Source organism: Colobus angolensis, unplaced genomic scaffold, assembly GCF_000951035.1.
Source record: "Colobus angolensis palliatus isolate OR3802 unplaced genomic scaffold, Cang.pa_1.0 Scaffold61, whole genome shotgun sequence".
NCBI classification, from domain to species: Eukaryota; Metazoa; Chordata; class Mammalia; order Primates; family Cercopithecidae; genus Colobus; species Colobus angolensis.
The window spans coordinates 5743233-5815321 of NW_012119710.1; the positions used below are offsets into that span (position 1 = coordinate 5743233).

At 38.1% G+C, this 72089-nt stretch overlaps 3 protein-coding genes across 3 annotated transcripts in view; all 3 read left to right on the forward strand.

The window, feature by feature from the left end:
- The window catches only part of LOC105527263 (putative fatty acid desaturase 2-like protein FADS2P1), a 39462-nt gene extending 37259 nt beyond the window's left edge, over positions 1 to 2203 (forward strand). The window contains exons 11-12 of the mRNA XM_011963569.1: positions 652 to 777; positions 2152 to 2203. Coding sequence (XP_011818959.1) covers positions 652 to 777; positions 2152 to 2203 — 178 coding nt within the window. The remainder of the gene's footprint in view (positions 1 to 651; positions 778 to 2151) is intronic.
- Positions 2204 to 29649: 27446 nt separating this feature from the next.
- LOC105527264 (putative olfactory receptor 5AK3) lies at positions 29650 to 30581 on the forward strand. Its single transcript, XM_011963570.1, is given in 3 exon segments — positions 29650 to 29829; positions 29831 to 30352; positions 30354 to 30581. Coding segments are annotated over 3 exon segments (930 nt in total).
- Positions 30582 to 54259: 23678 nt separating this feature from the next.
- LOC105527154 (olfactory receptor 5AK2) lies at positions 54260 to 55243 on the forward strand. The gene has a single exon (XM_011963394.1). It carries the CDS (start codon positions 54296 to 54298, stop codon positions 55223 to 55225), a length of 930 nt encoding a protein of 309 aa, XP_011818784.1. The 5' UTR covers positions 54260 to 54295; the 3' UTR covers positions 55226 to 55243.
- Positions 55244 to 72089: the final 16846 nt, after the last annotated feature.

Consider the following 72089-nt stretch of genomic DNA (forward strand, 5'->3'; position numbering starts at 1 on the left):
GGGAGGACTCAGAATCATGTCGGGAGGCAAAAGGCACTTCTTACATGGCAGTGGCAAGAGAAAATGAGGAAGAAGGAGGAGAAAATGAGGAAGAAGAAAAGTAGAAACCCCTGATAAACCCATCATATCTCATGAGACTTATTCACTATCATGAGAATAGCAGGGGAAAGACTGGTCCCCATGACTCAATTATCTTCCCCAGGGTCTCTCCCACAACACATGGGAATACGGGAGATACAATTCAAGTTGAGATTTGGGTGGCGGTACAGTCAAACCATATCAGATGGATAGAGAGAGAGAGACAAAGACAGAGATGGAGATGGGGGACAGGGGTACCTTCAGCTCCCCTAGGTAATTCAAAGTGATAGACAATCCATACCTTCATTTGACATGGCAAAATATAAACATATTCGATGAAGATAACATTTACTCTGTTAGCATTTCCCAAACATTCACCACCCACTTGGCTTGCAGAGGTGTTAAGAGATAAGGATATTTTGGCAGGAGGTTTTTAACTTCCCAGAACAGCAGTATTGTGCAAGGTCAAGGTTGGGTCTGCATTGCTGATATAGTTGTATTTGGTAATAGAAGGAAGAAAACTCAGAGTTTTTCTTTAGGTCTAAATTTTGTATCTCTTGTATCTTTCTCCAGTCTGTTCCCCACAATGCCACGCCATAATTATCACAAAGTGGCGCCTCTGGTGAGGTCACTCTGTGTCAAGCATGGATTGCAGTATGTGAATAAACCCATGTTGAAGGCGTTTGGAGATATTGTCAGGTAATAACATAATTTCTCTTGGCTCGCAGCTCTCATCTGTCTTCACTGGCACTCCCCAGACTATTCAGTGGCTTATGAATCATTCATTTAACAACCATTTATTAAAGGTCACCTGTGTGCTCAGCATGGCTACACGGCACCATAGGGAACCGTATCAACAACAACAAAATAATGATAATACTGACCTTTTACCTATAGGTATAGCTTAGTGAAAATGCTTTACTGTCCTACTAAATTTCAAATTTCTTTAAGTCAAGGCTGTATATTATTTGCCTTTCTATTCCCCACAGAGCTTCCTACATGTGTTAGAATTTAAGTAGTGGGAGGAACTGTCAGATCATCTGGTCCAGTGTTGCAAATTTAGAAGCCTGCAGGGTCCAGTGGGGTATAAATGTGCAGCTCAGGCTGGGGTGATTAATTAACAGTAGTGAGGCATGCAGAAACTGAAAATCCATACTTATCCTTAGGCATTCACATACAATTTCCTAAAGAATGTTGTGCTGGTTAAATTAACAACCAGAAATCTGGGTTTAATAACTTTGTCTTTAGTTTAGGATTGAAAAAAAAAAAATCTTAAATGAGGCCAACAAGGCCAGGCCTGATCTGATCTGATCCCTGACCAGTGCTCCAGCTTCAGACTCTCCACAACACTCCTCCTCTTTCTCTGTCCTCCAGATAATTTCCTCCAGAAATCAGTGCAATTGGCCTACCTTAAGTTGCCGTGAAACTCCTTTCCCTAGTTGTCTTATCCTTTTGCCACTTTTTCTTCTGCCTGGAATGTTCCTCTAAACCTCCACCTCCCTTGACATCATCTTGTCAATTGCCATTCTTTCTCCAAGGCTCAATTCAAATGCCTTTTCCTCATGTCTATCTCCTCTGACCCCAAAACTAAATTAGTCGCCTGCTCTTGCAGCACCTGGTTCTCTTCATTTGTGAAGTTTATCACAATTGTACTCAAATAACATATTGGGTAATAAATTATTTAATATGTGTCTCCCAAGCTAGACCAGGAATTTCAAGTGGACAGGATTCACATCTACCCTACTCATTGCTGTACCACCAGAGCCTAGAAAAATGTCCTCCATATTATAAAATAGGGTTGATAGGTAAATATAGGATGGGTGGATTTACAGGTATATAGGCTCAGAAAAGAATAAAATAAAAGAAAATCTCAACGTTCTCCATAAAGGAAAGGTGAATTCACCTGCTAAAAACAATTCAGTCAACAGAATTGGTCAACAGAGGATGACATTTATCAGAAATAGCTGGAAATGACAACATTGTTCTGAACCAGGCAGAGGAGCAAATTCCATGTAAGAGCTTTCTTAACATTACAGTCTCACCTCCTGATGATCTTGTTTATTCCTTCCACAGAGCCTTGAAGAAATCTGCAGCCCTCTGGGTGGATGCTTACTACAAAACATGATGCCAAATATCAGCCTTCATACACATGTAATTGCATCTCTGATGAGGGTTGGTGCATGTGCAGGAGCTCATCCCTGCCTAACTGGGAATTAGTTATCACCATTGGTATACCTGACTGTGCTGTTCTAGGAATATGGATCCCAAGCACATGTGATAACCCCTTCCCTAAAAGTCTTCTTTGCAAGTAACAACCTAGGAAACACCAGATGACATTGACCAGGGTTATCAAAGGGAAATAGAGCCCAAAACTTTTGTTTTTTCACTAGAACCTTAAACTCAGTCCTCCCAATAGACCTTAGTCAGATCATCTCAGTCAAGGGTCAGAAGTACAAGAACTAGGCAAAAGTTTTACGGATGAAGTGGACAAAGGGAGAAGTTGGCCAAAAGAAAGCCATCTAACAGGGTACTTTGGAAATTAGTGCAATTGCCCTTAAAAAAGAATCATATGCGTAAGAAGTTCCTCTTGCAGCACAAACGTTTGTTACTTACTTCTTTTCATATGTGTGAACTTCTTTTTCTTTAAAAACTGAATATAATTAACATTAAAATTTCTTCAAATATTTCAATATTGACTTCAGATCTTCATTATTGTAACTGCATATGTGTCATTAATGTATATATACATTTTCTTTCCAAGTGGAAAAATTTAAATGTCTATGACATATCTTAAAAGAACTTCCTATATCTAGTCCTAATAGCAACAGATCAAGCAGGTTAATGTTCTGTATTTAAATATGTGTTGTGTTTCACTAAAGAATAGACTGTGTTTTAAGTATAAGATTTTGTTGCCTACTCCCTACCCACCATGCAGAACTATTGTACCTTGTAATTGAGTTACCTTGATGAAAGAAAGAGTTTTGTTTTCTCTAATGGAAACTCCAGGCATTGACAAGGCAGTTTTCAAGTTTGACACCAAAGTAAGCATATCTTAGAACAAGAGGTCTTTCTCTCTCACAAGAGAGGGTTTTAGTGCTAGAAGGATAAGTGGACACTCTTAGTAACATACTGATCTCTAGTGTCTAAACTTTTATTAAAGGTTACCTTAGCTGCAGAAAGCACAATAGTGCAAACTTGCTTCCCCAGCTCCAAGCAAGTCAGTGCTACTGGATTATCTGTTGCCTGAAATTTTACCAGTATACATTTATTCCCTTACTCCAAGCTCTGCAAAATACTCTTTTAGCTTTGTTGTTTCTCAATTAAACCCCTACTAGAAAATAACACATTAAATCACTCATAGCTCCTGGGGACTTAGCCACACATGTCAAAGTTAGAAAAACAAAAACTGGTTGTCTGGGAGGAAGAGGCATTATTAAAATGATAATGGCTAATATCAAATAGGAAAGTTGGGCAGGAGATGAAAAGAATAAAAAGCTATTTTGACTTCATGGCTCTTCATAATAGGAAGGCAAGTGCCCATATTCCTCCTGCTGGTGGATTTCAGATGATTTCTCCTGCCTCAGTTCAGGGTTACAAGTTGGAGTGGGCTCAATGGTTGGTTGGTTTTTTCTGTCTCCCCTGGTCCAAACCAGAGACTCTCAAGCACTGCTTGTTCTCCTGATTACTTAGAAATAGCAACCCGACTCTCCTCGGGCAAATTTACTATCTCAAACTTGTTCCCCACTCAGAGTTAAAAATAGCCCACTTTGTAAATCTCCAAACAGACTTGATTACTGTGTAATTTGAAGAAAGTTGGGATATTTAGACAGATTATATAAGGAAACATGAAATCAAAAAAGGTGCTTGGGTCAGACCCACATCTGTAATCTCAACATTTGGGAGGCCAAGGCAGGAGGATCTCTTGAGTCCAGATGTTCAATACCAGCCTGGGCAACATGGAGAATTTTTGAGCAACTAGAGTTTTGTTTTGTTTTGTTTTTATTTATTTTTTTATTTTTTAGAGATTCTGTCTCTTAAGTAAGTAAGTAAATAACTAAATAAATAAAATTCAAAATTCCAAAAAGGTGCTAGACCATCTGATTCTGGGCTCTTCTTTGCTGGGAGGTTTTTGATTACTGCTTTACTCTCCGTAATCATTATTGACCTGTTCAGATTTTCTTTCTTCATGATTCAGTCTTGGTGGGTTGTATGTTTCTAAGAATTTATCCATATATTCTACGTTACTCAATTCATTTGTGCATAGTTGTTCACAGTAGGCTCTTATGATCCTTTGTATTTCTCTGGTTTACAAAAATATGCAAACTAAACCATGTGTCATTTAAGGATTCATAAATATGTAGTAACGTGATAAAGAGAAGCAAGAGAGTAGTACACACAAAAATGAGAATCATAGTGAGGGAAAGGTGCTAGGTAAGAATGAAAATGTATCAGTAAGGTAAATTTTAATTTGCTTAGTAGGTTGTTAGTTAATTAAAATCATCATTTTTCTGAATTCACTATCTCAACTGTTGTCTCTCTCTCTCACCCTGTGGTGACTGGCATTTACACTTGGTGAAGCATTAGCCATATTTTTATTGTTTGTTCAATACACTTTCCAGAGGAGGAGAACCAAAGCCTACTGCTTTCACAGCTTTGAATACCACTGAGCACTGAGTTAAATTCAGATGACTGATCCTGCAGGTCATTTTATTTCTAACCTTCAGGCTATAGGGCTCCACTTTATGGGCATAGGAATGAAAGTGGCTTCATCAACCAGGTTCATGTCTCTTTTTACTAAATGACTCCTGGCAGTTATGTTATAGCCCTATCTGAAACTCTTCAATGGATTCCCATGACTCTTGGAATAAAGCCCAAACCCCAAGACTGCCCCATGGCCACTACCCCACCTTGTACCACTCTGGCTCTTGCTATCTTTTGCTATCTCTTGCCCACTGGCTCTCTTCAAGTCTTCATGCTCTTTTCTGCCACAGGCTTTTTGCTCCTGATCCCAATGGCTGAAACATTTTGTCAACTCTCTTGCCCTCACTCCATCTCACTTGGTCAATCTGCCACTCACTTTCAGATCTCAGCACTATTATCACGTCTCAGTATAGCTTTACCCACTATCCCAGAGTGCTTCCTCACTAAGTCAAGGCTTCCGGTGACATATTCGGTAGCAATTACCATGGGTATAATTTTATATTAATTTATGTGGTGTGTTAATTTGTCTCCCTCTCTAGTCTGCAATATCCATGAAGCAAGGATTTCTTGACATGTTAGAGACACTCAGTAAAGATATGCTAAATGGAGGAAGAAATGAATGGATGGATGCTAATTCTAAGGGGCTACAGCAAAAAAAGTCCTCCTTGGCCTCTCTCATGGAAATCTATCCTTTTGTTTAACAATTCACCAAAAGAAACTTCTCCTGCTCCTTCATTTTTATGTCTGTACCTTAAGCTTATACTGTTTACCTAGAAAACCATTTAAAGTTTTCTTATTGCAAGAATTTTCTGATTCCAAAAATATGTTTATGTAATTTCTTCCAATTAGATAAATTTAATTAAATATATGAGAATAATTCCATATTCTAATTTTGAATTTTTTAAATTTTATCATGGTAAAAACACTTATTATGACATCTATCCTATTAACATTTTTAAGTGTACAATACAGTATTGTTTTCTATAGGCACAATATTGCAAAGTCGATCTCTAGAAATTAATTCTCTTGCATAACTGAAATTTTATACCTGTTGATTGACACTTCCCATTTCCCCTTCCTCCAGTCCCTAGCAACCACCATTCTATTTTTTCTTTCTGTGAGTTTGACTATTTTAGATACCTCATGTAAATAGAGTCATACAGTCTTTGAGGTTAATTTATGTTGTTGCTATTATAGGATTTCCTTTTTTCTTAAAGCTGAATAATATCCCATTGTATGTATACACCACATCTTTAATTCATTTACCCATTGATGGACATTTAGATTCTTTCCTCACTGTGCCTATCGTGAATGATGCTGCAATGAACATCAGAATGCTAATATATCTCTGAGATTCTGATTTCAATTTTTTTTATAAATATCCAGAAGTAGGATTGCCAGATAAAATTCTCACCAATATTTATAAGGATCTACCATCAATAAGTACTGATATATACCCTTCATGGGCATTATTCCATTTAATCCTCAAAACAGGCCCATTGGGCATAGGTACTATAATTAACCTCATTTTTTTAGATATACCTGAGGCTTAAGGAGGCCAAGCAATTTGCCTGATGTTGCAGGTAGAAATTGGTAGAGTTTCAGACCCAGGAATATCTGACGCCACAGTCAATGCTCTTTAATTCCCATGCCAGGAAATCCAAAGTAAAAGACAAGAAAGTGGCATATATTCAAGCCAGGGAAAATTCATCTTCTTTACAGCTATCACAAGGAAGTGGCATAAGTTCAAGCCAGGAAAAATTCATCTTCTTTACAGCTATCTTCATATGGCTTTCTCTGATCCTGTTTTCTCTAAAACTTTACTCTTCTTGACAGAACTAGGTAGTGAGAATTTGCCTGCATTTTTAGTTGGACATCAAGTAAGAGTGCCTGGATTCCAAGTCAGAAGTCTAGACTCTAATTTCTGTTTATTAACTTAGTATCCTACAGTGAACTTGGCCATGTCACTTACACGCTCCATACCTCAATCCCCACGTTTGTATACGTGTGATGCATAATATTTCCTGGCCTATGTGCATCATAGGATGATTGTGACAATTACGTGAAGTAAGACAAATGGAATGGTTTTATAAGCTGGCAACACCCATTCACATTATAGTTACTGATGTTCTATAATGAGGGTTCTTCCCATCCTAGATCCACAAAAAGCATGAAAGGCCACAGAGTCACCGAGACCTACAGGATGGAAAGACACTGAATCATTTTAACAATGACAGAGTACCTTTCCCCAGAGGCTTATGAGAGGCGTATGAGTCACAAATGAAAAAATGATTTCTCCTGTTGCAACAAGTAACATCCATGAGTCATCTTGCACCTTTGACTGTAATTAATCCCCTGGTACCAGCCTGCAGATCTCAGAGGCTGTGGGGCAGGTAGTAGAAAACTGAGATTCTGGTTATCCAAACTTCTGATTAACCATGTGAGTGCACAATTCTTATTGTTGGAAATCTTACCAATGGTGTATAATATAATATTTTTTGCCTAGTCAGTGTAAATAAAGGATGATCTTGTCTGCTTTCTTGCTAGTCAGAGACACTTCTGGTACAATCCTAAAAGTGCAGAATGCATAGGAAATTAAACTTGAGCTCTATTGAAGGCAGAGATATACTCAGTTATGTTTTCTTTCCCAGAACTGTTTATGAAAGTTTGAAAATACAGCAATGTTGAAATAATTTTATAGTGAATATCTATATGGCCATCACTTGATTTCAACATTACTACTTCAGTAAATTTCTTCCATCCCGTGTCTATTCATCTATTCATCTCTCAATATATCCATTAATCCATTTTATTTTGTATGTACTTCAAGTAAATTTCCTGAGAGTACTTTTAAAACTAAACGTAAAATAATTCAGACAACAAAGTACCTTTTTCCTCTTCAATAAAGAATTGGTACAAATTCAGAAAACTAACAAGGAAATTCTAGACTTAAACTTGACACTTGACCAACCGGACCTCATAGACATCTACAGAATGCTTCACCCAACAACCACAGCATCACGCAATATACCTTTATAACAAACCTGTACATGTACCCCAGAATCTAAAATAAAAGTTGAAAAACAGGCCGGGCGCGGTGGCTCAAGCCTGTAATCCCAGCACTTCGGGAGGCCGAGACGGGCGGATCACGAGGTCAGGAGATCAAGATCATCCTGGCTAACACGGTGAAACCCCGTCTCTACTAAAAAAATACAAACTAGCTGGGCGAGGTGGCGGCGCCTGTAGTCCCAGCTACTCGGGAGGCTGAGGCAGGAGAATGGCGTGAACCCGGGAGGCGGAGCTTGCAGCGAGCTGAGATCTGGCCACAGCACTCCAGCCTGGGCGACAGAGTGAGACTCCGTCTCAAAAAAAAAAAAACAAAAAAAAGTTGAAAAACAAATTGGTAAAAATTGTGTAGCAGTCACATCTCTAAGAAAACATAATGTAGTTATCATTTCTAAAAAATCAATTATTAACTCCCCACAGATTAAACCTTCTCATATATAGAGAGATATCATATACAGATATATGTAGATACCTATATTCTCATATATATCTACTTATCTCTCATATCAGAGAGATATCTAGAGAGAAATATCTATGTAGCTATCTAGAGAGATATATAAATAGATATCTATATATAAAAATATATATAGGTATAACAGAGATATATATGAGAGAGATATATAGATATCTTCATGATCCTTCATTTGTAACATTACTTGAGCACTTACCATGTATCAGGCATTGACCTAGGTGATATGAATGAAGAGTCAGAAGCCACACCTCTAGGAGTTTATAGCCTAGTGCAGAAGGCAATCAACAAACAAGTAAATTGAAGAAAAACCAAGATGATTACATTTAAAGAAAATAAATAGGATGATATGAGAGGCAATGATAAGCAGGGGACTAGATTAGTTCTGGAGGTCAGGGAGAGGGGAATCTGAGAATATTGAAGGAGACTGTCATGACATCCTGAGAAGCAGAATCGTCAAAGGCAAGTGCAAAGGCCCTGAGGCAGGAACAAATTTCTGTTCAGACAGCAGAGTAGGAGGCCTGCGTGACTGTAGAACAGTTTGCAAGGTGGTTTCCTCACTGTTACTTAAATTTCCTTCCTCCATAAGTATGGTTGGCCTTGGCTTTTTGACAGCGTTTGAAATAATTTTCTATTACTTATGCAAGCATAGTTTTCTCTGGATTTAAATTACCAGTTAATATTCCCTTTATAAGCTCTCATGCCCTGTGCACCTCACTGATACAAATGATCTCTGCCTGTGCCACTCACAAGACTGAAAACTCCACGAGAACAGTGACTCTGTATACTGTTATTCACCATTTTATCCCTAGCAATGTACCCCTAGCAATAAAATCCTTAGCATTTTATCCTAACAATGAACTGGGGTCCATTGTTTGGCATAGAGACATAGAGTGGGTGTTCAATGAATATTTTAGTAATAATTAGTTTGTTAGTTAATTAGAGCAATGATAGATAAGCCTAGAATTGAATTGAGCTCATATTGGGGAAAAAAAAAATCTAAAATTCTAGCTGAAAAGTTTGTGCTTCGCTTGGTAGACCAGAGGGGTCTATAGAGAAGAATACAAAGAAACCTGCCATGAGATCCTGATGGGCAAGATCATGAGAGGCAAGTGCAAAGGCCCGTGAGCCAGGGCATAGTTTAATTGGAATTGAGCTCTGGGAAAACCTAACTTAAAACCACACAAAGGAAAGATTGGAAGAGTGAATAGCGTGGAGGTGGGAAGATCAATGAAGTTGCTATTGCGAAACCTGGGTGAGAGATAATGAGCTTGGCTGATGGTAAAAATATGCAACGTAAGGGAATACATAGAGACACATTGTGGATACTGAATCCATAGAACACAGTAAGGAATTAAACATTCAGGGGAACCCAAAGACATCCCTAAGTTTGGATTGTAGGTGGCAGCAAAGTAGAGGAAGAAGAAAGTAGAAGGTGAAGCAAAAGCGAAGGGCTGCTTTTAAGCATCTTGAGTCTCTGGTATGAAAAGAAAACCTAAATGAAGACACATAGCAGACAATTGGAGAAAATGTCCTTCTGGATCTTAAAAGGAAAATAAGTACAAAAGATACCAACTTGAGCATACTCCCCAGAGAGTTCACTGAGGAAAATAGTAGAGAAGGAGACTTGAGTTGACAGAGAATCTTAAAGCTGTTTTCACTGCAGAAGAGAGATAAGAAAGCGGGATCAGTAGTGATAAAAAAGGATTAGCCGAGACCTAGCAGGAAGCATAAGACAGTGTATGATGCAGAAGGTAGGAGAGGAAAAGGTTTAGAGGTATGGCTAATAAACAAAGACATATCCTGAGAGAAGGCATTATAGATGCAAGCCCATTTAATTTCATGTTTGGCCAACTTTGTTCAGTTTGAAAAAATTGAGTTGGGTTCATATCAAAAAGAAACTAAACATCCAAGCTGACGAATGTATAGTGGATATGTTGCCACTGTATACCAAAAGGATTATTTTGCTAATGTTTGAAAGCTTCCCATCATTTTAAAAAACACAAGAGAGAGAGATCTTATATTTGCATACTGCAAAAAACAAGTTTTCCGAAATACCACAAACATAAAATTGTAAAGTTTATGTGAAACATTAAGGATAAGTGGAATAGGATCCTCATTCTCCCTAATGGCCACCTGGAAACTATAGCTGGCCCAGACCCCACCTGACTAAACTGAGAGAGGAGGGGATCAATATTTCAGCAAATTAAGATGTCCCAGCATGCGGGTTGGAAAGTTCTGGTCTATACCACTGAAAGTCCAGATTTTTCTACTAATCCTACAAGCACAGATAATATTCAGCCAGTTAACCTGCATCAGTTATTAAAATATTACTAATATTTTACTAAATACATAAAGATAATATATTTACTAAAATATAAAGATAGTATTTATCTTTATATTAAAATATAAGACATTATCATGTGAGCCAGTAAATAGCCACTACCCTAAATCCTACAATTCCTGCCAACCTCCTCCTTTTGCCAAGAGGCCCTGACCCTCACCCCAGCCTGCGACCAAATGGGGGTGGGTGGTAGTTGAAAGGCTTATTTACAAAGAAAGAAACAGCTTATTTACAAAGTAAGAAAAAAGCTTATTCACAGAAGATAAATATGCTGCCCCAAACAAAATTCAAACTCTAGGCTTCAAATGAGTTGAGTTTGACTACCTCAACATGGCCTATTTTAAACCTCCCAATTAAGAAAAACAATCAAAGCCACAATATGTCACAACATAGTGACAAAAACAATACATATGAGGCCCTTTATAAATTCTGTCCAAATTATTGCAAAAATCTGAATATCCAAATTATTGCAAAAATATGAACGTAAAATAAATAAATGCATTGCCTTAAAAAGCCTCTTACAACTCAGGCTATTTTTTCTACCCTATATTCCCATATTTGTTACATTTTCTGGCACTTAAAAAAACACATTTCTATCATTAGCTACCCTCTTTATACTGCATCTAACTCCTTTTTGCCTAGGAAAAAGGAAACTTTGCAATTATTTTCTATTTCTATCTTCGATAAAGATAATCTAGCAATAGGTGGACCTAAAAGCCTAGCCAGTGATCATTTATTTACAAAAGACATACTATTCGTTTTGTTCAGATGAATACTTTAAACTACAGAAGCTCAATGGGAATTCAAAGGGAGGTCATGAAACCTTTGAGTCAAGAAGAGAAATTGTTTGCAGAAAAGCTTTAGTACGCAGGTTGTACATCGCATCCTAATGGTGTGAATGCAATAAAGAAAACAATCTGTGATCATTTTTATAATCTACCACACCATGGTAGATTTCTACTCAGAGTAAATTGTTTTTCAACTGACACCCAGATCAGGATATAATCCATTCTACCATAGCTGTGTAAATGAAAAACACTCAAATGAAATCTCTGTTAAGAGAAGGATGGCTTTTCTGCTCATTATTGTATTCCCAGCATCTGTTAAGTGTCAGGAATGTATTAGGTGGTAATTAAAATAGCTGTTTAATTAGTGAACAAGGACTACACATAGAAAATTCGAATGTATCTACTAATGACAAAACTTGCTAGCTACATTTCATTACAGCAAACTGTTTAGCAGTCCATGTTTTATAAGGACTTCCTGGGTCCAGTAACTGCATCCAAAACATTACAACAGAAGCTCAAATCTCCAGCCAAAACTTGAACCCAGTGATTAGCAAAGATAGCTAACTTTATTTATTTATTTTATTTTATTCATTGTATTTTATTTTTTGAGACGAAGTCTTGCCCTGTCACCCAGGCTGGAGTGCAATGGTGCGATCTCAGCTCACTGCAACCTCTGCCTCACAGGTTCAAGCAATTCTTCAGCCTCAGCCTCCCAGGTAGCTGGGATTACAGGCGCATACCACCGCATCTGGCTAATTTTTGTATTTTCAGTAGAGACAGGGTTTCACCATGTTGGCCAGGCTGGTCTCGAACTCCTGACCTCAGGAGATCCACCCGCCTTGGCCTCCCAAAATGCTGGGATTACAGGCATGAGCCACTGTGCCTAGCCTCAGCTAACTTTATTTTTTTTAAATATTAGTCTAGACTCTGATGGAAGAAATATGGCATCATACAGAGAGCATTTTTGGACAGAAATAATATGGGGAAGAGAATACTACACAAGCTGAAAGACAAAGAATTTATTTATTATTCTGTACGTGTATTCCATTGTTGTAGTAAAATATAATTGATTGTCTGTCCACTACTCATTCTCCTTTATTTCTTCCTGAAAGGACTATTATTTTGTGTGGAAGGTAATGCAGCCACATAAATAAAGACCTTATGTCTAAGCTTCCATTGTAGCTATGGTGGCACTTGTCTTAGTTTGGATTCCTGAGATATGGCTGTGAGTAAAGTTTACGTACTGTGGGAGAAAATGTAGTGAATAATGAAGCTTACCTGAAGACAAATCTCACCTTTGCCCTCAGCTACCGGGAGACAATCTCTAAATCACTGGAATGTACTGCCTAATAAGAATGTCTTTATTTGCTTGGAGGCTTTGGCAGACTGGACAGTCTAACAATGTGATTGGTGATGGAGTCTTTAGGATATTCTGGATTTAAACCTCCAGAGGCACTGGAGACTGAGGTATTATTCTGAACCTCCAGGAGTACCTTGAATCTTAAAGATCAGTCATGTGGTCAGTAAATAGTCAAGTCCCAATAAAAACTCTGGACACCAAAGTTTCAGGTGAGCTTCCTGGGTTAACAGTACTCCATGCATATTGCCACAGTTAATGGCAAGAGAGTAACACATCTTTGAGGACTACTGCATTACACATCCCCCATGAGGTTACTTAAGGGTATATATATGCCTACTTCCTGAACCCTGAAGGCTGGGTGGTGAGCTAAGGCCATGGTGCCCAGTGAAGGAGCAGGTATCCCTGAAAATCTAAACATCCCAGAGAGTATCTGAGAACCTACCAAGAAAAGCAGTCTCATTGCATGCATACAGTACACAAAAAGCCAAAAAAATTAGCTTACAAGCAGTTTAGAGATGGGAAGAGGCATGGATCTCTGCAGCTCTCCTGCAGCTGTCCAAGAGTGTCCTGTATGTAAGTCCTAATAAACACATCTGTGAAAAAAAATTTTAAATGATCCATTTTCAAGGTATGATAAATCTAAGTACTGGCAGCCAGTCTGCAGATGTGACGAACCACACAGTTCATACACCTAAAAGGTCACAATAAGCAAATAGAATATAGAGGATGGGTCATCCCAGAAAAGAGAAGTTTCATTATTGGGAAACTGAAACTTATGTGGGGAAGGAGACCAAGGTATAACCTAATAAGGGGGATAATGAAACTTAGGCAACATCCAGTAAGATTGTAACCCCATAGTACTCAACCAGTGAGGAACTGGGGGAGGAACTTGTGTGCTAGGAGATAAATTACCTGTTGGAACTGCCCCAGGTGTGCCTGCCTACCAGACACCCAATCTTCCAAGGCCAACATTAAAAGACTCGTTTCTGCTGTTGTTTGTGTCTCCGAGTCCATTCTTTGGTTTGGATGGATGAATCTGTTTCACAAACTTGGGGGCTCATCTGGGATCTCTGTGCCTGTATGGAGTGGGACTCCAGTTGAGAGGGGAGATGCCTCCCACCTGATTCAGGCAGCCCGCTTTGTCCAGATGTCCCAGCTCCCCACAGAGGCCATAGACAAACCAGAGACTGTTATTCAGAAGGCAGCAGAGGAGACACAAGGATAAAAGTAGGCACCACAGCAACCAGGCAACCTCATTCATGAGTCAAGGTAGGAAAATTGGACTATATGTACTGCCTTAGTGGTTGGGCATTTTTGGAGGTCAAGTGTATGTAACTGAGAAGTGTCCTAGATATGAAGTGAGTGCAGAGTTCCATTCTCCCGCAAGGGAAATGGCCAGAGATGGAGGAAGCGATTCTCAGGGTGTACAAAAAAATCTCCAGTAGTAGGGGTTGAGTACACAAGGAAATGTTCAGACACAGAGACTGACCAAAAATGGGAAACAGAAATTCTGGGCCTAGAGGACAAATGAAAGAGGGAGCCAAAGAGAATCCCTTTGACATTTTACTGGATAGTCCTTTGGGGAGAATGCTGCAGGTTTGGAGAGACAACCCTGTAACCAGAGACAAGGAAAAGCAAAAGATGATAAAGTATTTCTGTTTTATCTGGCCCAAAGACCCCATTCATAAGCCTTCAGTGTTGTGGCCTAAATTTGGCTCAGATGAGCCTTGGGTGTGCCAAGCTTTAATTCTCTATGTGAATGATAAGACCCCATCCTCACAGGAAAAGGCAGGTTATGCTCTTAGCTGAATCAAGGAATTAGTCCCCATGTTCCCCCTCAAAGAAGAAGAAAAAGAACCTAGTAAAAAGCCCTTGCCCAGCAAAAAGCCCTGGACCCCCTATCATGCTTGCCCCCTCCATATGTCTCACAACATAGGGGACAGGAAGATCAAGGGGCAGCAGGTGGGTCAGAGAAAGAGAGACCTGGAGACCATGGGGAAGACGAACCAACTCCTCCTTTAAATCCTTAATCCAAATTTAAGAAAATAATTAGAACAGTGTAAGAGGAATATTGTGAACTTCCCTATTCCTTCCACACAACAGGCATCGAGCATGTTCCCTCTTAGGGAGGTTCTCATGGGACAGGGAGATTGACTTTGTAAATGCTCCTCTTACAACTACTGAAGTTAAGAATTTCAAGGAAATGAATTCACTCCTAGAAGATCCCCTCATTTTAGCAGACCAGCTGGACCAATTCCTAGGACCTGGCTTTTACACCTGGGATGAAATGATGTCTGTCATGAATATCCTGTTCACAAGAGAAGAAAACAGAATGGTTAGGAGAGGGGGCATGACCATTTAAGAGAGGCAACACCCTCTCGGGCAAGAAATTTTGCCAGATGAACAAAAATTTTCAAATGTCGATCCCAAATGGTATAATAATGATCACAGGGACCAGGCCCAAAAGCAGGACCTCAGGAAACTATAATTAAAGGGATCAAAGAGTCCATTCCCGGCACACAAAATGTCTCAAAGGCATTCAATATTCAACAAGAAAAAGAGGTAACTCCCTTTGCATTCCTACAGAGGCTCAGAGATCAAATAAGAAAATACTCCGGATCAGATCCAGAGGACCTAGTAGGGCAAGGCCTTTTGAAGGTTAACTTTGTAACTAAGAGCTGGCCTGACATTATAAAAACAATTACAAAAAAACTGATGAATGGAATGAGAAACCAATTAAGGAATTACTGAGTGAAGCTGAGAAGGTCTTCGTAAGAAGAGAAAAGAAGCAGAAACAAAAAGCCAAAATCATAGTTTCCACTGTGATCTCCCTCAAAGGAGATAAGATTTTGACACAGAGAAAGAAGGGAAATTCAGGGAAAACTCCTAAGACAAAGTGGATGTTACAAATGTGAAAAGCCAGGGCATCTTAACAGAGAATGTCCTGAATGGAAGAAAGAAGAAAAGGTTATCCCTCTCATGACTACTGATGAAGACTAGAAGGATCAGGGGTTCCTTCTGAGTAGGTCTCACCAGGAACCCTTAATAAATTTGAAGGTGGGACCATGCTCAACATGACTACTTATCAGGGAAATGCAAGTCAAACTACAATGAGATACTTCTTCATGCTTGTTAGTATGGCTACTATTAAAAACACAAAAGATAAGTGTTACAGGGATGTGGAGTAAAGGAAACCGTTGTATACTGTTGGTGGCAATGTAGTTTGGTACAGCCATTATGGGAAACAGTATAGAGGTTCCTCAGAAATTTACTACTTCTCTCTCTCTCTCTCTCTCTCTCTGAAATAGTATTCAGTCTTTAAAGAACAAAGATGAAGGTATTACACTATCTGACTTCAAACTATATTATAAGGCTACAATAACCAAAACAGCATGGTACTGTTTTGACACAATCACAGATACATAGATCAATGGAACAGAACAGAAAACTCAGAAATAAAGCTGCCCACCTACAACCATCTGTTTTTTGGCAAGGCCAACAAAAATAAGCAATGTGGAAAGAACTTCCTAGTCAATAAGTGGTACTGGAATAACTGGCTAGCCAAATACAGAAGATTGATTTCACCATATACAAAAATTACTCAAAATTGATTAAATATTTAAATGTAAGACCTCAAACTCTGAATATCCTAAAAGAAAATCTAGAAAATATCCTTTCTCAACATCAGACTTGGCAAAAAAATTTTGGCAAAGTCTTCAAAAGCAACTGAAATAAAAACAAAAATTGACGAGTGAGACCTAATTAAAAATATTCTTCACAGCAAAAGAAACTATCAATAGAGTAAACAGACAACCTACAGGATGGGAGAAAATATTCACAAATGATACATCCAACAAAGGTCTATATCAACAATCTATGAGGAATTTAAACAAATTTATAAGCAAAAAATAAACAACTCCATTAAAAAGTGGGCAAAGAACATGAACAGGCTCTTCTCAAAAGAAAAAATATGCAGCCCACAAACATATGAATAAAAATTTTCAATATCATTAATCATCAGAGAAATGTAAATCAAAACCACAATGAGATAAAATCTCACACCAGTTAGAACGGCTACTATTAAAAAGTCAAAAGACAATAAATGCTGGCCAGGTTGTGGAGAAAAGGAAATGCTTATAGACTGTTGGGAATGTAAATTAGTTCAGCCACTGTGGAAAGCAGTCTGGTGATTTCCAACAACATAAAACAGAGCTACCATTTGACCCAGCAATCCCACTACTGGTGTATATCAAAAAGACACATGCACTCATATGTTCGTCACCATGCTATTCACAATAGCAAAGACATGAAATCAACCTTCGTGCCCATCAGTGGTGAACTGAATAAAGAAAACGTGGTACGAATAAACTAAGCAATACTATGCAACCATTAAATATAATGAAATTATGTGATTTTTAGCACCATGGATGGAGCCGGAGGCCATAATCCTAAGTGAATTAATGCTAGAACAGAAAACCAAATACTGCATGTTCTCATTTATAAGTGGGAACTAAACATTGAGCACATATGGACATAAATGTGGAAATAATAGACTCTGGAGACTACTAGGGGACAGGAAGGGAAGAGGGTATGGGTTGAAAAACTGCCTATTGGGTTGTATGCTCACTACTTGAGTGCAATATATTTATGTAACAAACCTGCATATGTACCCCCTGTATTTAAAATAAAAGTTGAAATTTTTTTAAAATTATACATGTTTGTGTGTGTGAGTATATGTATGAATTAATCCATTTTCACACTGCTATCAAGAAACTACCCAAGACTGGGTAATTTATAAAGCAAAGAGATTTAATTGACTCACAGCTTCTCATGGCTGGGGAGACCTCAGGAAACTTACTATCATAGCAGAAAACAAAGGGAAAGTGAGGCATGTCTTACATGGCAGCAGGCAGGAGAGAAGAGTGCAGAGGAAAACTGCCAAACACTTTTTTAAAGCATCACATTGCAAGAGAACTCACTCACTGTATTAGTCTGTTTTCACACCACTGATAAAGACATACCCTAGACTTGGCAATTTTTAAAAGAAAGAGGTTTAATGGACCTGAAGTTCCACGTGGCTGGGGAGGCCTCACAATCATGGCAGAAGGCAAGTAAAAGTAAGTCACGTCTTACATGGATGGCAGCAAGCAAAGAGAGAGAGCTTGTCCAGGGAAACTCCCATTTTTACAACCAGCAGCTCTCATAAGATGCATTCACTATCACGAGAACAGCATGGGAAAGACTTGCCCCCATGATTCAATTACCTCCCACCAGGTCCCTCCCCCAACACAGGGGAATTCAAGATGATATTTGGGTGGGGACACAGCCAACCATATCACCCACTACCACGAGAACAGCATGGGGGAAACTTCGCCCATAATCCCATCACCTCCCACAAGGTCCTTCCCTTGACACAAGGGGATTACAATTTGAGTTGAAATTTAGGTGGGTACATAAAGCCATACCATATCAATGTAAATACACACATTTACGTATGTGTGTTTGTGTGTTTATGTGTGTGTGTGTGTCCACATAAAAATCAAACTTTTCTGCACAGCAAAAGTAAAGTCAAAAAATTAATATTGAGATATAAATAAACTAAATATCAACTCTTATAAAGGAGGGTACTTAACTGAAAATATCATTTTAAAACAAAATACTTTTTCAGATGGCAACATATATAACAGATAATTCGCATAAAATAAAAAAATAATTATTCTGAGAAATATAAAAAGATATCCAACCTGTTTCATATGAGAAAAGGGTAAACAAAATATATTATTTTTCACTTATAAAAATAACAAATTTTAATAAAAGTTTTCTAACTGTCTATTAGAATTTAGAGAAATAGTCACTAGATTTGGTAGTAGTAGTACAAATTGGTACAGCCTCTGGCGGGTAGCTGAGCAATAAGTATCAAAAGTTATCATTATTATACCCTTTACTCAGTTTTCTCTCCAAAATACCTTTTACTCCTACAGATATATTCACAATAATTTAGAGTAACATTGTTTATATTAGTAAAATACTGAAAACAATCTAAACGTCACCAACAGGTGGGGGAAAGAGTCTGATTAAACAGAGTAATGAATGCAACTGTTCAATAAAATATAATACAACCAATAAAAAGAGGGAGGCTTCTCTCTTCATACTGATGGAGACAAATCACCCCCAAAAATGTGAATAATACATGTGAATAAGACACACATTGTCTTTGTTACAAGCAGAGTAAAGTATATGAACATAATATGTTTTCAAATGCAAGGCAAGTCTTGTATATCTGGAAGAATAACAAGAGCTTGTAACAGTGGTGATCCCCAGGGAACGAAAATGAAGCTCAGAAATCAAGGGATAGGTGGGGACATGGTTTATACTCCATACACTTTCATATTTCTGAGTTTTGTACCATGTAGATGGTTTGTTATTTATCCCTCACACTCAAAAAAAGAGAAGGTGAGGGTAAGACATAAAAGCAGGAAGAAAGAAAAAAGAATGAAGAAAGAGAAGAATAAAAGGAAGGAAGAAGGTTAAAAACAAATTGTCAGTAGCAGGGCAGTTCTCAAAAATGAAAGCAAAAAGTCCCTGATGGCATTAAAACAAGAATTTTGTTCCCCCTGGAGAGCTTAACTTTGCTTCAGCAGAAAATAACTAGCAAACATTGTTTTTCCCAATTACATCTGAGCCCCTGGAACCTCAGGTTCTCCAGGGAGTGGGTATTGATCTCTCATGCCCCAGCTATATTCTCGCTGATGAGGATGAACTGAAAAGACAGACCGTGGTCAGCAATCAGTGCCAGCTGCCAAAAGAGAATGTGTAGGCAACCTCAACCTAAGTAAAACAAAGCAAACAGCATTTTGTTCAAAGTCTGCCATGTATCATGCCAGTGTATGGTGGAAATTTTGGAGCAAAAGGTTAATCAAATCCCCAGCATGTTTCACCTCAAAACCAGGAGGAATTACTTCATCCCTGGTAGTTTGATTCAGGTGGAGTATTACCTGGGAAAGAATATGAATGAAGAAACAATTGAATGAATCATTCAATCGACTGATCAATTAAGCAATCAATACAATATGCCTTTAATGTATTATTTGCATTGTTTTTAAAGTCATTTGCTGGGCATACCTTCCACTCCCAGCCCCGTGTTGGGAATTTACATAAATTTCCTCACTTAAACCTCACATCACTGCACAACAGACCCTATTTTTTTGCCTTCATTTTTAAACTTTTTATTAGGAAATATAGATTCACAGGAAGTTTCAAACATAATAGGGAGAAGTCTCATATATCCTTCACTCACTTTTCCCTCGATGGTTCAATCTTACATAATTATAATATGACATCAAAACAGGATTTTGATGCTGAGACAATTGTATGTATAGCTCTATGCCATTTCATATGTGTGTAGATTTGTGTAGCTACCACTGCAGTTTAGATACAGACTTGTTTGATCACAGATCTCAGATTCTACATGTCTCCTTTGTGCTACCCTTTCTGGTCATACCACACCCCTCCACTAACCACCCCAACCTCTAGCAATCACCAATCTGTTCTGTATTTCTATAATTTTGTCATTTTGATAATATTTGTAACTGGAATTACATAGTATATGACCTTTTGATGTTGACTTTTTACACTCACAATAATGCCCTTGAGATTCATCCAAGTTTCTGCATATATCAATAGTTTATTCCTCTTTTATTTTGAGTAATATTCCATAGTATGGATGTGCCATGATATGTTAAACCATTCGCTTATCACAGGGTATTTGATTGTTGACAGTTTTTGGCTACTACCAATATAAATGTTATAAAAAATTTTGTACAGGATTTTGTATGAATATAAGTTTTATGCAAATATAATTGCCCACAAGTCCAAGGACTGGGTTGTATAATAAGTGTATGTCTAGCTATCTATGCAACTGCCAAACTATTTTCCAGAATGACCACCATTTTCACCAGCAATGTATAAGAGACCTAGTTACCGTGTCTTTGAAAGCATTTGCTATTGTCTTTACTTTTTCATTTTAGCCATTCTGCAGTGATACCTCACTTGCAGTGTAGTGATACCTCATTTTGTTTTTACTTTGCATTTCCCTAATGGCTAATGATGTTGGACACCTTTTCATGTGCTTATTTACCATCCATATAGCACTTTTTGGTAAAATGTCACTCATGTCATTCATTCGTTTTCTAATTTGATTTTTTTTCAGTTTGAGAGTTATAGATTCTCTAAATGCATTTCCTTTATCAGATAGTCTGTAGTGTGCTTTTTCATCCTCTTTAACAGAGCAAAAGCTTAATTTTAACGAGATTCGATTACTGAGGTTTTTGTTGTCGGTGAGAGGGATTGTTCTTTTGGTGTCATATCTAAGAACTCTTCACAAGACCTATCCTAAATATTTTGCCCTGAAGATTTTGTCTTAGATTGCTCTCTAAGAGTTTTAAGGTTTTATATTTTACATTTAAAGCTATGATTCATTTTGAGTTAATTTTTATATAAGGCATGGGGTTTAGGTTGGGGTTCATTTTTTGCCTATGAATATCCAATTGTCTCAGCACTACTTATTGAAAAAAGGCTTCCTCCATTGAATTGTTTTTCATCCTGCTCAAAAATCAAATGGCTGCACTAGTGTAGATCTGTTTGTCAGTTCACTATTTTGTTCCATCTTTGTATTTATCATTCCACCAAAACCACAGTGTTAATTCCTGTTGATATATAAAAACTCTCAATATTAGGTAAAGTGATTCATCTCATTTTTTTCTTCTTTTTTAGAATTCTGTCAGCTATTCTAACTTCTTTACTCTTCCCTATAAATTTAGAATATTCTTATTCACATACTGAAAATAACTATGCTCAGATATTGATTGCACTTTTGTTAAACCTGTACATCAATATGGGGAGAACAGACACCACTATATGGAGTCTTATAATTCCCAAATGCAATATATCTTTATTTGGATCTTCTTTGATTTCTTCCATCAGCACATTGTAATTTTCATCATCAAGTACTATATTGGTTTTGTTAGATTTATACTTAAGTATTTCATTTTTTGAACTATTATCAGTGGTACTGTGTTTATTCCAGTTCCCACATGTTTACTGCTAATATGGAAATACTATTGCTTTTTTATAACTATCTTGTATTCTATAACTTTTCTGAACTCACTTATTACTTCTAGAAGTTTTTGGTATATTATTGGAATATTCTACATATACCATCATGTCATCTACAAATGACAGTTTTATTTCTTCCTTTCTGATCTGTATGACTTTTATGCCTATTCTTCCTTCACTGAGTAGAACTTCCCCAACTACGTTGAACAGCACTGGGGAAAGTGAACATTCTCTCCCATCTGTTCCCAGTTTTAGGGGCAAGCATTCAATTAGTAACTATTATAAAGTAGAATGTTAGCTATAGGTTTTTCTGTAGATATTATTCATCAAGTTGAGGAAGTTGCCCTATTTTCCTAGTGTTCTGGATTTTTTAAATTATGAGTAGATGTTGAATTTCATCAAATTCATAATGTTCATCTATTTATATGAACCTGTGATTTTTCTCCTTTGGACCTGTAATATACCCAACTTGGTCACAGTGTATAATTTTTTACATATCACTGAATTCTATTTGCTAATATTTTGTTAAAGATGTTTGCATCTATATTCATTAAAAATATTGGGCTATGGTCTTCTTTTTTGTGTGTGCCATTTTGTCTGCTTTTGCTAACAGGGTAATACTGGATTCATAGAATAAGTTAAGAAGTGTTCTTTCCACATCTGTTTTCTGAAAGAAATTGTATAGAATTGCAGTTAATTCTTTTTTAAACAGTTAGTGAATTATGCTGTGATATTGTTAAAAGGAAGTTTTTATGTTATAATTTCAATTTTCTTCATGGCTGTAGGGTTACTCAAATTATCAATTTCATATGGGTTAGCTTATACTTTTCAATTTATTTATGTCATTTCGGTTGTCAAATTAATATGTGTATAGATGTTTGTAGTATTCTCTTATTCTCTTTTTGTGTCTGCAGGGTCTGTAGTGATATCCCTGTTTTTCTGGACTTCGTAATTTGCATATTTTCTCTTTTATCTTTGACAGACTTTCTGGAGGTTTGTCAGTTTTATTGTCTTTAAAACGAGCCTCTCTCTTGTCTCACAGTTTTCTTTCCATTGCTTTTCTGTATCCAATTCATTGAATTCTGATCTTAGCCTTACTATTCTCCTTCTTCCGCCTGCTTTGGATTTGTTTTGTTCTTCTTTTTCTACATTTTTGAAGTAGAGGCTTAGATTATTGATTTTAGCCTTTTTCTTTTTTTAAATATAAGCATCTAGTATTCTATGATGTCCACTAAACATTGATTTAACTGTACCCCATAAATTTTAAGTACTGTATTTTTATTAAGTTCAATATTTTGTATTTCCCTTGTGACTGCCTCTTTGACCCAAAGGTTGTTTTTAAATGTGTTATTCTGTTTCCAAATGCCTGGAGAATTTCCTGTTACATTTCTGTGGTTTATATCTCCTTCAATTTCTTTGCAGTCAGGAACACACACTGTGAATTCCATTTTTCTAAAAGTATATAGATTACATACAATCTCTCTTGATATACATTCTGCAAGTGCTGGAAAAAACATGTATTCTACTCATGTGAGGTGGACTGTTCTATAACTAATTTTTTTAAAGGTAATTCTTTTTTTTTTTTCAGTGGCATCCTATTGGTTGATGGTGGGTGCTGGGTTCTTCTACATCCCTGCTGATTTTCTGTCTAGTTGTTCTATAAATTGCTGAGAAAGAAATATTAAATTCTTCAACTATAATTGTATCTTTGTCTTTACCTCAATTCAGTTTATTATTTTTTCCTTTATATATGTTGTAGCCCACTTGTTTGGTGCCTACACATTTAGGACTGCTATTTCTTCACGATGGATTAACATTTTTATTAAGTAATGTCTGTCTTTGTCCTGGTAATTTTTTTTGCTGTGAAATATACTTTGTCTAATATTTATATAGCCATACTTTCATTCTCTTAATTTGTGTTTTCATGATATATTCTTTCCTTCTTTTTATTTCAAAGCTACATGTGTTACTATATTTGAGGCGAGTTTTTTTGTACACAGAATATAGTTGTGTCATTTTTCTTTCCATTCTGCCATACTCTTTCTTTTATTTGTTATTAAATGAAAGAGACATGAAACATCAGAAGGTAAGAAAGGTTTAAAGAGTAAAATATAACAAACTTTTCTTCTGAGTTTTTAAAATTATGTTTGAGAGTTGAAGCAAAAATTATAACACTATCTAATGTGGTACTCAGTGTATGCGGAAGAATTATTTAAGACAATTATAAGTGTGAAAGGGTAAAGATGTTAAAAAGGACATAAGGTTTCCACACTTTACTCAAACTGATACAATGGACCGCAATTATGATTTACAGGCATACCTCAGAGATATTATGGGTTCAGTTCCAGACCACCTCAATTAGGTGACTATCACAATAAAGCAAGTCATACAAATTTTTTGGTTTCCCAGTGCATATAAAAGTTTACACTATACTGTAGTCTATTAAATGTGCAATAGCATTATGTCTAAAAATAGTATATGGCTTAACTAAAAAATACTTTATTGCTAAAAATGCTGACAGAAAAACACTAAATGGGTGCATGCTGCTGGAAAATGGTGCTAATAGACTTGCTTAATGCAGGATTGCCACAAACCTTTAATTTATTTAAAAAATACAACAATACATGTAAAGCACAATAAAACAAGGTATGCCCATATAACACAACACCTAGAGAAGCCACTAAAAATGCTATACAAAGATATCTAATAAAAACACCACACAAAAATATCACTATAGATGCACCAAAATGGGATTATAAGAAAAAGTTTAAGTGACCCACAGAAATGCAGGAATAAAAAGAGAGAAACAAGAAAGAAAAAGAACAGTTAATTTTAAAAATGGCAGGCAACTGTAGCATATCAATGACCACATAAACAATACATTTTTTCTTCATTTTTAGAAAAATAATGGTCATAAATTCCCACTGTAAAAGTGAAAGTATAAGTTCAGAAGTTTGTAAGTTTGGAAAATAATGTTCTTTTTCACCTAATCCCACATCCATGAATAACTGTACTTCACCTAATCCCACATCCATGAATAACTGTACTTGAATTTGCTGTACACACTTTCTGGCAATTGTCCATGAATAAATATAGACAATGGAAGCAAGAGACAATAGGAGTGAGAGACAGTGTGATTTTTCAAAGAATCCACAATCTACATATTTTTTTGGAGGGGGGATTCTTTATTTTCCTTTTAACTTTTATTTTAAGTTCAGGGGTACATGTTCACGATGTGCAGGTTTGTTACGTAGGTAAATGTGTGCATTGGTAGTTTCCTGCACAGATCATCCCATCACCTCGGTATTAAGCTCAACATCCATTAGCTAGTCTTCCTGATGCTCTCCCTACACCCACACCAAACAACAGGCCCCAATCTGTATTGTTCCCTGAAATGTGTTCATGTGTTCTCATTATTCACCTCCCACTTATAAGTGAAAACATGTGGTGTTTGGTTTTCTGTTCCTGTGTTAGTTTTCCTGAAGATAATGGTTTCCAACTCCATCCATGTTTCTGCAAAAGACATAATCTTGTTCCTTGTCCACCAGTATTTCACTGGGTGTAATTTTTTTTTTATCTAGTCTATCATTGATAGGCATTTGGGTTGATTCCATGTCTTTGCTATGTGAATAGTACTGCAATGAATATATGTGTGCATGTATCTTTATAATAGAATGATTTATATTCCTCTGGGTATATATCCAGTAATGGGATTGCTGGGTCAAATAGTATTTCTGCCTCTAGGTCTTTGAGTGATCATCACACTAACTTCCACAATAGTTGAATTAATTTACACTCCCACCAACAGTATAAAAGAATTCCTTTATCTCTGCAACCTCACCAACGTCTGTTGTTTTCTGACTTTTTAATAATTGCCACTCTGATTGGCATAAGATGCTATCTCAATGTGGTTTTTATTTGCATTTTGTTAGTTATCAGTGATATTGAGCTTTTTTTCATATGTTTATTGGCCTCATGTATGTCTTTTTTGAGAAGTATCTGTTCACATCCTTTGCCCACTTTTTAATGGGGTTGTTTGTTTTTTGCTTGTAATTTTAAGTTCCTTGTAGACTGGATATTAGAACTTTGTCAGATGGACAGACTGCAAAACTTTTTTCCAATTCTTTCTACTGTCTGTTCACTCTGATGATAGTTTCTTTTGCTGTCCTAAAGCTCTTTAGTTGAACTGGATTCCATTTGTCAATTTTTGCTTTTGTCAAAATTGCTTTTGGTGTTTTCTTCATGAAATATTTGCTCATGCTTATCTCCTGAATGGTACTGCCTAGATTTTCTTCTAGAGGTTTTGTAGTTTGGGGTTTTACATTTAAGTCTTTAATCCATCTTGAGTTTATTTTTGTATAGGTGTAAGGAAGGGGCCCAGTTTCAATTTTCTGCATAAGGCTAGCCAGTCCTCCCACCACCATTTATTAAATAAGGAATTATTTCCCCATTGCTTTTGTCAGGTTTGTCAAAGATCAGACGGTTGTAGGTGTGCAGTCTCATTTCTGAGTCCTCTATTTGTTCCATTGGTCTACATGCCTGCTTTTTTTTTTTTTTTTTTTTACCAATACCATGATGTTTGGGTTACTAGAGCCTTGTAGTACAGATTATGGAGGAATCTCTCCTTTTCAATTGTTTGGAATAGTTGCAGTAGAAATGGTACCAGCTCCTCTTTGTACCTCTGGTAGAATTCAGTTGTAAATCTGTCTGGTCCTGGGCTTTTTGTGGTTGTTGTTGTTGGTAGGCTATTTATACTGCCTTAATTTCAGAACTTATTATTGGTCTACCAGGGATTCGATTTCTTCCTGGTTTAGTCTCAGGAGGGTGTTATGTGTCCAGGTGATGCCTCCAGCTTTGTTCTGTTTGCTTAGCATTGTCTTGGCTATTCTGGCACTTTTTGTTGTTGTTGTTCCACATGAATTTTAAAATAGTTTCTTCTAATTCTGTGAAGAATTTCCATGGGATCGTAATGGTAACAGCACTGAATAAATAAGTTGGGCAGTACGACCATTTTCGTAACATTGATTCTTCCTACCCATGAGCATAGAATGTTTTTCCATTTGTTTGTGTTCTCTCTGATTTCCTTGAGCAGTGGTTTCTAGTTCTCCTTGAAGAGTTCCTTGATTTCCTTTATTACCTGTGTTCTTAGGTATTTTGTTATCTTTGTAGCAATTGTGAATGGGACTTCATTCATGATTTGGCTCTCTGTTTGCCTGTTGTTGGTATATAGGAATGCTTGTGACTTTCGCGCATTGATTTTGTATCCTGAGACTTTGCTGAAGTTGCTTATCAGAATAAGAAGCTTTTGGGCTGAGACAATGGGGTTTCTAGTCTTGTCTGCCTGTCTTATTTTAGAAAGATAGTCTTCAAGCTCTGAGATTCTTTCCTCCAATTAGTCTATTCTGCTACTAATACTTGTTATTGCATTGTGAAGTTCTCATTTTGTGCTTTTCAGCTCCATCAGGTCAGTTATGTTCCTCTCTAAACTGGCTATTCTGGTTATCACCTCCTGTATTGTTTTATTGGATTCTTAGTTTCTTTGCATTGGGTTACTGCATGCTTCTTTAGCTCAACAAAGTTTGTTATTACTCATCTTCTGAAGCCTGCTTCTGTCAAGTCAACCATCTCAGCCTCAGTCTAGTTCTGTGTCTTTGCTGGAGAGGTATTGCAGGCATTGGGAGGAGAAGAGGCACTTTGTTTTTTTGAATTTTCAGTATTTTTGAGTTAATTCTTTCTCGTCTTTGTGGGCTTATTTACTTTCAATGTTTGAGGCTGCTGATCTTTCAATCGGATTTTTGTGGGGTCTTTTTTGTTGATGTTGCTGTTTTCTGTTTGTTTCACCTTTAACAACAAGGCCACTTGTCTGTAAGGCTGCTGCAGTTTGCCGGGGGTCTGTTCCAGACCCTAGTTGCCTCAGTTTTTCCAAAACTGGGAGGTATCACCACTGAGGACTACGAGATAGCAAAGACGGCAGCCTGCTCCTTCCTCTGGAAGGTCCATCCCAGGGAGGCACTGACCTGTTGTTGGCCTAAGTGCTTTTGTAGGGAGTCTCTGGAGACCCCTGTTGGGAGGTGTCACCCAGTCAGAAGGAAGAGGCTCAGGGACCCACTTAAAGAAGCAGTCTGACTGTTTTTGCTAATTCAGCTGTGTTGTGTTGGGGGAACCCTCCCTTGTCTGGACCACCTGGACTCTCTAGAGCCAGCAGGGTGGGAAGGCTGAGTTGAATGAACTACAGAGATGATGGCCAGCCCTCCACCTGGGGGCTCCATCCCAGGGAGAGATCAGTTATGTTCATATAACTCTGGCTGGAGTTGCTGAAACTCCCACAGGGAGGCCCTGCCCAGTGAGGAGGGATGGATCAAGGTCCCACTCAAAGAAGCAGTCTGGCCACAATCTGGCAACAGCTCTGCTATGTTGTGGGAGACCCCTCCTTGACCAGACCACATGGACTCTCCAGAGCTGGCAGGCTGGAACAGCAGAGCTAACCAAACTGCAGAGATGGTGGCTGCCCCTCCCTAACTCCCAGGAACTCCATCCCATCTCAGGCAGTCTCCAGCCTGTTTCCGCTGACTGGCTGGAATTCTAAGCCAGTGGGCCTTAACTTGTGAGGTGCCGCAAAATGGCACTACTTGGCTCCCTAGATTCAGCTGCCTTCCTAAGGGAGGCATTTATTTGATCAGAAAACACCTTCAACACAGACGAAACAAAATATTTTATATTAGACCAACCTACCATTAGCTCAACATAAACACAGAAATGTACAGATTCTGTATAAGGGGGTGTGCGGTGGGGCTTGTGCTAGTTTCCTTAGTCCTTGAAAAGAATCCCCATAATTTCATATTATTTTATTTCAATCCAGGTAATTAAAGTCAAAATGATATAATAAATGTCATTACTCTGTTAAAATTCTAGCTTAAATGGACCTCTGGCCTATTCTAGCTTCCTCTAATAAGTGTTTATCACAATGGAAGAAAGACTCCTTGAAAGGGCTGCATTTCTTTCATTTTACAGTAAATTTACCCTAGGAAAAAGCTTATACTGACTTATATCTCAGGCCTCATTAAATGTTTAATTGAAGAGAATTATTTCTTGTTTCTTGTTCCTCCACTACAGAATTTTTGTAATAAGCAATAGAAAATGTGAGCCTATTTCTTAGACATCCATTATACAACAGGGTTATTATACTTGTAAAGAATAGCACCTAGATGGAAGTTGCATTCTAAGAACACTAGTACAAAGACACTTTGAAGCCTTCCAACATATGTGAACCATGAACATATTTTGGGAAATTGCTCTCTAATTAATTCTAATTTCAAGAACTAGAAAGAGAAATAAAATGATAAGTGACTGTGAATAATTATGTTTCTAAAAAGGTACAAAATTATATTTTAATATTATTTAAAATAAATATAAATACGTGTTTAGTATAGTGAAAAAAATGTTTATCTGTATTTCTAAGAACCACACACATTAGAAGTCAGTCTTCTTCTAAGAAAATCTTCTTCAGTTTGAAAATAAATAAATCCATTTCATCTTTCATCAAGTAACTCTCTCTTTACTTGATGATTATAAATATTTTTTAATTTGGAGATAACACTATTGTATTTGTCATGAAAAGTCAGATGTTAAAAAGCAATTAAAATATAGAGCCATTTTATTGCAAAATGTCACAAGGATTTTCCTTCTGTTCTGGGTCCCTCTCTTGGTCCTTTCTAGGCTTTTGGTAGTCATGGCTCAAGGAAACAGCACTGAAGTGAGTGAATTCCATCTTCTGGGATTTGGTGTCCAACAGGAATTTCGGCATGTCCTTTTCATTGTACTTTTTCTAATCTATGTGACCTACCTGGTAGGAAATGTTGGAATTATCTTACTCATCAAGACTGACTCCAGACTTCAAACACCCATGTACATTTTTTCTACAAAATTTGGCTTTTGTTGATATCTTTTACACTTCTGCTATCACTCCCAAGATGCTCCAAAGCTTCACAGAAGAAAATAATTTGATATCATTTTGGGACTGTGTGATACAATTCTTAGTTTATGCAACATTTGCAACCAGTGACTGTTATCTCCTGGCTATTATGGCAATGGATCGTTATGTTGCCATCTGTAAGCCCCTTCAGTATCCCATGATCATGTCCCAAACAGTCTACATCCAATTGGTAGCTGGTTCATATATTATGGGCTCAATAAATGCCTCTGTACATACAAGTTTCACATTTTCACTGTCCTCCTGCAAGTCCAAGAGCATCAATCACTTTTTCTGTGATGGTCCCCCAATTCTTGCCCTTTCATGGTCCAACATTGACATCAACATCATTCTAGACATTGTCTTTGTGGGATTTAACTTGATGTTCAATGGATTGGCCATCATATTTTCCCACATCTACATTATGGTCACCATCCTGAAAATGTCTTCTAATGCAGGGAGGAAAAAAATTCTTCTCCACATGTGCCTCACACCTGACAGTAGTAACCATTTTCTATGGGACGCTCTCTTACATGTACTTACAGCCTCAGTCTAATAATTCTCAAGAAAATATGAAAGTAGCCTCTATATTTTCTGGCACTGTTATTCCCATGTTGAATCCTTTAATCTATAGCTTGAGAAATAAGGAAGTAAAAGAAGCTTTAAAAGTGATAGGAAAAAAGTTTTGTTAAATTAGACACAGTTGTTAAAACTCGACACAACAAAGCAACTAGCACAGATAATCTGCCAAAATTTAATGTTTCTAAAATAGGGAGCATGTAGAAAAATCTCAAATTAACCATCTAACATCACACCTAGAGCAATTAGAAAAATGAAACCCAACCAATCTCAAAGCTAGCAGAAGAAAAAAAATAACTAAAATCAGAACAGAACTGAACGAAATTGAGACCCAAAAATCCACACAAAGAATCAATGAAACCAAAACTTGTTTTTTTTTTTTTAAAATAATCAATAAAATTGGTAGGCTTCTACCTAGATTCACAAAGAAAAAAAAAGGAAAGATCCAAGTAATCACAACCAGAAAAGACAAAGGTGACATTATAACCAATCCCACAGAAATACAAAAGATCCTCAGAGACTATTATGAACACTTCTATGCAAATAAACTAGAACATCTAGAGGAAATAGATAAATTCCCGGAACACACAACCTCCCAAGATTTAATCAGGAAGAAATTGAAACCCTGAACGAACCAATATCAAGTTCTGAAGTGAAAGCCAAGTGCCATCCAAAAAGGGGCCCAGACAAGCCAAATTTGCAGTCAAATTCTGCTAGATGTAAAAAGAAGAGCTGATACCAATGCTATTGAAACTATTTCAAAACACTGAAGAGGAGGAACTCCTTTGTAACTCATTCTGTGAAGCCACAATTACCCTGATACCAAAATTTAGCAAAGACAAAACACAATAAAATAAAATAAAACTACAGGCAAATATCCCTGACGAATGTAGATGCAAAGCCAACAATGAAATACTAGCAAATCGAATTGAAGAGCACATCAAAAGTTAATTCACCATGATCAAATAGGCATCATTCTTAGGATGCGAGTTTGGCTCAAAATATACAAATTATTAAATGTGATTCACCACATCAATAGGATTTAAAACAAAAACCATATGATCATTTCAATAGATGCAGAAAAATCCTTCAATAAAATCCTACATCCCTTTATAATAAAAACCCTCAACAAACTAGGCATCAAAGCAACATATCTCAAAATAAGTGTCATCTGTGACAAAGTCGCAGCCAACATTATAATGAATGAGCAAAAACTGGAAGCATTCCCCCTTGAGAACTAGAACAAGACAGGGATGTTCACTCTCACCATTCCTATTAAACATAGTACTGGAAGTCTTAAGTAGAGTAACCAGGCAAGAGAAAGAAACAAAAGGCATCTAAATAGAAAAAGAATCAAACTATCTCTCTTTCTGGACAATATGATTCTATATCTAGAAAACTCCAGACTCTCCCAAAGGGCTCCTGAAACTGATAAATGACTTTAGTAAAGTTTTAAGTTACAAAATCAATATACAAAAATTAGTAGCATTTTCATATACCAATAAAGTTCAAGCTGAAAGCCAAATTTAAGAATGCAATCCCATTTACAATAGCCACCAAAAAAATAATAAAATACTTAAGAATACATCTAACCAGGGATATGAAATATCTCTACAAAGAGATTTACAAAATATTACCCAAAGAAATCAGAATGACACAAACAAATGGAAAAGTAGTTCATGCTCATGGATAAGAATAATCAATATCATTAAAATGGCCATACTATCCCAAGCAATCTACAAATTCATTGCTATTTCTATCAAACTAGTGATGCCATTTTTTTACAGAATTAGAAAAACTATTCTAAAAGTTATATGAAACCACAACAGAGCCCAAATAGCCAAAGCAATCCTTAGCAAAAAAACAAAACTAGAGACATCACATTACCCACTTCAAAACCTACTATAAGGCTACAGTAACCAAAACAGTGTGGTACTAGTACAAAAACAGAAACATAGACCCATGGAACAGAATAGAGAACCTAGAAACAAAGTCACACACATACAGCCATCTGATCTTTGATGAAGTCAACAGAAGTAAGCAATGGAGAAAGGACTTCCTATTTAATAAATTGTGCTAGGATAACTGGCTAGCTGGCCATATGCCAAAAAATGAAACCAGACCCTACCTTTCACCAGACACAAAAACTAATTCAAGATAGGTTAAAGATTTAAATCTAAGGCCTCAAACTATAGAAATCCTAGAAGAAAACCAGGGAAATGCCATTCTGGACATCAGCCTTGGGAAATAATTTATGACTAAGTCTTCAAAAGCAATTGCAACATCAACAACATTTGACAAGTAGGACCTAATTAAATTAAAGAGCTTCTGCACAGTTTATATATGTGTGTGTATATATATATATATACATATATATGTGTATATATATATTATACATCAACAGAGTAAGCAGACAACCTTCAAAATAGAAGAAAATATTCACAAACTCTGCATCTAACCAAAGTCTAATATCCAGAATTTACAAGGAACTTAAACAACTCAATAAGTATAAAAACAAATAATCCTATTAAAAAGTGGACAAAGGACATGAACAAACACTTCTCAAAAGATACACAGTCAACCAACAAACATATGAAAACAACGCTTAACATCATTAATCACCAGAAAAATGCAAATCAAAACCACAATGAGACAGCCATCACACACCAGTCAGAATGGCTACTATTTAAAAAGTCAAGAATAAAACCAATAGATGCTAGTGAGGCTGCAAAGAAAAGACAATACTTACACCCTGTTGGGAAACTAAATTAGTTCAGTCACTGCGGAAAGTAGTATGTAGATTTCTGAAAGTACTTAAAACTATCATTTGACCAAGTAATCCCATTACTGGATATATATTGAAAAGAAAATAATTTTTTCTACCAAAAAGACACATGTGCTGGCATGTTCATCACAGCACTATTCACAATAGCAACAATACAATCAATCTAAGTGCCCATCAGTGGTGGATGGGGTAAAGAAAATGTGGTACATATACACCATGAAATACCACAACACCATAAAAATGAACAAATTCATATCCTTTGCAGTCACATGAATATAGCTAGAGATCATTATCCTAAGTGAATTAATGCAGGAACAGGAGAGCAAATATTGAATGTGCTTACTTATAACTGGGAGCTAAACATTGAGTACACAAGGACACAAAAATGGGAGCAACAAACACTAGGGACTCTAGGGTGCAAGGCAGCAAGTGGGGCAAGGGTTTAAAAACTAACTGTTGGATACTATACTCACTACCTGGGTGACAGGATTGTTCATATCCCAAACTTCAGCATCATGCAATATACAAACTTCTGCATGAACTTCTGAATCTAAAATAAAAGTTGAAATTATAAAAAACAAAGAACATGCCTACATCATAAACCAATGCACTTATTTCCATAGATAAGCTGTTAAATTTTGGAAAATATAACAGAAATATTTCCTGGAGCTGAAAAATGCTTCACAGGAAATATTGACAACACAGTTTTAAAGTATCTGACTTCACCATTAGAGCAAAAAGAAATTAAAGGAAAATCCTCTGTCTGTAAAGATAGTTTAGGGAGATGCCTAATTAAACAGGAAATGCTGTAACATCTTTCTATATGATGGTTAATTTTTTTCTTTATTAGCTCTGAAAGATGGTGTGATCCATGCTGCCATGAGGAAAGATGAACATTCCTACCAACCCAGAACATAAAGGTAAGCAGTCCAACTTGCTCAGCATTGGATCCCCAACATTCAGCATATTTAGCACTCTGTAGTTGATCAATAAACATTTGTTGGCTGGACATGGTGGCTCACACCTGTAATGCCAGCACTTTGGGAGGTTGAGGTGGGTGAATCACCTGAGGTCATGAGTTTGAGACCAGCCTAGCCCATATGGCTAAAACCTGTCTCTACGAAAAATACAAAAAATTAGCCAGGTATGGTGGTGTGTGCCTGTAGTCCCAGCTACTCAGGAGTCTGAGGCGGGAGAATCACTTGAGGGAGGCAGAGGTTGCAGTGAGCCAAGATTGTCACTGCACTCCAGCCCGGACCACAGAGCGAGATTCTGTCTCAAAGAATAAATAAGTAAGCAAACAAATGAACAAACATATGTTGAAGGAATAAATGGACAAAAGAAAGCAGAAAGGAAAGACCAGAAATCTAGACAGAGTGCCCTCAGTGGAGTTGAGAGGAGTCAGCTGCAGTTCAATGCAGCTGTTTCTGGGTTGAAAAGTGAAGCAGCAGCAAGAGCTTTGCCAAGCTTACTGGGTGAAGCAACTACTTGTAACAACATTGAAGAATGTTGTTGTAAATAAACACACAGAAAGTACATGTCTGTCATTTTATATGCAGAAGGGTAGAATAAAAGAGCAACAGGCTACAGGTGACTAGGTCAATTTCTTCAGTTCCTCAGTGTCTTAGCATTATCAGTTTTCAATACACAGTTTACGGAATAAAACATGTGAAACCAGCTTGGTAGCTTGAGCAAGATATCAGGGATCTCTAAGAATTGCTGGGTTTTTATTAATAATGTTTTCTTTTTATTTGTATGTATGTGTCACAGAAGACACAAGGGCAGAATATCTAATGGTATACAGGAGTTATAGACACCAAGGAGAATGGGGGCAGAGCTATCACTTAACCCAGAGTAGTAGTGGGTAATTTTGGCAGTGGATGCATGTGTGGTGTCTCCATCATTCCCCACCAAGAAAACCATGTATTTTATGAATTAATCCTTAACATCTGGCATGATTATTTGCATAAATAACTTACTAGCACACTTAAGAAAGAAGTCACACTGCTTTCAAGGATATTGGAGCTGTAATATCCTACTGCCAATATCCTACTGCCAAAGATATTGATGCTCGATCTTCTAAGAGGCACAAGATAATGGTCATCTACCACTACAGTAAAAGGGAAAGTGATTTTGGAGAATAGTAAACATAATAGTAAATCAGAATTATGCCAGGTGGTGTGGAATGGAGTTGAATAGTGCAATTCTCTAAGACTTTAATTAGGTAGCGGTCCTCATCATATCCTCATTTAATTCACCAGTCCAGGACCTACAAAATCCAAACAGATACTGGTAGAAAATTGACTACCACAATCTCAGCTAAGTGGAAGCACCAATCTCAGTCACTGTACCAGATGTGCAATTGTTACTGGAAAAAACAGCCTCTAGTACTATGCCCTGGCACTAAATTGGAAATACATTCTTTTCCACATGTATCAGGAAGCAAGTTCAGAAGCAAGATACATTCTCTTAGCATAGATATCACGAAACATTCCCAATCATTCCCAGGGCTATCTGAACTCTCCTAAGCCACAGTGTAGCCTATTAGACCTTGACCATTAAAAAACCTAGAGAATATCACTCCACTCCACTTTAGTGATGACATGATTGGACCTGAGAAAGTGGAAGTAGCAAGTTCCCTGTGCTAGTTTGTTACAGAAGCAATGGGAACAGAAAACTAGTGCAAACTTCATGAAAAATAATTGTACTATTGGTACTGCTTCTCTTCCAGTTAAAGGATTCCACCCCCTTCCCTGACGCTATATGTGATACAAAGTTCATCCCCAAATCTCTCTGCTGCTTGCAGAGTGGCCTGCTTCCCAGTCCCTGTCAGGGTCTAATTCAAGAGTAACATAACATCTCTCCAGGAGAGTTCAAATTATTTGGTGAAATTCTGGGAAGCCTCTATATATTGATCAGGATCATCTGAAAACTTGCTGAGATCCCCCCTAATTTGCTTTAACTCTTAAAAGGAGAAGGGGACTTGGACCTGACTGAGGCAAAGTTCACCAGGCATCTGTTGGAGGAGCAAAAGTGAGACTGGTATTTGTCTATGGTGGGGATTTCTAAGCGGGGGCAAGTGTAAGGCCGACGCTGGATAGGGAGGTCAGAGTGAACCTGGAGGAGCAGGGCTGGAAGGAGCTGGCTCCTCTGCTAGGGGTGCCTCTGGAATTTGTATTTTTAGTTTCCTTGGCTTGCCCCTTGCAGCCTTTCCTGAGATGGCTAACATGAGGGCTGGATTAATCCTACACTGTCAGCAAAGGTCTGAGTTGTTCTGCAAGTTATAGAAAGCCTGCAAATATGGGGTCTCAGACCATCTGTCTGCACATCTACAGAAAAGGTAACACTGTGGGATGGTATTGAAATAAATTGTTCCTTCCTAAGGCAGACCCAGTCCTTCATAATTTCACCAAACCTCTGTGCAGAGGGCTATGAGGCATTTTTCTTCCAGATTCTGATGGTCAAAGCAGTCCCAGTGGTTCAGGATACACTCCAAAGGAATATAAGCAAAGGGTGGTGAAAAAAGCTGGTTACCCATTCGGAAAGACAAGGAAATAGAGGTGACTCTCATTTTCCTTCCTTTTTGAAGGAGAGAGAAAACAAGTGTCCCCTTTTTCCCTTCCATCTTTTGTCCCTGAGTCCTGGAGACCTTGGCAGGTGCCACCCATGAATGCCAATGCGACATGTACCCATGATGCAAGGAAGGCCTAGAGAATAGGAATTATTTGCCCTCAACTATGCCTCCATCCTCCCTACTGCTGGCAACCTTTGAGTTCCCTGGGGCTCATTTATGTTATGGAGCATGGCCTCCTTCCATGTGATGGGGAATTTAGTCAGCAGGAATTGGTCCTGCCCATTCACATTGTGCCTGTTGCCTGGCTTTGGATCCCTCAGATCTGGTTTTCCTTTCTAAGGATTCAGCCTGAAACCTGGAATCGAATTTGAGACAAAAAAAAAAAAAAAGGTATTTCAGGGGCTGTCTGTATCTGTCTAGATGGTCTCAAATTAGCCCTGTTGAATTTGCAGTTGTCAGCCAGCAGGGGTCGCTCCTCCATGTTTCCTGTCATAAGCAGAGTGCTGGGGATAGGAACCCTCTCATTTAGAAAACAAAAATACAGCTTAAGAGGCAAAAGCAGGAGGTCCTGGGGGAAAAATCACCTTGCTCAGTGCAAATAGGTTCCTTTATCACTGTATGCTTCACCTGGTTCTGTCCAGGGTGACCTTCTTGGCCAGGGGAGGAAAAGTTCCATTGGCATGGTAGGCAGGAAGTGCTGGCCAGCTGGCCACATGAGGCCCCAGCAGCAGTTGTGGTTTTCCCCCACCCTTGTGGCCATTGGGCATGGCTTATGAATGCTGTGGACACACCCAGGCCCCAAGCCGGGAAGGGAGCGGGCGAGGAGAAGAGGTGTCATATGCTGCACGTCTGTGGCTGTCAGGTTGAGGGTGGAGATGGTACCTCTAAGAATAAACAGAAACCACATTGTTTTGAATTTCACCTTTGATGGCTGAGCCAAATGCTCATTATATTTAGTATCATTGTTGCAGTCTGTAGCAAAACCCTTAACATTATAAGAGAAGAGATAAGGGGCATTTCAAACCTTGAGAGAAGTAAAGACATCAGGCAAAATCTGGGGGTCTTGGCCAACAGAGTTTAGTCTTGGGGACTTCCAGAAAAAAAAAAAAATGCATCCAGTTGCCCTAGAGCTTTACTCCAGTTCTGTGGTGGGTAGACGTCTCCGAAGAGAAACATAGTCAAGAAAGAGAGAGGAAAGAGAGAGGTGGCAGGGTCTTGGAAAAGACACAGATCCGCATTTTAACTCACCCTTCTTTGTATCCCAGATGGAGCCCCAAATGAAATGGGAGAGTTCCTGATCCCCCTTGCAGGATGTGCAATAAGGGTGTGGCTTACAGTTTCAGTCACCACCACTGTTCAAACCCCTAATGGGAGGAAGAGGGGGAGCACACAGACAGTCAGGTGCAGGAGCTGGGGTGAGTGCTTTGAGCTCCAGCCCCACAGTAGTATCTAGGGTTGGGTGCCTGTGGCCCCAATGTTACAGTGCTCTTTTAGCCTTGCCATCTGCAGCTGGCTTAAGTGTTAACCAGTTCAAAGGATGCTCTGCCTTTTTGCAAGGGCACAGGGCCAGTGTGACAGCTTTCAGTATCCCAAGCTCTTGCCCAGCATCCCAGAAGAATTGGGTCACACACAAACTTGAAAAATGAATGCAGGGCTTTACTGAGTAGTGGAGGTAATTCTCAGCAAGATGGATGGGGAGCTGGAAAGGCAATGGAGTGGGAAGATGATCTTCCCCTGGAGTTTTGGCCATCCAGTGGCCAAACTCCCCTTCAACTGCCCCCAGTCGAATTCCTCTCGGCATTCAGATGTTCCTTCTCTTCTCTCTCTGCTGTGCCTCTCTTCCATTTGTCTTCTGTCATCTCCTCATCTCCTTGTCTGCCTCTGGAGTCTGAGGTTCAGAACTTATATGGGTATAGGCTAGGGGGGCACAGCAGACCAAAAGGCCACTTTTCGGGTACAAAAACAGAAATTCCTGTTTTCACTTACTTCTGGTGGGTCTCCAGCCTTAAAGGGGGGGTCTTTGTCAATGCACTGCCCTCTTCTACCCAGTATTTCTCTGTCTCCTGTCCATATCACTATACTCACTACCTGGGTGATGGGATCATTCACATCCCAAACCTCAGCATCTTGCAACACACCCATATAACAAACCTGTGCATGAAACCTCAAATCTAGAATAAAAATTGAAATGATTACAAAGTAAAGTAAAATAGGGAACATATTCACATTATAAACCAATGCTGTCTTTTTTTAAATAGGTAAGCTCTTTAATATTGGAAAATATAATAGAAATATCTCCTGGGGCTAAAAATTGCTTCCCAAGAGATACTGACACTATTAGTTTTAAAGTTTCTGACCAGCATTCAAGCAGAAAGGAATTAAATGAAAACACTCTCTCTGTAAAGATAGTTAGGGAAATGCCAAATGGCACAGAAAATGTTGTAACATTTTCCTAGAAGTTATCTGGTATTATCTAGATGTTATGGATGGTTAATTAACTTCTTTCTTTATTGGCTCTGAATAATAGTGTGACTCATCCTGCCACCAGGAAAGATGAACGTCCTCACTAATATGGAACATGAAGGGGAGGAAAATATTTGCTTAACATTGGATTGCCAACATCCAGCATATTCTTAGCACATTGTAGTATCTGAATAAACATTCGTTGAAGAAATAAATGGACAAATGAAAGTGGAAAGGAGAGACCAGAAATCTAGACAGAGCACTCTCACAGGAGTTGAGAGTAGTCAGCTGCAGTCCAGCACAGCTGTTTCTCAGTTGAAAAGTGAGGCAGCAACAAGAGCTTTGCTGAGCTTACTGGGTGAAGCAACTGCCTACAACAACATTGAACAGTGTTATTATAAATAAACATACAGAAAGTACATGTCTGTCATTTTATATGAGGAAAAGCAGAATAAAAGAGCAACAGGATAAAGGTGAGCAGGTTAATTCCCTCAGCTCTTCAATGTCTTAACGTTATCAGTTTTTCAATACACAGCTTATGGAATAAAATATGTGAAACCAGCCTGGTTGCTTGAGCAAGCTATCAGGAACCTCCAAGGATTGTTGGGTTATTAGTAATGTTTCCTTTTGATTTTTGAGGTCAAGTTTGTGGGTATGTATGTGTGTGTGTATGTGCCACAGAAGACATATGGGCAGAAGGATCTAATGCAATACAGGAAGTACAGACACCAAGAAGATCATGGGCAGAGCTGTCACTTAGCCTAGAGGAGTCGTCGGTAATCTTGGCAGTGGATGCATGTGTGATGTCTCTATCATTCCTCACCAGAACTATTACACATTTCATGGATTAATCCTCAACACCTGACACAGGATTCTTTGCACAGATAATTTAACAGTACAGTTAAGAAAGAAGTCAGGCTGCTGCCAAGGATATCGGTTCTACTGCCAATATCATACTGCCAAGGATATTGGTGCCCAATCTTCTATAAGGCAGAAGATAATGGTTATCTATCACTACAGTGAATGGGGAAGTGATTTGGGGGGATGGTAAACATAACAGTACATCAGAATTATTCCAGATGGAGTGGAATGGAGTGGAATAGTGCCACTCTATAAGACTTAGATTAGATAGTGGTCCTCATCATATTGTTACAGGATCCTTGGGGTGTTGCTTTTCTGACCTGAAACCTCTGGCTAGTGGCACCTTTGCCTGAGTTTTGCTTGGGCCCACTGGGCTCATTCCACCAACTCGGTCTGGCAGGCTGCGCTCAGCTTATGTTACCCGCCTGGATCCCAGTCCTGCCAAGGGCAAGTCAGGTGTGGAGTGGTGAGGGGTGTATGAGCAAGCACGGGGTCCAGCAACTGTGCAGTCAGACATGCCAGCTGCCGCAGCATGGGAGGAAACTCTAGGTGCTGGCACAGGAACTGGCTCTCTGTGAGGCTGTGTCTGGACCAGGCACACTGCAAGCAGCTTTCCTGGCTGGCACCAGGGAACTTAGTGGCACCTGGAAGCTTGGAGATGCCAGGCACCACAGGACCCCGTAGAGGGAGGCACAGCCCTGGCTCAGGAAGCTCCTACGTCTATGCTCCCGAAGAAGCTGAACCTCTTCTTTCCTTCTCTTCACCCACCACATGGCAAGTAAGGGGCATGTTTCAGCTCCATTTGTGTTATAGCTTTTTTAGCTCCACTATTCAGTGGGTCCTGAGTCCTTGTCCTGTGACCAGGAAGAATGTGGTTACATATCGGGGAAACCAGCCCCCAATATTTCAACATAGGTTCTTTTCTATTTTCCCTAAATGTTGGCCGGCCTGAGAAATAAAGGGAAAGAGTACAAAAGAAAGAAATTTTAAAGCCAGGTGTCCAGGGGAGACATCACATGTCAGCAGGTTCTGTGATACCCTCTGAGCTGCAAAACCACCAAGTTTTTATTATGGATTTCAAAAGGTGAGGGGTGTATGAATAGGGTGTGAGTCACAGAGATCACATGTTTCAAGGGCAATAAAATATCACAAGGCAAATGGGAGCAGAGTGAGATCACAGGAACAGGGCGAAATTAGAATTGCTGATGAAGTTTCATGTCCCACTGGGCATGCACTGTCATTGATAACATCTCATCAGGAGACAGGGTTTGAAAGCAGACAATGGGTCTGACTAAAATTTACTAGGCAGGAATTTCCTAATCCTAAAAAGCCTGAGGGCACTACAGGAGACCAGGGCTTATTTCATCCCTATCTACAACTGTATAAGACAGACACTCCCAGAGTGGCCATTTTAGAGACCTCCCCCTGGGAATGCATTCTCCTTCTCAGGGCTGTTCCTTGCTGAGAAAAAGAATTCAGCAATATTTCTCCTATTCACTTTTGTAAGAAGAGAAATATGACTCTGTTCTGTCTGACCCCTCAGGCAGTCAGGCCCAGTGGTTATCTCCCTTGTTCCCTGAAAATCACAGCCATCCTGTTCCTTCTGGATGCCCAGATTTCATATTGTTCAAACACACATGCTGTACAAACAATGTGTGCAGATAACGCAATCATCACAGGATCCTGAGGCGACATACATCCTCAGCTTACAAAGATGATGGGATTAAGATATTAAAGTAAAAACAGGCATAGGAAATTATAAGAGTATTGATTGGAGAAGTGATAAATGTCCATGAATCTTCACAATTTATGTTCAGAGATTGCAGTAAAGACAGGCGTAAGAAATTATAAAAGTATTAATTTGGTGTATTAATAAATGTCCATGAAATCTTCACAATTTATGTTCTTCTGCTCTGGCTTCAGCCAGTCCCTCCGTTCGGGTTCCCTGACTTCCGGCAACAGGTACGCAGAGAAATGGAGGGTGAGCAAGATACAGAGGAGCTTGATTGAGCAATAGAACAGTTCACAGCAGACTTGCATGGGGTAGTACCTTTCTGCAGCCAGGGTGTCCTGATGAGAGTTCAGATCCTAGCATAGAGGAGACCCTTGAGTGGGAAGCTTCTCTCTGCAGGCAAGTTATCTTGTTGTCTTCCCAGCTCTCAGCAGATAGCAGGCTCATAAGCGGGTAGCTTCTCTCTCCTGGTGGTCATCCTGACGTGTCCTGCTATCAGCAGAGAGGGTAGCTGCTCTCTGCACCTGGTCGTCCCATCATCTGCCAAGCTCTGGCTGAGCCCAGGACTTTTATGGGCCTCAGATGGGAGAAAGTGCATGCTGATTGGTCCATGGGCAGCCATGGGTAGGCCCAGAAAATACACCACAAGATCCCCCTCTGGTCAGTGGGAGTCGCAGCCCAGTCCAAGCCGTCTGGCCCTCCCTGGCCTGAACATGGGGTGTACCCTTCTGCCCGGGAATCGGCCGCATCCTGCTGCCATTCATAACTCCTGGACTTGGCACTGACTTTGCTCTGAGATCAGAGTGGGCACCCACAGCAGGGAGAAGCCAGGCAGCGAAAGCAGGCACTTCCAAGCCTGCTAGGTGCATAGGACCTTCCTGGGACCTCAAGAGTGAAGGGATGCCTGAGTCTGAAGCTGTGGTTTGGGTGGTTGCAGCTGTACAGGGTTGGGGGGAGAAGCCAGGGATCCTGCCCTCTCCATGGAGTGAGAGGCCCTTTGCAGCCATGGTTTGGGCAGCAGCAATGACACCCAGGGAGCTCTCACCCTAATTCGAAAGGGGCAGGGCTCCTGCTTGCCCCCAGCGTCCACTGGCTCCACGGAGCATGTAGCCCCAGCCACACCTCCCTGCTGCAGCTGGTGTGATGGAAGCAGCTGGCCATCAGAAGCGGCTGCTGCCATCAATATCCCCAATTAATCCACCAGTCCAGAACTATGCCACACTGATTATGGCAGGAAATAGACTATTACAATCTTAGCCTAATGGAAGCACCAATCTAGTTGCCATCCCAGATGTGCAATTGTTACTGGAACAAACAGCCTCTGGAAGTATTCACTGGCACTAATTTGGAAATGTTTTCTTTTCCACACTTATCAGGAAGCAAGTTCAGAAGCAATGTACATTCTCCTAGCATAGCTATCACCAAAGATTTCCCAAAATTCCCAGGGTTATCTGAACTCTCCTCAGCCACAGTGTAGCCTATGGGACCTTGATCATCTGGAAAACTGTAGAACATTGCTCTGGTTCACTATAGTGATGACATCATAGGACCTGAGGAAGAGGAAGTAGCAAGTATTCTGCAGCAGCAAGTACTCTGTCGTAGTTTGTTACAGAAGCAGCAGGAATAGGAAACTACTGCAATACTTATGAAAACTAACTGTACCAAATAACCTGTACAATAAAGTGTATAGCAATATTGTGTATAGTAGAAAAATCTGGACCGGGTGCGGTGGCTCAAGCCTGTAATCCCAGCACTTTGGGAGGCCGAGATGGGTGGATCACGAGGTCAGGAGATCGAGACCATCCTGGCTAACACGGTGAAACCCCGTCTCTACTAAAAAATACAAAAAACTAGCCAGGCGAGGTGGCGGGCGCCTGTAGTCCACTCGGGAGGCTGAGGCGGGAGAATGGCATAAACCCGGGAGGAGGAGCTTGCAGTGAGCTGAGATCTGGCCACTGCACTCCAGCCTGGGCTACAGAGCGAGACTCCGTCTCAAAAAAAAAAAAAAAGAAAAGAAAAATCTGGAAACTACTCCAACATCCATTGGCAGAATGTCCTAAAAAGCAGACACCAAGATGGGACTACGCATGCAAACATTTTGTTAGGGGGATGCCTATGTAAAAGGTAATAGGGAAGACAGTGAGAAAAGCTAAGAAAGATGCAAGTCAGATGCCAAGTCAAGAAGAGAGGAAGAGAAGATGGAGCAGAAGCATGTGAGACGGTCATGAAGTAGAAGCACAATTCAGCAAAGTTACTGAGAAATCCTTGAACCAAAATGGACTGACAAAGGAGTCCTATGTCTCCCAAGTATGGGTCTACCTTCCAATCCATTCTGCACACAGACATTAGCAAGGAGCAGCCCACGGGAAGTGCGGTGTCAGAAAAACTACTACAAGGGATTTCAAAGTGAGAAGCTGAGATTGTGGGTCATTTATACTCCTGAAGGAGATCTACAGATTCATTCACATGGCTGCTACACAGATGAAGGGATAAATTAATTAGATTTTAATCACGTAATGGAATATTCTGCACAGTGAAAATGAATGAGCCACTGCTACAACAACACAACAGATAAGTTTTAGTACTGTTGATTTTTTTAAAAAAATCACAGAATAAAATAGAAGAAATGTTTCATTAACTTAGTAACAGGCAAACTAGAAAGTATATGCTTCAGGGGTGAGTGTGTGTGTGTGTGTGTGTGTGTGTGTAAAGCTGTAAATCAAAAAATAAAAGAATACAAAGAAACATTCATAATGTTGCTATTTGCAGGTAAGGATGAGGGTAAGCAAATGCAAAGTACAGGGAAAGAGTACATTGGTAAGTATATATTGTAGATAATTTTTGAGACTTTGGACTGGATTATTCACTTAATAAATTATTATGTAATTAATATTAAGTAGGGCTGTGCATGGGCCAATGGCAACAGTGTGTCATGAAGCAGGGTGATGACTAATCCAGTTCTCTGCACATTGTTATCATGTGTTTAACTAAAATAAAATTTCAAAATGTTCAGAAAGTTGAGTGCTTTCTAAGAAACTTCTTATTGTACAAAACAGACTATGATTTTACATTGAACATCCTCAGGGAGACTGTGTACTCACCTAACCACTGCTGTCACCCCCAGAATCAGGTCATTCAGGAGTCAGTATATGAAAGGAAAATTCTTTGCGAGGCTAGCCATAATCCAAAGCAAAACAAATGCTAGATTGCCCCTTTAGTTAATTCAATCAAATTCCATTTTCAGTAGTAGAGTGTGGATCAGAAAGATTAGATCTAACAGCTAACACTTATATTTAAATTTTATACTAAATGCCATCAGTCTTAATTTCTGAAGTGCTCAATAAGAAAAGAAAAAAAAACCTCTAGTTTTGTATGCCCTTCTTTGGAAAATTTTAGGTCTGAGTAAGAGGAAGTGGCAATTGCTCTGCAGTAGTTTGTTCAGGAGCAATAGGAACAGGAAACTACTGCAATATACATGAAAAATAATTGTACCAAGTAACACATACAATAAAGTTTATAGCAATGTTGTGCATAATACAAAATACTGCCTCATTCTTTTTCATGAGGCAAAAAGGGGGCAATTCAAGGTATCAATTTAAAAACAAAATACTTTCTCGGAGGGCAACATATATAACATAATTCACATAAAATAAAAAAAAGCCATTCTTCATAGAAATATGAAAAGATATCTAACCTGGCTCATATGAGAAAAGGACAAACAAATTAAATTATTTTTCACCTATAAAAATGACAAATTTTATATAAGTTTTGTAATAATCTGTTAGAATTTGGAGAAATAGTCACTAGGTTTGATAGAAGTGGTATAAACTGGTAGAGCTTCTTGAGGGTAGCTGGGCAATAAATATCAAAAGTTATCATTATCATACCCTTTACTCAGTTTCCTCTCCAAAACACCTTTTATGCCTACAGATATATTCACAATAATATTTACAGTAACATTGTTTATATTAGTAAAAGATTGGAAACAATCTAAATGTCAAACAGTGGGGGAACAGTATGATTAAACAGATTAATAAATGCAACTGTTCAATAAAATATAATACAAACATTAAAAAGAGTGAGGCTTCTCTTTTCATACTGATGGAGACAAATCACCCAAAAACATTAAGTGAAATGAAAGCTGAGCAATGTGAATAATACATTGTCTTTTGTTGTGGGAGTGAAGAAAGAATATGAATATAATATGTTTTCAAATGCACTGCAAGGCTTGTATATCTGGAAGAATAACAGGGGCTTGTAACAGTGGTGATCTCCAGCGATGGAAACTGAGGACTAGAAATCTAGGGATGAAGGTGGACATGGTTTTTACTATATACACTGTTATACTTCTGAATTTACCACTTGGTTTGTTATTCATCACCCACCCAAAAAAAGAGAAGGTGGGGTAAGAAGAAATAAAAGCAGGAAGAAAGGAAATAAAGAGGGGAGAAATGGAGGAAGAATAAAAGAGAGGGAGGGAAGAAGGCTAATAGCAAATTATCAATAGCAGGGCAAAAAGTCCCTGATGGCATTAAAACAAGAATTTTGTTCCCCCTGGAGAGCTTAACTTTGCTTCAGCAGAAAATAACTAGCAAATATTGTTTTTCCCAATTACATCTGAGCCCCCAGAACCTCAGGTTCTCCAGGGAGTGGTATTGATCTCTTATACCCCAGCTATATACTTGCTGATGAGGAGGAACTGAAAAGAGAGACCTTCATCAGCAATCAGTGCCAGCTGCAGAAAGAGAACATGTAGGCAACCTCAAAGTAAGTAAAACACAGCAAATAGCATTTTTTTCAAAACCTGCCATGTACCATGCCAGTGCATGGTGAAAATTTTAGAGCAAAAGATTAGCCAAAGCCTCAGAATGTTTCACCTCAAAACCAGGAGGAATGACTTCATCCCTGGTGATTTACTGAAAATAAAGGGATGGGTTTGATTGAGTCTGAGTATCACCCGGAAAATAACATGAATGAACAAATGATTGAATGAATAAACTGATTGCTCAATTAACCTATCAATATAATATGCCTTTAAAGTATTATTTGCATTGTTATTAAAGTCATTTGCTGGGCATACCTTCCATGCCCAGCCCTGTGCTGAGAAATTTACATAAATTTACATAAATCTGCTCCCTTAAATCTCACATCACTGCACAATAGACTTTACTTTTTCTTCTTCATTTTTTAACTTTTTATTATGAAATATGTATAGATTCACAGGAAGTTCCAAAGGTAATAGGGAAAGGGATCAAATATCCATCATATACTTTTTCCTCAAGGGTTCAATCTTACGTAATTGCAATATGACATCAAAACAGGATCTTGATACTGGGACAGTTGTGCATATAGCTCTATGTCATTTCATACGTGTGTAGATTTATAGAGCTACCACTGCAGTGGAGACACAGACTTGATGATCACAGATCTCAGATTCTACATGTCTCCTTTGTACCCCTTCTGGTCACACCATGCCCCTCCTCTTACCACCCCAACGTCTAGCAATCACCAATCTGTTCTCTATTTCTATAATTTTATCATTTTCATAATGCTTTATAAATGGAATCATATAGTATATGTCCTTTTGATGTTGGCTTTTTTACACTCAGAATAATGCCCTTGATAGTCATCCGAGCTGCTGCATGTATCAATAGTTTATTTCTCTTTATTTTTGGAAATATTCCATAGTATGGATGTAATAAAATTGTCAAATCACTCATTTACTGTAGGGCATTTGATTGTTTGCAGATTTTGGCTACTACAAATGAAAATGTTATAAAAAATTTTGTACAGGTTTTCGTGTGAATATAAGTTTTATGCAAATATAATTGCCCACAAGTCCAAGGACTGGGTTATATGGTAAGTGTATGTCTAGCAGCTTTTTACAAAACTACCAAACTATTTTCCAGAGTGACCACCATTTTCACCAGCAATGTATGAGAGATCCAGTTACTCTGAGTCTTTCCCAGCATTTGCTATTGTCACTTTTTTTTTATTTTAGCTATTCTGTAGTGACATCTCACATGTAGTGTAGTGATATGACATTTTGTTCTTACTTTGCATTTCCCTAATGGCTAATGATGTCGGACATCTTTTCATGTGCTTATTTACCATCCATATAGTCCTTTTTGGTAAAATGTCTGTTCATGTCATTCAGGCATTTTCTAATTTGATGTTGTTGTTGTTGTTGTTGTTGTTGTTGACGTTGTTTGGGAGTTCTTTATATTCTCTAAATACATGTCCTTTATCACATACGTTGTTTGAAAATATTTTCTTCCAGTGTAGCGTGCTTTTTCATTCTCTTCACTGGGTCTTTAACAGAGCAAAAGTTTCCATTTTAATGAGATCCAATTGTTGAATTTTTGAGGAGGGGATTGTGCTTTTGATGTCATGCCTAAGAATTCTTCACAACACCTCTCCTAACAATTTTGCCCTAAATATTTTGTCTTAGATTACTCTCTAAAGGTTTTATGGTTTTATGTTTTACATTTAAAGCTAAGATTCATGTTGAGTTAATTCTTACATAAGGTATGAGTTTTAGGTTTGGGTTCATGTTTTTGTCTATGAATATCCAGTTGTCTCAGCACAAAATAAATGCCTTCCTCCATTGAATTGAACCTGCTCAAAAATCAAATGACTGCATGTGTGTGGATCTATTTGTGGATTCACTATTTTGCTCCATCTTTGTATCTATCTTTCCACCAATTCCACACTGTTAATTATTGTAGATATAGAAAAAATATTGGTGTTAGGTAAAGTGATTCATCTCATTTTCTTCTTTGTTTTCGGAATCGTATTAGCTATTCTAGCTTCTTTTCTCTTCCCTATAAATTTAGAATATTCTTGTTCACATGCTAAAATTACTATGCTGAGATATTGATTGCATTTGTGTTAAACCTGTACATCAATTTGGGGGGAACTGACACCACTATATGGAGTCTTGTATCTCCTAAACACAATGTATCTATTTATGTAGATCTTCTTTTATTTATCAGCATATCGTAATTTTCATCATCAAGTCCTACAATAGTTATGTTATATTTCTACCTAAGTATTTCATTTTTTGAACTATTATCAATGGTGTTGTGTTTATTCCAGTTTCCACAAGTTCATTGTTATGAAAATAGTATGGATTTTTTATAACTGTCGTGTATTCCGCAACTTTTCTGAACTCACTTATTACTTCCAGAAGTTTTTGGTAGATTCTTGGAATCTTCTACATAAACCATCATGTCATCTACAAATGGCAGTTTTATTTCTTCTTTTCTGATCTGTATCACTTTTATGCCTATATATCCTTTCCTTTGACTAGAACTTCCCAAACTCTGTTGAATAGCACTGAAGAGAATGAGTATCCTCACCTGTTCCCAATTTTAGGAGCAAGCATTTAGTCCGTAACTATCAAGTAGGATGTTAGTTACAGGTTTTTATGTAGATGTTCTTCATCAGTTGCGGAAATTGTCCTCTCTTCCTTGTTTTCAGAGATTTTTAAGATATTAAGCAGATGTTGAATTTTGTCAAATTCTTTTTGTTCATCAGTGTATATGATCCTGTGATTTTTCTCTTTTGGACCTGAATATAACCAACTTGGCCCTTGTGTATAATTTCATACGCATAGCTGAATTCTATTTGCTAAATTTTTAAAAGATTTTTGCGTCTATATTCATTAAAGATACAGAACTATGGTTTTCTTTTTTGTGTGCTATTTAGTCTGCTTTTGCTAGTAGGGTAATACAGGATTCACAGAATAAGTTGGAAAATGTTCTTTTCACATCTGTTTTCTGAAAGAAATTGTATAGAATTAAGTTAATTCTTTTTTATACATTTAGTGAGTTTTCCGGTGCTATTTTAAAAGAAAGTTTTTAAATTATAAATTCAATTCTCTTCGTGGTTGTATGGCTATTCAAATAATCAGTTTCATATGGGTTAGTTTATGCTTCTCAACTAACAGCTTCATTTGTCAAATTAATATGTGTAGAGATGTTTGTAGTATTCTCTTACTATCATTTTTTTCTCTCTGCAGAGTCTATAGTGATGCCTCCATTTTTCCTGACTTAGTAATTTGTATCTTCCTTCTTTTATCTTTGCCAGACCTTCTAGAGGTTTGTCAGTTTTACTGATTTTCTTCAAAACCCGTTTCTTGTTTCATAGTATTTTAAATTGTTTTTCTTTTTCCAATTCATTGAGTTCTGTTCTTAGATTTATTATTCTACATATTTTAAATTTATTTTGTTCTTCTTTTTCAATATTTTTCAAGTAGAGGATTATATTAATGATTTGAGTCTTTTTCTCTTTTTTAGTGTAAGCATTTAGTGCTATGGGATGCCCACTAAACACTGCCTTAACTGCACCCCATAAATTTTAAGTATTGTATTTTCATCCAGTTCAATATTTTGTATTTCCCTTGTGACTAGCTCTTTGACCCAAGGATTGTTTATAAATGCATTGTTTTGTTTCCAACTGTCTGGAGAGTTTCTTGTTACATATCTGTTGTTTATATCTTGTTCAATCTCATTGCGGTCAGGAACACATACTGTGTGAATTCTATTCTTCTAAAATTATATGGATTATGTATAATCTATCTTGATATATATTCTACAAGTGCTGGAAAAAATACGTATTCCAGTTATGTGAGGTGGACTATTCTATAACTATCACGAATAACCTGTTGGCTGAAGGTGTCGAGTTCTTCTACATCCTTGCTGATTTTCCATATAGTCCTACAAATTGTTGAGAAAGGAATATTAAAATCCCCAATTATAGATCGGCCTTTACCTCAATTCAATCTTTTTCAGGTTTTCCTCCATATATGTTGTAGTTTACTTGTTTGGTGCCTACACATTTAGGACTGCTATTTCTTCTTGATTAGCACTTTTGTTATTATGTAATGTTCTTCTTTGTCCTTGGTAATATTCTTTGCTGTCAAATATACTTTATCTGATATTTACATAGCCATACTTTCATTCTTTTGATTAATGCTTGCATGATATATGTTTTCTTCCTTTTATTTCAAACCTACATGTATCATTATATCTGAAGTGAGTTTCTTTTTTTTTTTTTGTTACCAGGCTGGGGTGCACTGGAGTGCAGTGGCAGGATCTCAGCTCACTGCAAGCTCCGCCTCCCGGGTTCCCGCCATTCTCCTGCCTCAGCCTCCCGAGTAGCTGGGACTACAGGCGCCCGCCACCTCGCCCGGCTAGTTTTTTGTATTTTTTAGTAGAGACGGGGTTTCACCGGGTTAGCCAGGATGGTCTCGATCTCCCGACCTCGTGATCCGCCCGTCTCGGCCTCCCAAAGTGCTGGGATTACAGGCTTGAGCCACCGCGCCCGGCCTGAAGTGAGTTTCTTGCACACAGAAGATGATGGTGTCATTTTTCCACCCACTCTTCCGTATCCTTTCTTTTAGTTGTTATTAAATGAAAGAAACATGAAACATCAGAAGGTTAAGAAAGTGGAAAGAGGCCAGGCACAGTGGCTCATGCCTGTAATCTCTGCACTTTGGGAGGCTGAGGCTGGCGGATCACTTGAGGTCATGAGTTCGAGACCAGCCTGGCTTACATAGTGAAACGCCGTCTCTACTAAAAATAGAAAAAGTAGCCGGGCGTGGTGGTGGGCACCTGTAATACCAGCTACTCGGGGGGCTGAGGGAGGAGAATCACTTGAACCTGGAAGGCAGAGGTTGCAGTGAGCCGAGATCACACCACTGCATCCAGCCTGGGCGACAGTGAGACTCTTTCTCAAAAAATAAAAAGAAAGAAAAGAAAGTAGAAAGAGCAAAATACGACAGTCTTTTCTTCTATCTTGAGTTTTTAAAGTGGTGATTGAGGGTTGAAGCAAAAATTGTAACACTGCCTAAGGCAGTTCTCAGTGTATGTGGAGGAAATGGTTAAGACAATTATAAGTGGGAGACAGTAAAGAAATGAAAAAGGAAGTAAGCTTTCCACACTTCACTAAAACTGGTCAAATGGACACAAGTTATGATTATACAAACATATCTCAGAGACATTGTGGGTTTCGTTCCAGACCACCTCAATTAAGTGACTCTCACAATAAAGTAAGTCACACAAATATTTTGGTTTCCCAGTGCATACAAAAGTTATGTTTATACTGCACTGCAGTCTATTAAATGTGTAATAGCATTATGTCTAAAAAAGTATATGCCTTTATATAAAAATACTTCTTGCTAAAAATGCTGACACAAGGATATTAAATGAGCACATGCTGCTGGAAAATGCTGCTAATAGACTTGCTTAATTCAGGATTGCCACAAACCTTTAATTTTATTTTTTAAAAATGCAATATCCATGAAGCACGATAAAACAAGCCATGCCCATATAATGCAACACCTAGAGCAGCCACTAAAAAGGGCTATACAAAGATATCTAATAAAAACACTATACAAAAAAAAAACCACTATAACTGCACCAAACTGGGATTATAAGAAAAAGTTCAAGTGGTCCACAGAAATTCAGGAAAAAGAAGAGAGAAACAGAAAACAAAAAATAGTTAAAATAATGAAATGGCAGGCAACTTTAGGGGGCATCAATGACCACATAAAACATAGTTTTCTTCATTTTTAAAACAATAAAGGTCATGAATTCCCATTATAAAAGTGAAAGTTCAGAAGTTTGTAAGTTTAGAAAATAATGTTTTTTACCTAATGCCACACCCATGAATAACTATACTTGAATTTGGTGTGCACATTTTCTGGCATTTATCCACAAATAAATAAAGAGAATGAAAGCAAGAGACATTCAGAGTGACGGAGAGTTTAGTTTTTCAAATGGTCCAAATCTACATATTTTTCTACAACATGCTTTTCTCTTTTGACTCCATAAGAGTACATATTTATCTCTCTGCCTTAGACTAGGTATTAATAAATAATATAAATCTACTGAAATGTATACAATTCTATTTCCTGATTTTGCTATTATAGGATTTTTGTTAATTTGTTTTCAATGCAAGTTACATAATATTATATATAATATGCATGTTATTGATACTATAAACAAGTGAATGAACATAATTAACTTCTAGATGAGTTCTGTGATTCCCATTGTACAGGGGAAGTAACTAGGGCCAAAGGGAATTATATGCTTTTTTCCATTAACTGGTGAGACAAAAATTCAAAACCAGGGTTACCTATTTCCTTTCCACTGCACAAGGCTAACTATTAATGAAGACTGAAAAACTCAGCACTACCCATATGTTAAGCATGTGTAAAATGCTAGGGTAAACCCCCCGTGGCATGAGTTTACCTATGTAACAAACCTTCACATGTGCCACCAAACATTAATGTTTTAAAAAAGCTTAGATCGTTGGCCATTTTCTTTGCAGCATCTATTTGATTAGAAAACACCTTCAACATAGATGAAACAAAATACTTCATATTGAACCGGCCAGCAATTAGCTCAATAAAAACATAGAAATGTACAGATTCTGTGCGCGATTGGAGCGGGGTTACACTAGTTTCCTTAGCTCTTGAAAAGCATCCTCATATTTTCATATTATTTTATTTAAATCCAGATAATTAAAGTCAAGTTGATATGATAAATGTCATTATTCTATCAAAATTCTAACTTAAGTAGACCTCTGGCCTATTCAAGTTTCCTCTAGTAAGTGTTTATCCAAATGAAAGAAACACTTTTTGAAAGGACTGCATTTCTTTCATTTTACAGTAAATTTACCCTAGGAAGAAACTTATACTGACTTAATATACCTCAGTATTCACTAAATGTTAAATTGGAAAGTATTGTTTCTGCTTTCTTGTTCCTCCACCACAAAAAAGAAAAAAAAAAAAAAAAAAAGCAATAGAAAATGTAAGGCTCTCAGACATCCATTATACAACAGGTTTATTTTGCTTGTAAAGAATATCACCTAGATGGGAGCTGCATTCTAAGGATACTAATACAAAGACACTTTGAAGACTTCAAACATATGTAAAGCGTGAACATATTTAGGGAAATTTAACTGTCATTTATTCGACTAATTTCAAGAGCTTTATCCAAAATTAAAAGAGTAGGTGGCTGTGAATAATTACAGGTTTCTAAAGGGGTACAAAATTATGTTTTAATATTACTTTAGGTATGGATGCCTGTTTAATATAATGAAAAATTGTTCATCAATATTTCTAAGAACTACACACATTAGAAGTCAGTCTTCTTCTGAGACAAACTTTTTCATTTGAAGACAAATTCATTTCCTCTTTCATCAAGTAAATCACTCTTTACTTGATGATTGTAAGTAAATTTTTATATTTGAGATGTAAATAACACCCTTGTGAGTATTTGTCATGAAAATCCAAATAGAAAAAAGTGACATGAAATAAAGAGCCATTTCATTGCAAGAAGTCTCAAAGATTTCCCTTCTTTTCTGGGTCCTTCTTTTGGTCCTTTCTAGACTTTTGGTAGCCATGGCACGAGGAAACAGCACTGAAGTGACTGAATTCTGTCTTCTGGGATTTGGTGCCCAACAAGAGTTTTGGCATATCCTCTTCGTTGTATTCCTTCTCATCTATGTGACCTCCGTAATGGCTAATACTGGAATAATCTTACTCATCAACACAGATTCCAGATTTCAAACACCCATGTACTTTTTTCTACAACATTTGGCTTTTGTTGATATCTGTTACACTTCTGCTATCACTCCCAAGATGCTCCAAAACTTCACAGAAGAAAAGAATTTTATATCATTTTGGGGTTGTGTAATACAATTATTGGTTTATGCAACATTTGCAACCAGTGACTGTTATCTCCTGGCTATGATGGCAGTGGACCGTTATGTTGCAATCTATAAGCCCCTTCACTATACCGTAATCATGTCCCGAAGAGTCTGCATCCATTTGGTAGCTGGTTCATACATCGTGGGCTCAATAAATGCCTCTGTACATGCAGGTTTTACATTTTCTGTGTCCTTCTGCAAGTCCAATAACATCAATCACTTTTTCTGTGATGGGCCCCCAATTCTTGCCCTTTCATGCTCCAGTATTGACATCAACCTCATGCTACTTGTTGTCTTTGTGGGATTTAACTTGATGTTCACTGGGTTGGTCATCATCTTTTCCTACATCTACATCATGGCCACCATCCTGAAAATGCCTTCTAGTGCAGGGAGGAAAAAATCCTTCTCCACATGTGCCTCCCACCTGACTACAGTCACCATTTTCTATGGGACACTCTCTTACATGTACTTACAGTCTCATTCTAATAATTCCCAGCAGAATATGAAAGTGGCCTCTATATTTTATGGCACTGTTATTCCCATGTTGAATCCTTTAATCTACAGCTTCAGAAATAAGGAAGTAAAAGAAGCTTTAAAATTGATAGGGATAAAGTTCTTTTAAATTAGCCCCAGTTGTTAACATTCAGCACAACAAATCATCCCGCATAGCTGTTCTACCAAAATTTAATGTTTCTACAATAGGAAACATGTAGAAAGATGTCAAATTAATAATCTAACATCACATGTAGAGGAATTAGAAAAACAAGAGCAAATCAACTACAAAGCTAGCAGATGACAAGAAATAACTAAAATCAGAACAGAACTGAATAAAATTGAGACCCAAAAGTTTATATAAAAAATTAATGAAACCAAAATTTGTTTTATTGAAAGGATAAATAAGATTGGTAGGCTGCTAGCTAGATTCACAAAGGTAAAATAAAAAAGGAAAAATCCAAATAAGCACAACCAGAAAGGACAAAGGTGACATTACAACGAATCCCACAGAAATACAAAAGATACTCAGAGAATATTATGAACACTTTTCTGCAAATAGACTAGAAAATATAGAAGAAATGGATAAAATCCCGGGAACCCACAAACTCCCAATTTAATAAGGAAGAAATTGAAACCCTGAGTAGACTAGTATCAAGTTCTGAAGTGAAAACAGTACTAAAAATCTACCAACCAAAAACAAAGCGCAGACCAAATGTATCTGCAGTCAAATTCTACCACATGTAAAAAGAAGAGCTGGTGCCAATTCTACTGAAATTATTTCAAAAAATTGAGCAGGAGAGACTCCTTTGCAATTCATTCTATGAAACCAGCATCAGGTCTCTGATACCAAAACCTGGCAAAGACACAACGAAAAAAGAAAACTACAGGCTAATATTCCTGATTAACATAGATTCAAAACCATCAGTGAACCAAATTCAACAGCACCTCAAAAGTTAATTCACCATGATCAAGTAGGCTTCATTCTTTGGATGCAAGTTTGGTTCAATACATGCAAATCATGAAATGTCATTCACCACATAAACAGCATTTAAAACAAAAACTATATGATCTCAATAGATGCAGAAAAAGCCTTCAATAAAATGCAACATCCCTTCATTATAAAAATTCTCTACAAACTAAGCATCAAAGCAACGTACCTCAAAATAAATGCAATCTATGACAAATTCACAGGCAATGTCATAATGAATGGGCAAAATCTGAAGGCATTCCCCCTTGAAAACTGGAACAAGACAAGGGTGCCCACTCTCACCATAGTTCAACATAGTTCCAGAAGTCCTAAGCACAGCAATCAGTCAAGAGAAAGAAACAAAAGGCACTCATATAGGAAAAGAAGAAGTCAAACTATCTCTTTTTGTGGACTATATGATTCTATATCTAGATAACTCTAAAGACTCTGTCAAAGGGCTCCCGGAGCTGATAAACGAATTCACTAAATTTTTAGGTTACTAAATCAATGTACAAAAATCAGTAGCACTTCTAAACATCAGTAATGTTAAACTGAGAACCAAATCAAGAATACAATTCAATTAATAATAGCTACCAAAAAAATGAAATATCTAGAATACATCTAACCAAGTAAACAAAATATCTCTACAAGGAGAGAATTATAAAACACTACTCAAAGAAATCAGAGAGGACATAAACAAATGGAAAAACAGTCCATGCTCATGGGTTAGCATAATCAATATCATTAAAAATGGCCATACTACCCCAAGCAAACCACAGATTCAGTGCTATTCCTATCAAATCACAATGTCATTTTTCACAGAATTAGAAAAACTATTCTAAAATTCATATGAAACTGGAAAAGAACCCAAATAGCCATAGCAATCCTTAGCAAAAAGAATTAAGCTGGAGGCACCACATTATCTGATTTCAAGACATACTATAGGGCTACAGTAGCCAAAACAGCATGACACTAGTACAAAAACAGTAACATAGACCAGAATAGAGAACCTAGAAAGAAAGCCACACACACACACACAGACACACACGGTTATCTGATCTTTACCAAAGTCAGCAAAAGTAAGCAATGGAGAAAGAACTTATTCAATAAATGGTGCCAGGATAATAGGCTAGCAATATACCAAAAAAATAAAACTGGACACCTACCTTTTACCATATACAAAACTTAACTCAAGATATATTAAAGAGATAAATGTGAGACCTCAAACTATAAGAATCCTAGAAGAAAACTTGGGAAACATCATTCTGAACATCAGTCTTGGGAAATAATTTATGACTAAGTGTTTAAAAGCTATAGCAACAAAAAATTTGACAACTGGAACCTAATTAAATTAAAGACCTTCTGCATAGCAAAAGAGACTATCAACAGAGTATACAGGCAACCTACAGAATGGGAGAAAATTCTCAGAAAGCTATGCATCCAATAAGTCTAATTTCCATAATGTATAAAGAACTTAAACCACTCAGCAAGCAAAAAACAAGTAATCCCATTAAAAAGTGGGCAAAGAATATGAGCAGATACTTCTCAAAAGAGGACTTACAAGAAGACAACAAACATATGAAAAAATGCTCAACAAGACTAATCATCAGAAAAATGCAAATCAAAATCACAATGAGATAACCATCTCGTATCAGTCAGAATGTCTACTATTAGCAAGTAAAAAAGCAATAGATGCTGGCCAGAACATGGAGAAAGGGGAATGCTTATACATTGCTGGAAATGTAAATTAGTTCAGCCACTGTGGAAAGCAGTTTGGAGATTTCTGAAAGAACTAAAACAAACTATCATTTGACTTAGTAATCCCATTACTGGATAACATCTAAAAGAAAATAAATTTTTCTACAAAAAAGACACATGTGCTTGTGTGTTCATCACAGCAACATTCACAACAGCAACAACATAGAATCAGCCTAAGTGCCCATCAGCGGTGAATTGGATAAAGAAAATACAGTACATATACATCATGGAATACCACACAGCCATAACAATGCAAAACTCAGGTGCTTTGCGCCATTGGCTAAAGCTAGAGGCCATCATCCTAAGCGAATTAACGCCGAACAGAAAAGCAAATACCACATGTTCTCATGTATAAGTGCAAGCTAAATATTGAGGACACACAGACACAAAGATGGGAAAAACAGACACTGGGAAATACTAGGGCTTAAGGGAACACGTGGGGCAAGGGTTAAAAAAACTAACTGTTGAGTGCTACTGAAACAGAAGAGTTCTCTAATACCCCGAGTGACAGGGGTGTGGCTCACCTTTTCTGTCACCATTGCTGCTCAAAGATGGAAGGGGAAGCACACAGACGGTCAGGTGCCGGAGCTGGGACAAGTGCTTTGGGCTCTGGCAACATGATAGTGTCCAGGGGTGGGTGCCTGTGGCCCCGGTATTACAATGCTCTTTTAGCCTTGCCATTCGCAGACAGCGTAAATGTTAACCAGCTCAATGGACCCTCTGTCGTTTTGCCAGGGCAAAGGGCCAGGGTGACCACTTTCTGTATCCCGAGCTCCTGTCCAGCATCCCAGAAAAATTGAGTCACACACAGGCTTGAAGGATGAATGCAGGATTTTATTGAATGGTGGAGTTGGTTCTTAGTGGGATGCATGGGGAGCTGAAAGGTGGATGGAGTGGGAAGATGTAGTAAAATAGTTGCTAATTTACGCTGGAGTTTACTTGAATGTCACTATGCCGATCGTCATCTTCAAGGACACACGTATCTCCCATCATCCTGAGCTTGCCCTCTGCTATGGGTCTTTTTCCACAGGTGTCTTCCACCTGACAACTGTCACCATTGTCTTTGCAGCACTCTCTTACATGGACTTACAGCCTGAATCTACCGTGTTTCAAGAGCAAGAAAAGCCAGCATCCATATTTTGCAGCATTATGACTCTCATGTTAAACTTCCTTATCCACTGCCTGTGAAATTAGGAAGTAAAAGAAGCTCTACAGTCAACAAGGAAAAAGTATTAATACATGTAGAGTGAGGGTAAATTACTAACACTGAGTGTCAGAAGTATCCTGTGGTGAGCGCCCTGACATATTTGCTGATAGCATATTCGTCAAAGCAAGTTGCAAGGCCAACCCGGATCTGGATTCAAGGTGTTGGAGTAACACGCTCTACTGCCCGATGGAAAGATCTGCAACACTGCATCACAATGATATGAATGTGACAAAGGAGAAACTTGGGGACCATTTTTATAACCTACCACAACATGTTCTTACTAGAGTACATTGTTTTTTAGCTGACACCCTAATCAGAATATGAATCATCCTGCCACAGATGTAGATATGAGAAACAAACTGAATCTCTGTAAAGGCACAATAATTTATGTTTGCTCATTATCTGTTAATTGTCAGGAATATATAAAGTGCTCACTAAGTAGTTGTTGAATTAATGAACAAAGAATTCAACAAATGAATTAATGAACAAATTCAAGCCTCTTTGTTTGCCAAGAGGCTTTGGTCACTGGAAAGTCCAACAATGTGGTTTATGATGGGGGCTTCAGGGCATGCCGTATCAGTTTTGATTTCCAGAGAACAGGAGACAAAAGGTTTTATGCTGATCCTCCAGAAAGGCTGGGAACTAAACATCAGTTACAAGCGCAGTATACAATCGAGCCCTGATAATAAAACCCTGAGCATCACAGGCTCAGATGAACTTCCTGGGTTGACCTGAACCCAATATGCATGACAACTCCATGCATCAATTGCCATACATTGATATGGCGAAAGTATGATGGAAACTTTATGTTTGCACCCGTTTCAGACCTGGTCTTATGTTTCTCTTTGTTTGTTGGCTTAATTTGTATTCTTTGGCTATAATAAATCTATAATTGTATGTATAGTCTTAAACAATTTTCTAATGTCTTAATTCACATTCTACACTAAATAACCATACACTGAGTGACTATAAGTAAAAGAGGCCAGGCACAGTGGCTCACACCTGTAATCCCAGCACTTTGGGAGGCCGAGAAGGGTGGATCACGAGGTCAGGAGATTGAGACCATCCTGGCTAATATGGTGAAATCCCATCTCAACTAAAAATACAAAAAAATTAGCCGGGTGTGGTGGCACATGCCTGTAGTCCCAGCTACTCGGGAGGCTGAGGCAGGAGAATGGCGTGAACCTGGGAGGCGGAGCTTGCAGTGAGCAGAGATCGCGCCACTGCACTCCAGCCCAGGCAACAGAGCGAGACTCTGTCTCAAAATAATAATAATAATAATAAGTAAAAGAAATTTATTTCTCACAGTTCTGGAGACCAAAACAATTTCACCGCAATCCCCAAAATTAATGTCCTGCTGACATGCAAAATACATTCATTCCTTTCCAACAGCCCCCAAAGCCTTAATTCATTCTAAAGACTAAAATGTCAACTAAATATTATCTAAACTAGATATGAATGAGACTCAAAATGCAATTTATCCTGAGGCAAAATCCTTCTTCAGTTGTGATCCTGTAAAGCCAAACAAATGACGTGCTTCCAAAGTGCAATGGTGGCATAGACATTTCCTTTCCAAAAGCAAACCCACTGGAGCACAGGACACCCTTCCAGACCCATTGAGATGGCAAAACTACCCCCACAGCTTGGTGAGGCACTGCCCATGCTTTGATACTCTTCCATGGTCCCTCATGCTTCAGTTCTATTGGGGTAGAGATTGCACCACCACCAGGGTTTGGCAAGGTATCCCAACTCGACTTTCTAGGCATTGGTCCCATACTTTGGCAATCTCACCTTCTGGGCTCATGCATTCTGGGAATGATGACCCTGATGATTTCTTAATTGCCTTCCAGGTTCTTCGTTCCTCATCTTGAAAAATACTACACGTATACATCCAGATAGTTCTACAGTTCAGTACTGCAGGGTCTAAAAAGTCTTACAGACTGTTTTCATTTTGTCCTATCTTCTCTGTTTCCTTTAGTCCTATCTGGCAGTACTCCCACTGGCATAATCCCATGTCTATTCTTGTCTTTTGTTGAGATGATTGATTAAGCCTGTGATTCACATTCATACTAATCTTATCAAATGGACACTTGGCCACAGTCTTCGTATTCTCTTCCAAATACACTTTCTCATTTTTGCAATACGGATAGGCTGAGAATTTGATTTTCTAAATCTTTAGGTTCTAGTTCTTTTTTGCTTAACAATTCCATCTTGAAACCATTTCTCTCTTTTTGCATTTTGCTATAAGCAGTCGGGAGAAACGAAGCTGTTCCTTCAATACTTTGTTTAGCAATCTTCTGCTCTCAACCTCTACCTTCCACAAAACCCTAGAACATAAACACAAGTCAGCCAAGTTCTTTTCCACCTTATAACAAGTATCTCCTTTTCCCCGTTTTCCAATAACATGTTCCTCATTTTCATCTGAGATCTCATCAGAAGGGGGCCTTTACCTTCCATGTTTCTACCAACGTTCTGTTCATGGTTACCTACGTGTTCTCTAAGAATAAAGAAACTATCTCTATAGTTACCTTTTTTCACTGCGCCCTCACCAAATGCCTTTAAGAGTCTGTTCACATAAATCCAGGCTGCTTCTAAGATGCACCTAAAAACTCTTCTAGCATCTACCTATTTCCCAGTTCCAAAGCAGATTTCTACAATATTAGGAGTTTCTAATGGGGAGCACCACCCCTTATACCAACTTCTATCCTAATCAGTTCAGGCTGCTATAGGAAATTGGCATAGATTGGGTGGTTTATAAACACCAGAAATTTATTTCCAATTCTGGAAGTAGGAAATCCAAGATCAGGGTGCCAGCATGGTCAAGTGCTGAGGAGGGGCCTCTTCAGGCTTGCAGGACACCCAAAGAAGGCGAGAGAGCTCTCTGGGTTCTCTTTTATAGGGAAACACATCTCAGTCAGAAGAGCTCTACCCTCATGACTTTATCTTCCAAAGTCCCTACCTCCTGAATCACCAATTGAGGCTTCAGAGTTACCAGATGAATTCTGAGGGGATACAAAAATTCAGTCCATAACAGCTGAATTTGTGAGTCATTCTAGTGAAGTATCAAACCTGAGGGTGAGCGGGTAGTGAGAATTGCTCCCTCAGAAGACAGTTTTCTAAGCTCCTCGAGGGAGGTTTCCAAGGCCGCAGAGACCGGGAGCAAGAACAGCGAAATACAAAAGGAGAAAATCCATGAATGGAGGGATTTCTTTGCTAGTATACACTCCGGAAAACTGGAACTTGATCCTACAGGGGATTCTGATAAAATATGTGGAATGTCCTTCAGAATTATTCCTCTAAAAGACAGGAAGTTAAGACATTTTTTCAACTCCCCTCACCCATTGGTTTGGGATTGCCCAAGGATTTTAACATCCTCACACACCTGTGGTGGCCCTGATGAACGATCTTTAATGTTTTCAGAGATATTTCTGAGGCAGAGAAGCAGAGAGATATTACAGAAGGTGGACCGCTGATAGCACAGACAAAACTGTCTACCACAAATGCACTGAAATCAAGTACTGAGGAAGTGCAGTACAAAACACAAAGATATCTGCTAATCTATGTTACACAGTCTAGCAAACAAGATGTACGTGAAAGTCTGCTGGGGAGTTTGCAGAAGGCATTATATATGTATATCATATATATCTGTCAAGGGCATATATGTGGTGTCACCCTGCTATCTTTGTCCCCATTTTTCTTTCTTTGAAGGAGAATGTGACATCTAGAGCTGAGATAAATTTAGGTTAAATTTAGGTTCTTTCAGAAAACCACATTTATTGTGGATTGTGGTGACAGGGATAATTAACTAGACCTAAAAATAATTTCTTAGATATATAAAAACATGCTCATCTTCATTCATAACAAGAAAAAAAGCAGCTGTTCTCTAACAAGACAACGCTTTCAAAAAGAAGTCCCGGCCGGGCGCAGTGGCTCATGCCTGTAATCCCAGCACTTTGGAAGGCCGAGGCGGGCGGGTCACAAGGTCAGGAGATAGAGACCATCCTGGCTAACCCGGTGAAACCCCGTCTCTACTAAAAATACAAAAAACTAGCTGGGCGAGGTGGCGGGCGCCTGTAGTCCCAGCAACTCGGGAGGCTGAGGCAGGAGAACGGCATAAACCCGGGAGGCGGAGCTTGCAGTGAGCTGAGATCCGGCCACTGCACTCCAGCCTGGGCGGCAGAGCGAGACTCCCGTCTCAAAAAAAAAAAAAAAAAAAAAGTCCCTAATGACGGTAACGTTGCGGGAAAAAGTCTTCCCTCTAGAAATTTTTGTCAGCATAAAATATGTAGTGAACATTGTTTTTCCAAATTGCATCTCAGTCACTGAAACCTCAGACCTCAAGAAAGTGAATAATGATCTCTTAGGCCCAACTATAAACACCTGATAGGGAATAACCAAACAGAGGTAGACCACGGTGGGTTATCAGGCTGCACAGTGGCAGAAAGAGACTCTAGAAGCAATTTAGGGGGAAATAAAACAACGCAAAGTGCATCTTCAGCATCAGCCGTGTATCATTACAGCGTGTGCAGGTAATGGTAGATGAAGAATCAGAGCCTAAGTCCTAGCATGTTTCACCCCAAAAACAGGAGGAGTCACTTCATCCCTGGTGGTGTGATGAAAATGGAGTGGGGGAAATAAACTGGACTGTGTTGCCTGGAAATTACATGAATTAACAAATGATTGATTTATTGAATTAATAAATGAATATAATATGCCCTTAATGCATTATTTGCATGTATTATGACTAATTTTGAGCATTCATTCAATACTTTCCTTGTGCTGGGACGTTCACGTCAATCAGCTCCTTGTCATTACAATCAGGATTCTAGGTTAAGTGGACCCTGACTTTTTCTAGCTTCCTCTGACAAGTGCTTTTACCCACTGGATGGAAGGAAGCCCCCTTGAAAGACCTGCATTTCAAATATTTTATAGCAAATTTACCTAAGGAGGCAACTTATATAAACTTATTGGCCCTCAGCCCTCACTAAGTGTAGACTTGAAAATAATTGTTTCTTGTTCCTAGAGTTAACCCACTCTGCTTACTTCTCAAGACAGTAGAAAGAACCAGAGAAGCCCATACTAACAACCAGCTTAGTTTGCCAGACACCCCATCAATAAAAGCACATTCTTACCTAAAACAAACCATTTCATCTTTGCAGCTACAGCTCTACCTGGCATTACTGACATGAGAATAAAGGAGTCCAATGCTGATGTATTGGGGATGTGATTTTTTCTTCTATGACCAATTTCTGCTATTATACAATATTTAAGATGTACAAATATATATATATATATATATATTTTTTTTAAATCAGCCAGGCAGAGTGGCTCACAGCTATAATCCCAGCACTTTGGGAGGCTGAGGCAGGTGGATCACCTGAGGTCAGGAGTCCAAGACCAGCCTGGCCAACATGGTGAAATCCCGTCTCTACTAAAAACACAAAAATTAGTCAGGCATGATGGTGGGTGCCTGTAATCCCAGCTACTAGGAAGGCTGAGGCAGGAGAATTACTTGAACCCAGGAGGCAGAGATTGCAATGAGCTGAGAATGCTTTTATTTTAACTTTTTTAAAAATTTTTGTGGGTACATTTTTTTGGAATTTATATGTGTTTAGAATAAATTTACCTGGGTAAATTTCCAACCTGAGGAAATTTCCAGTCAGTGTCCAGTCTTTTCTCTTTTATAATATTGATACTTTTATTTTAATATGGTTGAATTTTCAGTTTTATTGCACTCCAGCCTGGCAACAAGAGCGAGACTCCTTCCCCAAAAAAAAAATATATATATATACACACACATATATATACACATATATATATACACACACACATATATATATATAAAATCATATAACAACAACTCGTGTAGCTACCATCTAACTTCTGCAACTTGCTTTTTATAACTTAGCATTCCATTTGAAAGATGTATCCAAGTAGACGCTGTAGCACCATTTAACTAGCTTATTTAATAGCTTGTATTTTTTCTATGACTACACTATAAACATTCTTGTGGGGAATATCTATGTATACACATATTCGTAGATATGTGTGTATCCTTCTATATGTGGTCATGAATTTTTCAACAATATGTACCTACACCGGAAATTCGGGCCCACAGAAAGGCATACATTTAATTTTACTAATATTTCCAAATTTGTTTCCAACATGACTATACTAATTCTCCTTCCCAGCAGAAATATGTAAGTCCCTGTGGCTCCACGTTCTCATCAAAAATTGGCATTTTACACTGTTGAGCATAAAATTATATTTCAATGAAATATTAATATGAAATTACCTGATTACCAGTGAGTTGTTCATCTTTTCACATTTCTATTGGTCATTTAGGTTTTCTTTTCTATAATTATCCGGTTTAATGTCCTTTGTGAATTTTCCAAGTTTGTGTATAGAAATTATTTATATGTACTAGACATCAATTTTTTTTAAATTTTTGTGGGTACATATTTTTTGGCATTTATATGTGCTTAAAATAAATTTACCTGAGTAAATTTCCAGTCAGTATCCAGTCTTTTCTCTTTTATAATATTGATATTTTTATTTTAATATAGTTGAATTTTTAATGTTTCATGATTTGTGCTTTTATGTCTTCTCACATTTTATCTGTATATCTAAGTCATAGGTATTCAACATAGTTGATTCTAGAGTTTTTGTGGGTGAATTTTAAAATAGAAAATTAAATAATTTAATAATATTTTGAAATTTAAATATTTAGTACACACACACACACACACCAACTACTAAATAATTTCTTTCCTGTTAGCTTTCTTTAAAACAAAATAAATATTGAGAAACCACAAAAATGTCAGGTTATATGTATGGTATAAAGTATTATGATTCAACAAGCATCAGACAGCAGCAACACACTATAAGAAGGAAAATAAGTTTTATCGTTGCATTTGTACCTACAGGGAAAATGAACTAGAGAAAGGAATGAACTTCATTCCATTTTGTTTTCAAGAGAACAAATCATAAAACAAAAAATGATCAATTATCATTTCAAGTTTAATAGTTTCTGATCCATGAAAATGGTATTATAGACAAAGCTAATAGATAATAAAATGTTTGGAAATTGTTGTCAACTGTCAAGTTAAAAAGAACATTTATAAATCAACTCAATAGAAATATTTGTTAAAAAAAAAATATGAACAGGCAAATTACAGAAAAGTAGAATTCCAAAATTCTAAGAAGAATATTACACAACGAACAAATTCATTCGCAATTAGAAGAAAAAATTTAAATGGTATGTTACTTTACACCTGTTTTGTGGTCCAAGAAAAGAAAAACGTAAAAATACCAATGTTCACAAGTAAGTGTGGATATTGGAATTCCCATACGTAATTAGTAAGGCTGTTTACTGGTGCCTCCATTATGGAAAGTGATCTGCAATGCTTTTTCAAGTTAAATGTGTGCATATCCTCAGATTCAACAATCTTGTCTCTAGGAGTATATCACTGAGAAATTTTCACACTGAGTTACTTGTATCGGAGACAAGTTGTAAGCAATTTGGTATCTATCCATAACTGGATAACAGACTGGGAATTATTTTTAAAATATGATCATTTGGCATAGATACTTGGATAAATACTTCGGTGAAGAGCTCTACATAGCCATGAGTCATGATGGTCATGGCGGAGTTAGTAAGAAGGGGAAAAGGGTAAAATAAGAATATGGAGATAAGTTGAAACAAGGTCATATAGAACCCTAAGAAGAAGTCAAGATTTTTAGATATAAAATTATTATTTAGGTAAATTGAGATATTTTAATTAAAATATAAAGAACATAAAATAAGTCATAATTAGATAAAAGAATGTTTCATAGATTTCTTAATCAGTGTATTTTTGAATTGCCAATCAGTTTGTACCCTGGGAATATAGCAACTGCTCCATTGCAATTCGTACAAACTGTAGATGAAATTCTAAGCTGGCTGTCAAGTTTCAGCCTTTAAAATAGAAGTCAATCATGTCACAGAAAGTACATGCTGACCCCACTATGAAACCAAATATTATGACACTGCCAAATCTGAAATAAGTTAAAAGATCACAATGATTTTAGTTTTCTCTTTGTATTTGCTTCTTCCTTTGCATATTTTCAGCTGATACTTAATCAGCCATGGAATAAAATAATGGCACTGAAGTGACTAAATTCATTCTCCTGGGATTTGCTGGTCAACACAAGCCTTGGTGTATCCTCTTCATAGTATTTCTAGCAATCTATGTGGTTACCCTAGTAGGTAATATTGGAATGATCCTACTTATCAAAATTGATGCTTCTCTTCATATCCCCATGTAAATTTTCCTCCAACACTTGGCATTCGTTGATCTCTGTTACACCTCTGCTATCACACCCAAGATGCTGAAAAACTTTGTAGAAACAAAGAAATCTATCTCATGCATAGGATGTATGGTGTAATTACTAGTTTATGGTACTTTTGCAATAAGTGACTGCTACATCCTGGCTGCTATGACAGTAGACCGTTATGTGGCCATCTGTAACCCACTCCATTATCCAGAGGTTATGTCCTGGGGACTCTGCATTAAGCTATTAGTTAGTTCACATGTCATGGGTTTCCTAAATGCCTCTGTAAATACAACTTCTACTTTCTCACAGAAATTCTGCAAAGTCAGTACAATTAATCACTTTTTCTATGATGAACCTCCAATTCTTGCCCTATCATGCTCCAATATTGACCTCAACTATTAACAGTGTTTGTGGGATTGAATTTGATGTGCACTGTGATGGTGGTTATCTTTTCCTACATATATATCCTGATTGCCTTCCTGAGGATATCTTCTGCTGCAGGGAAGAAAAAAGCCTTCTCCACATGTGCCTCCCACCTGACATCAGTCACCATTTTCTATAGGGTTCTCTCTTACATGTATCTATGCCATGGTACTAATGAGTCTCAAGAACAAGAAAAAGTGGCCTCTGTGTTTTACTTTATACCCTGGGAATATAGCAACTGCTCCATTGCAATTTGTACAAACTGTAGATGTTATTATTCCCATTTACTATTATTCCCATGTTAAACCCTTGATTTACAGTCTGAAAACCCAAGATGTGATTGAAGCCATAAAACTAACAGAAAAAAAAGTATTTCTAATTTGAACCTTGATTTCTATCTCAACATGGCTCAACAAGCCAGTCAACAGTGCTCTCTTATTTCTCAATCTCAGAAAATATGACAAATGTCTATAAGACACAAATGCATTACTTAATTATATCAATAGCATTTGAAAGATAGAGAGAAACATTTCAAATGATTAAATAAACAAACTTCTAATCCATGTGTTCCTTAAAGCAAAGGCATCTAAAACAGTATCTTTGAAATTGCATCTATATATTTTGATGAGCCTTTGTTGAGATATTTGCCATCAAAAAAGTTGAAGTAAATCAATGAGAAGTGCATAATCAATGTTATGTAAGGACTTCCATTAAATAGAGTATAAAGACTCAGCAGGGGATAGAGGGAATCTTTTCTTGTCTTCTCTCAAGAGGTACTTTTCTCTGTAGCCAATCTATTTGTAATTGTAAAGTAAAATTTGAAAGATTATTTCTTTGGATAATATACACAGAAAAGAAGAGGAGGAAAGGAAAGACAGTGGAGTAAATCTTCATGGATATTGGGGTATTAGGGACAAATATCCATCGTTTCCCTAGTTTCCCTGACAAAAAGAAACAAGTGGGATTACTTCTTTGAAGTACAGCAAATGAAACAATGAACAAAATGAAAGGCAATATACAGAATGGAAGAAAATATTTGCAAACTGTGTACCTGATAAGGAGTTTATATCCAAAGTATGTAAGGTACTCACACAACTCAATAGCAAAATAAATACACAATAACCTGATTTTAAAATGGTCAGGTTACTTGAATAGGCATTTCTCAAAAGAAGACATACAAATGGCCAATGGGTATATAAAGAGGTGCTCAACCTCACTAATTGCCAAATAAATGAAATCAAAATCACAATGAGATATCACCTCACTCCTGTTAAAATGGCTACTAACAAAAATAAAAAGATGTGTTGAAGTTTTGTGTGACAAAAATCTTTGCACACAGCTGATGAGAATATAAACTGGTACAGTCACTGTAAAAATGGTGCAGAGCTTCCTCAAAAGTTAAAAATAGAACTACCATATGATTCAGCATTCCCACTTCTTGGTGTATATCCAAAGGAAATGAAATCAGTATGTCGAATACATATCTGCACTCTCATCTGTAATGTTCATTGCAGCACTACTCTCAATAGTCAAGATACGTAAACAAATGTTGGTCAGCAGATGAATGGATAAGGAAAACGTTGATACACATACACGCTGGAATATTATTGCGCCATTAAAGATAAGGAAATCCTGCCATTTGCAACAGCATGGAGGAACCTGGAGAACACTGTGCTAAGTGAAATCAGCCAGATGAAGAAAGACAAATACTGCATGATCTCACTCGCATGTAGAATCTCAGACTTTTTCTATAGACACACCAACTCCACTACTTTTGTTCCCTCTCCATGAGGAAATGTTAGGACTGTATACTTTTTCTCAAGCCTTAAAGCCATGCCGGGTACTGAGAATCTCCCATTTATTTTTCCCAGGGCAGTGACATGAAGTGTTTAAAGTATCTTCTCCCAGTCCAGAGGAGTCTAGTTGGCTGGCTGTGTCTGTTTGTGGTGGATGAGCTGCAGAAGCTCTTGCAGGCACATCTATGGGGAGATGGCAGGCAAAATGCTGAGCGCAACCATGGTCTTGTTGTGGCCTCTACAGGCAATATGTCCTGGGAGGTTTGTGAGCAGCCTTTTGGTGGATTCTGCAGGGCAGCCAGTAGAAACAATAACGCTTTATGTACTGCACCCCTGTTGCTGTGAGCCCCTGCCCCTTTCCCTGTTCCAAATTGTCCCAGGACTATTGAGTCATTATTCAGTATTCTGGGTGGAGCGAAAAAGAAAAGAACCCTTTAGGTTGGGGAAGCTCTCACTTTCTCCGGTGGGAGAAATCACTGGAGGTGCAGGTTTCTTTGTTTTTTTATTATTATTTTTTTAATTATACTTTAAGTTCTAGGGTACACGTGCATAACATGCAGGTTTGTTACATATGTATACTTGTGCCATGTTGGTGTGCTGCACCCATCAACTCGTCAGCACCCATCAATTCATCATTTATATCAGGTATAACTCCCCAATGCAATCCCTCCTCCCTCCCCCCTCCCCATGACAGGCCCCAGTGTGTGATGTTCCCCTTTCATACAGCCAACAGACACATGAAAAAATGCTCATCATCACTCGCCATCAGAGAAATGCAAATCAAAACCACAATGAGATACCATCTCACACCAGTTAGAATGGCAATCATTAAAAAATCAGGAAACAACAGGTGTTGGAGAGGATGTGGAGAAATAGGAACACTTTTACACTGTTGGTGGGATTGTAAACTAGTTCAACCATTATGGAAAACAGTATGGCAATTCCTCAAGGATCTAGAACTAGATGTACCATATGACCCAGCCATCCCACTACTGGGTATATACCCAAAGGATTATAAATTATTCTACTACAAAGACACACGCACACGTATGTTTATTGCGGCACTATTCACAATAGCAAAGACTTGGAATCAACCCAAATGTCCATCTGTGACAGACTGGATTAAGAAAATGTGGCACATATACACCATGGAATACTATGCAGCCATAAAAAAGGATGAGTTTGCATCCTTTGTAGGGACATGGATGCAGCTAGAAACCATCATTCTTAGCAAACTATCACAAGAAGAGAAAACCAAACACTGCATGTTCTCACTCATAGGTGGGAACTGAACAATGAGATCACTTGGACTCGGGTTTCTTTGACATTAAGCTGTGCTGCCTTGAGGGAGGCCGATGCTGGTAAAATGAAACTGCTTTTCTTATCCTCTTTAAAGCGTCTGTGTTCGGATTTCCTTCTTCAGCAGGATGCTTAGACCTCTCTGCTGGCCTCCCGGGCTCCACAAAGGTACTTTCATCTGTGAGTGGTTGTCAATCATTGTTTCTGTGGGGGCATGAGGGCTGAAAGCGCCTGAACACCACTGTGATGGTGGTCATCTTTTCCCAAGTATATACCCTGGCTGCCATCCTGAAGATGTCTTCCACTGCAGGAAGGACACATGGCTTCTTCATGTGAGCCTCCCACCTGAGAGCAGTCGTCATTTTCTATGACTCTCCCTCTTACATGTATATACACCATGGGACCAATGGGTCTCAAAAGCAGGGGAAAGTGTCATCTGTATTCTATGGCATTGTGATTGATCTACAGCCTGCTCTAAAAGAAAAAGAAAAGAAGTAGTTCTAGATTGGGCCTCAGTTTCCAATTCTCTGCACTTGTAGACAACCAGACTGATAGTGCCAATTTTTTTAGTATACTTTAAGTCCTGGGATACATGTGCAGAACGTGCAGGTTTGTTACATAGGTACACACAGGCCATGGTGGTTGGCTGCACCCATCAACCCGTCATCCACATTATGTATTTCTCCCTCCCCTAGTCCCCCACCCCATGACAGGCCTTGGTGTGTGATGTTCCCCTCCCTGTGTCCATGTGTTCTCATTGTTCAACTGCCACTTATGAGTGAAAACATGTGGTGTTTGGTTTTCTGTTCCTGTGTTACTTTGCTGAGAATGATAGTTTCTAGCTTCATCCATGTCCCTGTAAAGGACATGAACTCATTCTTTTTTATGGCTGCATAGTATTCCATGGTGTATATGTGCCATATTTTCTTTATCCAGACTAGATTGCAAGACAATCCTAAGCAAAAAGAACAATGCTGAAGGCATCACACTACCTGACTTCAAACTATACTACAAGGCTACAGTAACCAAAAGAGTATGGTACTGGTACCAAAACAGATATATAGACCAATAGAACAGAACAGAAGCCTCAGAAGTACCGCCATACATCTACAACCATCTGATCTTTGACAAACCTGACAAGAAAAAAGCAAAGGGGAAAGGATTCCCTATTTAAAAAATGGTGTTGGGAAAACTGGCTAGCCATATGCAGAAAACTGAAACTGGA

Coding starts and splice junctions, on each gene's coding strand:
- LOC105527154 (XM_011963394.1), top strand. CDS start 54,296: ATGGCACGAGGAAACAGCACTGAAGTGACTGAATTCTGTCTTCTGGGA.